A 72,089-nucleotide genomic window follows, 5' to 3' on the forward strand; every position below is an offset into this window, starting at 1 on the left:
GGGACGAACTTGACAAGATCTTCCTTGGAAATGGGGACATCCAATGCTCTCATCCTAGTGAAGCAATGGCAAATGACTTTGTCATGATAGAGGGAGAATCGCCCGAAGAGATGTATCAAAGCCTTATTGCTCTCGCCATCCAAATGCAAGATCTTGGAGCGACTTTTGTGGATGACCGTTGGATCGAGAAAAAGTTCTACAATGCTCTACTTCCTTGGAGTGGAAGCAAGAAACCGAACTCAAGATCAAGGAACTCTTACTACAATTGTCGTGACAAAGGTCACTTCGTTGCGGATTGCCTCTACAAGCAAAGGGACTTATATGGTGGATACCTCATTCTTAAGAGCAAGTTTCGACCCCTTCCCAAGCGGCTCCCCAACGACCACATCACCAAGGGATCCTTCACCGACAAGCCTAGAGATAACATGCTTCAAGATGAAGACCATATGGTGGAAAGTGAAGAACTTGAAAAGAAGAAGGATTTGGAGATTATCTCTCTCACCCAAGCTTATGAGGAAGAAGTGTGCTTGCGCATGACTCTTGAAACTAGTACTCTTATTCTTGAAGACTACAACAACTCTCTCATCTCCCAACTCAAGGATCAAGATTATGCTCTTGGTTGGTTGGACAAACTCAAGACAAAGAAGAATTATCTTGAAGAAGATCATGAATGGTCAATTGAGGATGTTGCAACTTTTGCCAAGAAGAATGAAGATGAAGGTCCTAACTCATGTTGTGACAAGCTCCTTGACGAAGTATGCTTCTTGAGAAAACACAATGCAAAGTTCTTGGATGTCATCTCAACTCAAGAGGAGGCCTTGGATGAATACTATCGCTCGAGTAAAGAGAAAGTGCAATGTTGTGATCATGAAGAAGAGATTGCCACTCTAAAGAAACACAAGGCCAAGCTAGTTGAAGTCAATGAGAGGCAAAATGAGTCCTTGTTGGAGTGGATCCGTTCAAGCAAAGAAAAAGTCACTTGTTGTAACCATGAGGATGAAATTGCTTATCTCAAGAGGAGCAAGGACAAACTCATGGTAATCAAGCTTATGCAAGATGAAGCCATAGAGGAATACAAGCGCTCAAGCAAGGACTACATTTGTCGCAATCATGAGGACGACATTGCCACCTTGGAGCGACACAAACATTCACTCGAGAGAAGGAATTCTCTTCTTGAGGAAGCTCTAGTGGACCGAGAAGATGAAGCTAATGACTTGAGATCTGAGATTGAGAGTCTCCAAATCCAAGTCCAATTCTTGGAGGGAGTCATTGAAGCCCACGAGGACGTATGCCATGAAGGAGAAGTGGCAATTTTGCCAAAGAAGATTGAGAGAGAAGGGAGGATCAATGAAGCAAAGGATATGGAGGTAGAGCCCATTGAAAAGTGGGCTCCTATTTCCAACTCTTGATCCATGAAGGGCCTTGCTTTCGGAGGTTCTTATTGCGTGGTTCTCTTGAAACCACAAGTCTTATGTCCGGAAGCAAGGAATTTGGTGTCTTCATCAAGTCCTTGTATCCATATTTCTCATGACGACGACACAATCAAGCTTAAAGGTAATGGAGCCTTGACAAAGTGGTGATCAAAGTCCTATCTTGTCAAGACTCCTACATATGTACTCTTTGTTCATTGCACTACACTCTTGGGTCTTTGTACCTACTATTATGAACATGTTGTGGCCCTCTTGTGGAGCTAGTCTCCTCAAGAGGCCACGGTCTAGGACTAATGGAATTTGCTTCTTTGTGTAGATATTGTGTTTTGTAGGAATTGTGTTGAAATGAAATGCATCGTGATGAAGCTTCCCAAACAATTTCGATACAAGTTCTATGACATAATCCTAGCAAGAAGAGGCAACAATGGAACGGAGTTTGTTCTCAAGATCTTGGTTTTCTTCATTGGCAAAGAAGGAATCCACTTTTTGCTCCTAGCCATACTCTTACCCTAACCTCATAGGGTTGCCGGAAGTGAGAGACAAATCTAAGAAGACACACAAGCCTAATGATTGAGTATGAGTCTATTGAGAGGCTTGTGGTATTGAGTGATGAGACTTCTTGATAGATATGATGGTTCGTTGGAGAAGGCGAAATGCTTCTTGTGAGAAAGGAGATGTAATTCCCTCGATTACCATAGGAAGGATGAGTGTTGGCTCTCACCAATCTCAAACGCTACCTTCTATGAGTACCGGGGAAGGACGAAGTTCCATCCATATGGAGCCATCTACACCACAAGGCCAAGTCACCTCCTTTGGACAACCAAGTGATAAGTCACCTCTTCCACAACCTCAAGTTCGGCATCAACATCAATGACGTCAAGGCGAGGACCCAAATCTCAATGATGATCAAGCAACCAACCTCACGCGAACCTATCCTTTTGATCTTCTCTCGCCGGGATGCTAATGCGTCAAGACTCCCTCATAATCCACGCAAAGCACAAGATATGCTCAAGAGCAAGATGTGATGGGATTCAACGGTATAGCAATCCCAAGGATCTATTCTTTCCAAATGTGCCCGACAAGACAATGGACTCTCTCTCTATCGGTTATCATCAAGGTTTGCCTCTCAACCCTTGTGCTTCTCATTTGGACATTGTGTCATAAGTGGATATCTATACCACTCTTGTGCCATATGTCTAGATGTAAAGCACGCATGGACATAGGGGGAGTGCGGTTTAAATTATTGAGCTATCCCTCCCCCATGATGCACAAAGAAACCCAAAGCATGGATTATTCGTCAATCAAGTGACTATGAGCTTCATGTTGAGTAGTAGTCGTGAGTCCTAGGTTTCTACGCGACCTCACACTGCCAAACTCTTACACGGTGGCCTCGGCCACCAAACCTTCTCTCCAAGAAGGTGGTGTTCTTTTTGATTTCTCTTTGTTTTTCTCTTCGTGTTTTGTTTGTCGTTTCTTCTTTTCTTTTTTGTTTCTTCTCGGGAGATTCACCCAAGCTTGGCTTTTCTAGCTTTGATTCTTGCAAGCTTGGTTGAGTAGTACCTTAACAGTTCCGTAATCTAATCCCAAGCCATTACCTACCTCTTGAGCCAAATCTGTCTAAAAGCACAAGTCTACACCAAAACCTGAGGTTTGTTGAGTTTGGTGGACGGTACTACCGCTACTTGGGGCGGTACTACCGCTCTGGGGCAGTTCTCTGACGAAACTGAACATTTATCCCCAGAACGGTACTACCGCTTCAAGTACCGGGGCAAGTACCGGTAAGCGGTACTACCGCTTCTAGGAGCGGTACTACCACTTGCACGTTTTGACTTGAGGTACCGGTTGGGGTCGATTTTTCCCAAATCCACACAACACCTCTTCCACCTCAAGTCAAAGCTCCTCCCCAAGATCAAGACCTCGAGGAGATCGGCCCCGATCTCCTTTTCCAGCCGCCGTCGGCCCAATCTCCTCCGTGGAGAAGCTTCCCCAACCCCTTCTCCGCCATGTCCTCCGGTATGAGCCCTAACTTCTCTCTCTAGGGTGAGTTGATCTCCCTAGATGCATATGCTAGGGTTTGTTGGAGATTTGTGGTGGAGAAGCACTCTTGGAAGCTATTCATGTGTAAGGATACAAGCTAGCAACAATGTGTGACTCTAGAGAGCCGATTTTGCCATGAACCAATCCAAATCTGGCTGTGCGAGCTTGAGCGGTAGTACCGCCCATTCTGGACGGTACTACCGGTCTAAGCGGCACTACCGGTCGAAAATTGCGGCACTACCGCTCTGTATTGAGTCTCCAATGTTGCTTGTTAGTGTCCTTTTTTTGATCTTTAATTTCTAGGCTTGTGCACTTATCCTTTATTCCCTCCCGAACCTCTGCTGTTCACAGGTGCACCAAAGACCCGTGGTGGCAAAGTCAAGCCTTCCTCTCGTCGTCATCGCGAAGATGAGCAAGAAGAGATCATGCCGGCAAGGACCACCAAGAGACAGAGAGATGCAGCAGCAGGGGCAAGGGGGCCTCAGAAGTCAATGCTTGATGTGAAGAAACGCCAATTCTTGGAGGTGCGGGGAGCCAATCCTTATTTGCTCCCAAGAAATGCTCGCCAATGCTCCAATGCCTACTTTCATCATGTCAATCAAGAGAAGATCTACTACGAGGTCTATGGGGCCAAAGAGTTCAAGTGTTGCCCCCAATACTCCATAAGCATGGATAAGCTCCGCTCCGACCTCGACTACTTTGGAGAAGCTCTGGAGATATGTGAAGAACAAGGTCTCATTCCTATCATGACCTTCTCTCAGGATTTCTCTCGGGAGGTGATTTGCCAATTCTATGCCACCGTGGTCTTTCTTGAGGATGAAGGAGGCTTTCGCTCTTTGAAGTGGATGACCAAGGAGCATGTGATGGAGGCCACATGGCAAGACTTTGCTCAATGCCTTGGCTATGAGCTCCCCGAAGACGACTCCAGCCACTTCCGCATTCATCTCCAAGCCAAGCCCATGGCCAAAGAGAAGATGGCAGACCTCTACATTCGAGGGAGGATGTTGTGTGGCAGCACCAAGGGACTCCTGCTGGTCTATGACATCATGAACCGCATCTACCGCAGCACCATCAACCCCAAGCATACCAACCACGACGAGGTGCACGGATTCCTTGTGAATCTCCTTGTGCGCACACATCAGTTGAGGGGCCGTGGCAAGCAACTGGACATCATGGACTACATTTGGCATGAGATGCGTGATTGCGCCTTCCTCCGCAAGCTTCCTCAGTACGCTCCCTACCTCATGAGGCTCATCTGTCACAAGTGGGATCAAGAAGGCCGCGGAGATCTCCTAGCGCAATGTCGCCCCAATGTCACCATTCACAAGGAGAAGAGTCCTCTTGTCAAGGACCATGACCTCCCAAGATTTGGCAAAGGAGCTCCAAGGGACAAGGACGAAGATGATGCCGACAGTGATGACTCCGACTATGTGCCCAACTCCATCAAGCAAAAGGGCCTCTTCGCCAAGCTCACCGCACGCCTCAAGAAGTCATTTTGCTTCAAGAGGAACCTCGAGGATAGGATGTACCAAGCCCATCACGACAACAAGAAGATCCGCCAACGCCAAAAGGCGATGATGAGGCACATGCAACTCCCGGTCTCCGAGGGCTCCGAGGACAACATCACTCCCCCCCGGTGAGTGAAAGTCAAAGCTTGTGTGGTCTAGCTCCGAGGAGTCCATTCCCGAGCCACCTCATGGCAAAGGACTTGCCCAAGAGGATGAGTATGATGATGAAGAGGAGGAGGACGCCGAGGATGGAGGTGATGATGATGAGGGTGATGATGACGAGGAGGAGGATGACGAGGAGGATGATGACCACGAGTGATTTCCTTGTGATGCTAGTATGCTCCTTCTCCCTTTTTGGCGTCTCGATGCCAAAGGGGGAGAAGTTGATCTATTAGGACGGGAATTTGCACGGGGATGCCAAGGGCTTGGTGACTTCATTTTGGTTCTTTCGGCCTTGGCATCAAAACTTTCCATTAGTTATTCGGAACTTATTCATTTGTGCTTGCTACTCTATTCGTGGGTCTCCCGACCCCCCCCCCCCCAGTTTGTATTAAGACTTAATCGTACTTAGCTTTATGGTCTTTGGTCTCCATTGTTTATTCGTTTTTTGGCCATATCATTCCTATGGAGGCACTTACTATTATGGTGGTGACACTTATACTTATGGTGAGTTTGGATTTTCTCAAGGCAAAGGTATGAAAAGGTTCACCCAAACTCCCCTATATACACATATTCTTGCCTCTATTGTGTACTTGTGCTACATTATCTTGTTATATGATCATCTTAGCACTTGTGCTTGGTTTGTGAAATTTAGGGGGAGTTCTCTCTAGGATGTGTGCATTTGTATACAAATGCATATTCTAAATATGCACACATCTAGGGGGAGCTTCGCTTATACTTGCAAATCAAAGTTCCTTATCATAATATCCTATGTTTTATTGCAAATTCGTGTGTTGTCATCAAACACCAAAAAGGGGGAGATTGTAAGAGCAAGATCCATATCCCGTGTTTTGTGTGTTTGATAACAACACTCGAATAATTCTAACCGTGCACAAAGTTTGTCATTGACAGGATTGCAAGATGCACGGTACCCTCGCTGAGCACATTATGATCAGAAGACCGAAGCGTAGCTCTTAGGGTTTCTGGTTTTGCGTGTGTGTCGTGAGGTGACATGGTAGGAGAGGAAGAGAGGAAAACTGTTTTAGCCTTAGCGGTACTACCGGTACCGAGAGCGGTAGTACCGCTACCTCTACTGGTACCGGCCGTGGTACCACTCTGAGCATTGCACGAGAATCAGTCCCACAGAGCACGTTGCGGTACCTTCACGGTACCTGGAGCGGTAGTACCGCTTGAGGGCGGTAGTACCGCCCACGGTACCGCGCGAAGTACCGTAACGCGTTACGGTAGTACCGCTTTGGTACCGCTCGGGTACCGCTTGGGATCCAGTAAGGTTTGGACCCCATTGCGGTACCGCAAGCGGTAGTACCGCAATGTGTCCACGTGGACAAGTTCAGTGGGGAATTCGAACTCAGAGCGGTAGTACCGCTTCTAGGAGCGGTAGTACCGCTTAGGCAAAAACAGAGGGCAACGGTTGGATTTGGAGGGACCTATATAAAGGCCCCTTCTTCTCCACCCAGCTCAGCTCTTCTCTCTCTCTCTCCTCCATTGTTGCTGAGCTCAAAATTGAGGGGATCTCCTCATCCACCCAACCAATCTTGTTCATACTTTGTGTGGTGGTGGAGGAGACCCCGATCTATCATTCCACCGAGAGAAAGTTCACCAATTCGTGGTAGTCCTTAGTGGATCTTGTTGTTAGGATTCCTTGGTGGAAGAGCTTCTTGGTGGAGCATTGGAAGAGCTTCTTGGTGGAGCATTGGAAGAGCTTCTTGGTGGAGCACTGGAAGAGCTTCTTGGTGGAGTATTGGAGGAGCTTCTTGGTGGAGTCTTGGAGGGGTTCCTTTGGTGGAGCATTGGAGATGGGTTCCTATGGTGGAGCATTAGAGATGAGCAGCTATGGAGCCTAGCTTGGTGATGTACTAGCTCCATAGGGTGTTGGGAGCATCCTTGTGTGTGTGGAGCTCGCCCCAACCTTGTGAAGGAATCACCGCCTCGACCGGTGCCTTAGTGGAAGAGGGAGAGCACCTCCGTGGAGCTCTCTCGAGGAAGAGGGTGAGGCCTTCCTTCGTGGTGTGGCCGCCTAGTCTCTTGTGTGAGACTAGCACCTCCTCAACGCAGACGTACCTCCTTTAGTGGAGGGAACTGCGGGAAACAAACCTCGACTCGCCTCGCGCCCCCCCGGTTGTCTCGCTCCTCTCTCTTACTATCTTGTTGATTCCTTTACTTGTTGCACATGCTCTAGCTTCATTGTAGGAACACCGCTATAGCAAAAGTTATCACCTTTACCTTCCATTGCGCTAAAACTTGAAAAAGGTTAAAACTTGCCGTAGCGCCATTCACCCCCCCTCTTGTTCACTACGATCCGTTCAGAGGGGCCCAAACAGTAGGCCGGCGCGGCCAGGGCTTGGGCCGCGTCGCCCTAGTGTGTGGCCGCCTCGTCGCCCCACTTCGTTTCCTCTCCGGACTTCTGGAAGCTTCGTGGAAAAATAAGATCCTGGGCGTTGATTTCGTCCAATTCCGAGAATATTTCCTTACTAGGATTTCTGAAACCAAAAACAGCAGAAAACAGCAACTGGCTCTTCGGCATCTTGTTAATAGGTTAGTGCCGGAAAATGCATAAATATGACATAAAGTATGCATAAAACATGTAGCTATCATCAATAAAGTGGCATGGAACATAAGAAATTATCGATACGTTGGAGACGTATCAGGCACCACCTTCCCATCCAGGCTAACCTCCTCCTCCTCGTTCCTAGTAGTACTAAAACTGCACATCATGTACTCAATTTTAGTTGTAATAATTCTAAAACCTTTTGATTCCAAGGTTTGTCTCCATAGTTCTAACTTCATATTGATCCCTGTTCGACTATCATCGATTAGGACCACATCATCCGCAAAAAGCATACACCATGGGATATCTCCTTGTATATCCCTTGTGACCTCATCCATCACCAAATCAAATAGATAAAGGCTCAAAGCTGACCCCTGGTGTAGTCCTATTTTAATTGGGAAGTCATCGGTATCGCCATCTCTTGTTCAAACACTTGTCACAACATTATCGAACATGTCCTTGATGAGGGTAATGTACTTTCTTGGGACTTCTTGTTTCTCCAAGGCCCACCACTTGACGTGTCACAGTATCTTATCATAAGCCTTCTCCAAGTCAATGAACACCATATGCAGGTCCTTCTTTAGCTCCTTGTATCTATCTATGAGTTGTTGTACCAATAAGATGGCTTCCATGGTCGACCTCCCAGGCATGAAATCAAACTGATTTTTGGTCACGCTTGTCATTCGTCTTAAACGGCGCTCAATGACTCTCTCCCGTAGCTTCATTGTATGGCTCATAAGGTTATTCTCACGGTAGTTAGTACAACTCTGAACATCACCTTTGTTCTTGAAGATTGATAGTAATATACTGCGTCTCCATTCTTCTGTCATCTTGTTTGCCCGAAAAATGGAGTTGAAGAGCTTAGTTAGCCATACTATCGCTATGTCTTTGAGGCCTCTCCACACCTCAATTGGGATACAATCATGGCCCATTGCCTTGCCTCCCTTCATCCTTCTCAACGCCTCCCTGACCTCAGACACCTGGATTCGCCACACAAAACGCCTAGTGGTATCATCAAAGGAGTTGTCCAGTTCAATGATAGAGCTCCCAGTCTCCCCATTGAACATCCCGTCGAAGTATTCCCGCCATCTATGCTTAATCTCCTTGTCCTTCACCAGGAGCTGGTCTGCTTCGTCCTTGATGCATTTGACTTGGTCAACATCCCTCGTCTTCCTCTCTCGGATCTTGGCCATCCTATAGATGTCCTTTTTTCCTTCCTTCGTGCCTAACCGCTGGTAGTGGTCCTCATACGCCTGACCCCTTGCTTCACTCACAGCTCGCTTTGCGGACTTCTTTGCCATCTTGTACTTCTCCATGTTGTCTGCACTCCTATCCAAGTACAGGCGTCTGAAACAATCCTACTTCTCCTTAATAGCCTTCTGGACATCAGTGTTCCACCACCAGGTATCCCTAACTTCACTTCTACATCCCCTGGATACTTCAAACTCCTCTGAGGCCACCTTACGAATACATGTCGCCATCTTCATCCACATATTGTCCGCATCACCTCCTTCCTCCCAAGAGCCTTCCTTAATGACCCTCTCCTTGAACGTCTGAGCTACCTCCCCTTTGAGGTTCCACCACTTCGTTCTAGCGACTTTCGCACGCTTATCCCGCTGGACATGAAGTCGAAAGCGAAAGTCAGCCACTACAAGCTTATACTGATGGACAACACTCTCTCCAGGCATCACCTTACAATCTAGGCATGCACTTATGTCTTCTCTCCTTGAGAGGATGAAGTCAATCTGGCTACTGTGGTGGCCACTACTAAAAGTCACTAGATGTGATTCTCTTTTTTTAAAGAGGGTGTTAGCTACGATCATGTCGTACGCTAAAGCAAAGCTTAGGACATCTTCACCTTCTTGATTCCTGATGCCATAGCGGAAGCCCCCATGCACCCCTTCAAAACCTATGTTAGATGTATCCACGTGGCCATCAAGGTCTCCTCCTATGAAGAGCTTTTCGCCATTGGGTACCTAACCAAGTCATCTAGGCCTTCCCGGAACTCGCTCTTGGTGTTCTCATTGTGGCCTATTTGCGGTGATGACATACATTCCAGAACAAAAACAACAGCTTGGGTTTCATTTCTGTCGCTGCACTTGAGATCAAATTCAAATAACCATCCAGGTTCGGTCCCGCGGAACTCGGATTCTGGTGGTAGAGTCCAGACTTGAGGCATGCCTTCGAGGAGGGCTCTAGCCGGTGTGCACCTGACAAGATATTTCCCGAATATTCTTCTCAGAGCACCCACAGTAGGACTTTTATGCACGAGCACCAGGGATTTAATCTCAACAGTTTTTTACACTGGATTTGCTAGTTTTTAGCTAGCTGAGAACTAGCTTCGTGCTCAGTCAACTCTTACACCATCCGATTTGCATCATGATTTGTGCTAGTCATGAGTTGCAACTGAACAGAAAGAAGTTAGCTCTTAGTCGACTGCGAAATAGTCACACCCAGAAAGAAAACCAAAAACCATATTTGTTATCATATCGTGTATTAATAATTTAATATATACACCTGATATGCATATATTCCTTGGCCACCCAACGATCATGTGTCCCTAGTTTGTCTCAATAGCATTTACATGTGTTAAATTTAGCAGCATAGTTTGTGAATCAGGATAGTCGACAGTCGTTGAAGGTAGGAGTATGCATGATATGGATATATGTGGATGATCGGTTGATCCTTGCGCCAGCGCTTTTGGCATCCCTTTTGGAAGCACGACGTTAATCCCGATTCACTTATACATATGCACAAACGTCGTGTATACGTACGCAGCTTCGGGCAGATCGTGGAAGCATATATTGTTTGTTGGTTTGAGTTGCTCATCAAGCATATCGTGGAAGCATATAAACAAGAGAAACCATGTGCCCGAGGCTGAGAATAACCATTTTATATTGTAATTCCTCCAATCAGTTGTCATGGAAGAACACCACAAGAACCAGGGCCCCTGACAAGAACAATGCTGCCGACGGCCGAGTCAGCGATGCATCATGCATAGCTATATATATACGGCAAGCCTTTTCCAGGTACCATGCAACCAGACCCATTAATTTGCTGCATACACTAGCAAATGGCTCCTCACTCTGCCATTCATAGCTGTCTGGTTTTGTGCCTGCTTCTTGTTGCTCCTCAACTTGGCAGCTCTTACAAAACTACTAGCTACTACACCCATGGTGGAAGTAGGCACGTGGTTCTTAGTTCATCTCAACAGGATGGCTCAAGGTCTCCATCGACATGCTCTCCCGTAGAATCTGGTGAAATATCCTTGCATCAATCTTTGCATATGTCTGTCAGAATTGTTGTGAAATGTATATGTGGATTGCCTAGCCCTTTCCATCAGTTCGGATTTTTGGTTCAAGTGGCTAGTGCATGAAGCTTAACATGGTATCAGAGCCCCAGGTCTCGAGTTTAAATCCTGGCTTTCACATGGTTTTCGCAATTAAGCCTAAAAATTGTTGTTGCCCTCCTCTTTAGCCACCGTTGATGCCCTGTTTCGGTGTGCTCTTCTTCTTTCACGTGTTGACTTTCTCTTCCCCCGTCACACGCGAGTGGGGATGTTGTGAAATGTATATGTGGATTGCCTAGCCCTTTTCATCAGTTCGGACTTTTGGTTCAAGTGGCTAGTGCATGAAGCTTAACAAAAATTAAGTTTGAATCCCATCTCGATCATGCATGCATATTTACTCTCTCATTTCCATAATTTTTGTTTTGATTGTAGTTTAAATTTAAACTAAAACTGCGACAAGGAACGGAGGGAGTAACTAACTTGATATGAGAATGTGCTTGCTGTATGAGTTCCTTTACATAAATAAATATGTTGATAAATCGTCTACGTTTTTCAGGAGATGGCGCGCTATCTGTAACGCACCGACTGAGCCCGTGCTCAGGCGCCGATGCGGACCAAAGCATGCCCACGGTCAGCGACACCTTCAACAGGGACGCGCTCCGTCTACGTGCTCTCTCAGGTTCTTCGTCTAAGCAGTCTGATCTGACGATCCCCTCGACCGGCACTCCCCTCGTGGCATTGCCGGGTGGATCCGAGTACCATGTCACCGTCGGCTACGGCACTCCCGTGCAGAAACTCACGGTGGGGTTCGACACAGCCACTGCAGGAGCCACGCTTCTCCAGTGCAAGCCGTGCGCCGCCGGAGCCCCATGCGGAAAGGCCTTCGACCCGTCCAGATCGTCTTCCCTCGCACAGATCCCATGCGGCTCGCACGACTGCCCATTGAGAGCATGCTCCGGACCAACCTGCACGATCGCCGTGACAAGGAAGGGCACCGTCTTGGTGAACGCCACCTTCGTGACGGACACGCTCACGGTGGCGCCATCGATTCCGGTGAACGACATCAGGGTCGCCTGCCTCGAGATGGGCGCCAGAACGACCGACAGCTCGTCCGGGGTGATTGACCTCAGCCGGGAGAGCCACTCTTTGGCATCACGCGTCGTTCTGTCACCGGAGACGGTCGCCTTCTCCTACTGCCTGCCGTGGGACCCTGCCACCCAGGGTTTCCTCACCTTCGGCGCCACCCGTCCCGAGCGCGCCGGCCGCGGCGTGACCTACGCCAAACTACAGAGAAACGCTGGCCGTCCGAACCTGTACTTCGTCAAGCTCGTCGGCGTAAGCATCGGTGGCATCGACCTACCAGTTGCCCCTGCCTCGATCGCCGCCGACGCGCTGGTCGAGGTGCACACCACCTTCACCTACCTCAAGCCGGACGTGTACGCAGTTCTTCGCAGCAACTTCAGGTGGTGGATGAAGGAGTATGTGGTGGCGCCGTCGTCCGGCGAGCTCGACACCTGCTACGACTTCACGCACCTCAACGCCATCGAGGTGCCGATCATCACGCTCAGGTTCGAGGGCGGGGCGAGCCTGGAGCTCGGCATCGAGCAGATGATGTACTTCAAGGACCGCCGCAACATCTTCTCCGTGGCGTGCCTCGCTTTCGCTCCGGCGCCGGCTTATGTACCGGCTGCTGCGGTTATCGGGTCACTGGTGCAGTCAGAGACGGAGGTGGTCTACGACGTGCTGGGAGGCAAGCTTGGGCTCGTCCCCAATCGCTGCTGATCCATCCAACGGATCAAGCACCACTGCATGCATGCCTCTTCAAAATGGGTTACTAATAAGATTCACAGTGGCCGTGTACAACTGTGAGATGGACCAGCACATTTTTAGACTGGCTTGATGTACTCTACTTTGGACTTTTACAAGAATAAAGTTTTATGTTTTGGAAAGGTTATGGAATAAGAAAAACAGTATAAGAAAATCTATGATTGCTAGGTGGTTTTTTTTTTCCTTTTGATTCTTGGATAATCTTTGTTTGCTAAGGTGGTCCTTTTCCCTTTTGATTCTTGGATATCCCTATACTAGCAGCATGCCCGCGCGTTGCTGCGAAAACAACCAATAATATTGGTTTACAAGATATAACAAACATGCTTGTGCGTTACATCGAGTTGAGAAAAATATGCATCACCGAGGTGCATAAGGCTTCCTCAAATTTTTTCTTGCCCCACATGTAAACAGAGTTCAAGAGCATACATAGCAATAGCGACATGTATTTCAAAAAATAAAATAAGGTTCCATTTTTTGAATAAAATGTAATTCAACTACAAAACTATAAATAAAGAGCTGTGTTACGGTGATTGGGTAGTACTACTAAGTGCTACCAAGTACTACCGCTCTGATTAATTCTGACCGTGCGATCAGGCCAGTTAACTTTGCATTTTAAATTAATGTATTAGGGTTATTATTGTAAATTTGTAGGCAACCGCATGACCGCGTCGTGAGCTCCTCCCGATCTGAATCCCCCACTCCCCCAATCCTCTGCCTCCTGTGATCCTGCCTTGAGACGTGACCCCCGCCGCTGCGGCGACGACACCAGAGCTTGCTGATCCTCAGTTCCTTCTTCACTACAGATCTCCTTTCCCGTGTGATGAGCCCCTTTCACGCCGACGGCGGCGGTTCGTCGGTGTGGGAGTAGGTGTAGGTGCTGTCGGGGCGGCTCTACGGACTACGGTGACGGTGTTGGCGTCGTCGGTGTCGAAAGATCGGAGTGCAGCCACCGCGGATTGCCGGACGCACATTTCTGCACCGCATCCGCCTCGGCCGCCATTCTGATTACTTAACTTCCGGTATGATTAATGTCCTTGATTCTAATTTTCGCAAAAAAAAAAAAAAGATCACCGTTCTGATTACTCTTTCGAACAAAAATTATCCATATGTTGAGTATCGTGTGCTGGAGTCTGTATATGAGCATACACTAGACTCCTTCACTTCTACACTTCTAGATCATAAAGACCACCGAATCACACAGCTCTTCTGAGTAGTTTATTTATCAAGATGTGATTTCAGCATAAGATTCTCCACAAATCCTCATGCTATTTTTCTAGGAATTGTCTTGTATGCACTGCTAAACACATTACGGTGCAGACTGTCTCACACGGCAATACGAAAGCAATTTTTCCTTTATACTCTTATTGGAGCCTGGCAACAGTTTCAGCTTTCTGATGCTGGCAGACAGTCTGCACCCAAAATATACAAAGAACAACTAATACCACGATTTGTGCCTTGATTCATGCTACTACTAAAATCTTCAGCTAACTTCACTTGTTACCTTACCTGAATTAGACCAAGAGACCCATCATTTATGGCTAGCATATGCACTGGACTGATGCTTTGTTTCTGAAGTGCAATTGTTTCAATTTCAACTTTAGTGATGTTCATTACTGCAGTATATTTCTTTAGTTAATAAGCTTACACTGAAGAACTCTGCCCAAATGCCATTAAGCATGCCACTAATGTTATTTATCTAGCTTGTTTGTTACAGTGTGGTTATTTATTTCGAAGTCAGTGTGCTAGCTTATTTGCTTGAGCTGCTCTCGCCACCCAGCTTGATTTTGTGTAGCTTAAATCTTTGATCTTATGGTGACTCTTGATCTTGCATACATCATATTAAGATGTCCTTTGTTACTTCCAGATTTATAAGTTTTATAATGCTCCCTCATTACTGGTCTACACTTGATTTTGTTTATACTGCTATAGATGAATCTCTAATGATAAATAACAATATATGGTCCAAGTATGCGTGGCTGCTTTGTGGTTAGTAAACTTGGGCCGCATTTGACAGTTTATTTGACACAAAAATAATTCTAATTTTTATTTGACATGATATTTTTTATGCGAGGTTGATGGATTCGAGTTCTATAACAGTTATGCTCTTGAGAAAGATTTTAGTCTGTAGAAAAGCTATGTTGAGTGGAATGAAACCAAGCAGGAGATAATTCAGAGGAAACTGGTCTGTACTCGAGAAGAGAAGCACATGAAGAGAGAAGATAGGAACACGAAGCCACAGAATCTCACTCGTGTTGGATGTCGAGCCAAATTTGTTGTTGGAAGACTCAAAAAAATGGGCCTATAGTTTGTGAAAGATTTTGTCGATGAACACACCCGTCCGTTTCGATAATACATAAAGTAGATTGCAAAGCTATTAGATGAAAGCTGACTTGTAATACACATTTTATGTTCTGCAAGAACAAAGAAAGAGCTAATTTAATAGCCTAGCTATACTGACGTGCTTGTAATATTATGCTGAATTTTTCCTTTTGCAAGAATGTCGCATTCAATCCGATAGAGTACGGGTTCTTTTACCTCGGCTGTTATCAACAGGGTGATGATATAATCATGTTGTTTGAAATTCCTAATGATATTACTGTTAGAGATTAATTGCACATATACACCAGCTACATGTATCCTTGAAACTATGTTGGAACAGTGATTTCCCCATGATGCCTGTAGGGTACCAATGCCTTTGCTGTTCATATGGTAAACCACACTTAATTGTTGGAGGTGGGTTAACATGTGAGATGTTTAAGAACTGCAATATTTCGGTTAGACCACTCTGAGGGATGTGATATTTGTGAAGAAGCCCCTTCATAAGTATCATACCCCCCCCCCCCCCCCGTAGCTGGAGGAGCCAGAGGAGGGACCGGAGTGGAAGGCGCCGCCGGAGTACACCATGGTCGCCAACGACTTTAGGTGCCCCAGCGGCCCAAAGGATTTCCCGGGCCAACGCGTGGCCATCCGCGCCTCTCTGAAACCGCCACTACCGTCATTGGTGGAAGCTGGCCGGTCCTAGTGGGTGAAGGAGGAACAGGCCTACCGTGCACACCATGGCGGCGACGGCCTACGTTGTAGTCGCTGCGGCCATCTGTCCCCGCAGCGTGCGACATCACAGCCTCTGCGGATGCTACCACCACCGCCGCCTCGTAGGTTCGAGTCACGCCCGGCAAGCGACGACCACGGCTCCTCCAACGGCGGCGACTACGAGTACATGTACTATAGGCCTAGATATGAGTATGACTAGTCTTTCATTTATGTAATAGAATCAAAATAATTTTATTTAAAATATGCATACTTTGTATGGGGATCACGACTAGGGTCGACCGGCCCCCAAATTTTGGTTAGCCCGTCGGATCCCCCATATGGCCAGGCTGCGCCGGAGCCTATATGGGGGACGAGTGGAGATGCTCTAAGGCTACTTGATCTTCCTACAAAATGAACTCTTTTAATCTGATCCGTCAATTAGCTCCACTGTTTAATTTCTTTCGGCTCCAAGAACCTTTGGATCTCGACTGAATATTCAGCCAATCACTGGAATTGTGTGGTTCATTAGCCAATCGGTGCAATTCTTCATTCTTAAAACATAAGAATAAGAAAACGCAGGCGACATCAGTGGAGATAGACATGCCAAGTTGCCACCAATTGTTTCATTCCATCACACACGATAAGCACTATTGGACCTGTCCTTCGGCGACAGCAGCGCTGATAGCAGATAGCCCTCTGCATCATACTTTGGCTCACTCTTGACCTTCAGTCCATCCACCGCGCGCTTCACGCTGCTGGCCGGCACCTCCAAACGTAGACAACGATGGAATCCAGCCAGGTAACCCGCGACGCCCTCTCCCATCGTCAGGACTGGCTTGAGAGGATGGACTGCGTCGGAGCCGATCAAAAAGGCGCCCACCCGTGGACGACGTTCTCCCTCATGGATGGAGGCATGTAGCTTGAGAGGACACCCCGCCAGGCCCTCACCCATTCCCGGGTCTAGAGAGGATGGACTTTGGCTGCGCATCAGCAGCGGCTGGAAAGCGGATATCTTGTAGGGGCAATGGGATGACGGTGGTGAGAACGCTCGAACGGACGGCGAGGCTGAGGTGGGAGGCCGTCGAAGAACGCGTGGCGGTGGGAGGGGGCAAGAGGGCGCGGGCATCGAGGGCGGCGACGCGCGGAGGCGACAGGGCAACGACTGCCTCCACGGTGCGACTGTCGGTTCTGAACTTCTGATACAACGGATTTACCATGATTGGGGATTTTAGGAGCCGTCCAAGCTAGTAAATCCAACGGTGGAAAAAATAGTAGTATTGAGTAGCACTGGAAAATAAGTGGTGGAAAGTATTGGAAAGTACTGGAAATACTTATTTATTTTTATTTACTGGAGGGGTAGTTCGGTAATTTCGCGTCCCTCGTCTGTCTCTCCTTGACTTCACTCTGTATCAGAAGTTCAGAACCGACAGTCGCACCGTGGAGGCAGTCGTTGCCCTGTCGCCTCCGCGCGTCGCCGCCCTCGATGCCCGCGCCCTCTTGCCCCCTCCCACCGCCACGCGTTCTTCGACGGCCTCCCACCTCGGCCTCGCCGTCCGCTCGAGCGTTCTCACCACCGTCATCCCATTGCCCCTACAAGATATCCGCTTTCCAGCCGCTGCTGATGCGCAGACAAAGTCCATCCTCTCTAGACCCGGGAATGGGTGAGGGCCTGGCGGGGTGTCCTCTCAAGCTACATGCCTCCATCCATGAGGGAGAACGTCGTCCACGGGTGGGCGCCTTTTTGATCGGCTCCGACGCAGTCCATCCTCTCAAGCCAGTCCTGACGATGGGAGAGGGCGTCGCGGGTTACCTGGCTGGATTCCATCGTTGTCTACGTTTGGAGGTGCCGGCCTAGCACTTAGTAGTACTACCCAATCACCGTAACACAGCTCAAATAAATTACCATGGAAGAACTCTAATCTATTTTGATTCAAAATGGTCTTGCAACACCATTAGGGCATCAAACCTAGAACCCAATGGACCACATGGCTGTCTCCATGTTCACATCCACACCCTTCTCCTCGGCTAGAACAATCGCCCCCATGGCCCTGCGACGGAGACATTGATGTGTAAGATTTAATATTTATTATTAAGCACAATAAGAATAATAACTTAAACTCAAAGATGTTTCTGGGAAACTACAATAGCAATGACATCACAAAATAAACATGTCTCCTCTTGCTTCATGCTTGCATGTTCTGTTCTTGTAAAACAATTTAATTACTAATCTATATGAACCAAAGTTTGTCAAACAATATCTTTTTTTGGGAGGTTGTCAAACAATATCTGTTAGTCAATCTCATAGCTTATTCTCCCATAGTGTATATGTATGATCCGAACGGAAAATGATTTCGGCAATACTGAAAAACAAGAACATTGGCGCTGCATCTATCCTGAAACCGATGGCAACGAGCAATTGACAAGCAAGTTCATATGTTGTTTCTGAATTATTCAAAATATAGAGCTATGCAGCCCATCACTCCCAGGCTCCCATCCAACGCTCAGAACTCCACTTCGTGGACGTCGCTGAGCTCATCCCCTGCTCCTGCCTCCAGCGAATCCAGCGCTTGTTCTTGGCGAGCAAGCAGCGGAGGCGCGCGTGGTGCAAGATAAAGTGGTGTGGAGCGTGGTATACGCCGCCGCGGCCAATTGCTTGTGCTCCTTACGCTCCGCCGCCCACTGGCAGCTGCTTCTCCGACTGACTGAGATGGAGGGGCAGCCGCGGCTGCCAGTGAGACTGTTGAGGAGCGGCCAGTGTGGAGCTCGTTGAGCTCGCGTCAGAGGAGCACGACTCTGGAAGTGGTAGGCGTTGACGACGTATGAGTTCAGATTGGGACGCTCGGATACAGGTTTTTTGGGGACCAAGCAGAGGCTCCGGTTTTTTTTTACGTATCACGATTTTCTTGACGTACCACCGGTTTAATTACGTACGGACACCACGGATTGGAAACTAATACTCCCTCCGATCCTAAAAAAGTGTCAGGAGCCTATTACAAACACGTTTTGCATTTAAGTCCTTCTAAAATCAGGAAAAGAAGCACACAGTACGTATACAGTACGTTCGCGTCACACGCGACGCGAGTTGTCTCGCTTGGGCCAATCCATTCCCGGCAAAGCCACAGAGCTAATTAACTGCACGTGGTCTGCCTAATAAAAAGTGGAGTGCGGGTTAAGAGACAAGAAAACTTGAGAATCTTTTTGCAAATTATCATGTCAGACATTTTTTCTGGACCGGAGGGAGTAGTAAAGATATCCACTAACGAAGGCTTTTAAACAAAGAATGAAATCCGGTTGTGAACCACTTTGAACGAAAGTTGGGTTGTTGGCAAAGCGAGTTACTCTCATATGAAGATAGACTCATGTTTATAAATTCCGTTCTAATCAGCCCACCGATGTTCATTGCTATTCTTCTAGTAATACGCAAAGAGGTGTAAGATCAGGTAGATTTAGGTCTACTCGGATAACCGAGTTTGGTTTATTTCATATGTATATATAGGAGGATTACATGAGGTATTCAACACGGACTCTAAGTCCTATACAACGTGTTCAACACGTTGTTTAACACCCTCCCTTAATCACAACTCACTAAGTTGAGATTATGTCTAAACTCTAAAAAGTTCCTAACAGGGAGTGGCTTTGTAAAGCCATATGCAACCTGATCTTTAGAAGGAACAAATCTGACTTCTAGTTCCTTCTTCAACACTCGTTCTCGAACAAAGTGAAAATCTATCTCAATATGCTTGGCTCTGGCGTGAAACACTGGATTTGCTGACAAATATGTAGCACCTAGATTGTCACACCACAAAACTGGTGTTTGTCGAAGCTTCACACCCAATTCCTTGAGAAGAGATTGAACCCATATCATTTCTGCAGTCGCATTAGCCACTGACTTGTACTCAGCTTCTGTACTTGACCTGGAGACAGTAACCTGTTTCTCTGCACTCCAAGAAATCAGGTTAGGGCCATAGAAAACTGCAAAACCTCCAGTGGAACGGCGGTCATCACACAACCGGCCCAGTCAGCATCAGAGAAAGCACTAACAAGTGTGGAGGAAGACCTCATAAAGGTAAACCCAATACGCAGGGTACTTTTAACATATCTCAGAATTCTCTTCGCAGCTGTCCAATGAACAGTAGTAGGTGCATAAAGATACTGACAGACTTTATTTACTGCATAAGAAATATCTGGTCTTGTAAGAGTTAAGTACTGCAGAGCACCTACCATACTCCTGTAACTTGTAATGTCTTCAGGACCAAGCAAGCTACCTTCATGTGCAGTTATTTTGTCTGATGAAGATAAGGGTGTAGGACAACCAGTGCAATCCTTCATACCCACCTGGGCTAAAATATCCTGAGCATACTTGGCTTGATTTAAGACTATACCATCATTAACTTTGTGCACTTCCATGCCCAAGAAGTAATGAAGATCACCTAGATCCTTCAACGCAAAATCGTTGCTTAAATCTCGAAGAAGAGCATCTGTTGCTTGCTGAGAGGAACTGGCCACAATGATATCATCAACATAGATAAGCATGAAAATAGTGACTCCAGACTTGCGGTATATGAACAAGGAAGTGTCAGACTTAGATGACTGAAAACCAAGTGATACCAACTTTGAACTCAACCTGGAGTACCAAGCATGTGGAGCTTGTTTCAGCCCATACATTGCTTTGTCAAGTTTGTAGACATAGTTTGTTTTCCCCTGTCTTCATAACCAGGTGGCTGTCGCATGTATACTTCCTCTTCCAGAACACCATGAAGAAACGCATTCTTGACATCAAGCTGTCGCAAAGTCCAACCCTTAGATACTGATATTGCTAGAACAAGTCTGACAGTTGCTATTTTGACGACTGGGCTGAAAGTGTCCTCATAATCAGTACCATAGCGCTGTTTGAAACCTTTGGCAACCAGTCTTGCTTTGTATCTGTCAATAGAGCCATCAGCCTTACGCTTTACTTTGAATATCCATCGGCAGTCAACCACATTCTTGGCAGTATGAGATGGAACCAAGTGCCATGTATGATTCTTCATCAAAGCCGAGTATTCTTCATCCATGGCCGTATGCCATTTGGGATCACTCAAGGCTTGCTGCACGGTGGTCGGCTCATCAGTAACAGCGGACATACCCCATCGAACTGTACCGTCGCGATACTCTTTGGGTCGTTTGATGCCACGAGACGCACGTGTAACAGGTCAACGTGCTGCAGATTGGCGCACAGGAGATTCCGGCGCAAACGATCCGTCTGATGTGGAAGGGGCTGTCGGAGCAGATGAAACAGCCGGGCTGGTCTCGACGCTGGTCCCGCCACTGGCCGTAGAGGATCCTGTGGCCCCCTGTGTGTCTGAAGGCGTGGAGGAGACGCCCGCGCGCGCGTCCGGGCGCAGAAGATCCGGCGCCCTGGCCGACAGACGAGGCGGGAGCGGGAGATCGCACGGAGGCCGAGGGAGAGAATCGCGGCGCTGATTGGCCAGGCGTGGGAGACCGGACCAGGTGCTGCGGCGAGTCAGGCGCGTGATCCGACGCAGATTGCGTCAGGAAATCTTCCTCGGGATCGCTGCTGTTGGCGTTTTGTGACAAAATTTCAGGAGAGGCTGGCGGGTGATTGGTGGCACTGTTTGGCACCAAATTTTCAGCATCTATCCGTGGTGAAGCCTGCACAACAAGAGGAGCACTAGGGAGACCATTAGTAGTAGGAAAATTAGTCACATGTGAATCATCAAAAGTAGCATCCCCGAAATCAGAATTTAGAAGAGATGAATCAAGGAGCAATATTTCTTGTCGAAGGCGAGCACCAGCATTAGGATGAAGATTTTGAAACGGGAAAACAACCTCATCAAAGACAACATCACGAGACATATACACACGTCCAGATGAGACTTCTAGGCACTTAACACCCTTATGTTTGGGACTATATCCCAAGAAGACACATTGAGTGGAACAGAAAGCAAGTTTGCGCTTGTTGTAAGGACGCAGATTTGGCCAACATGCACAGCCAAACACACGTAAAGATTTATAGTTAGGTTTAGTGCCTAGCAGACGATGAACAGGTGTTTCATTATTGATAGTTTTACCAGGGAAGCATGTTGATGAGATATGTAGCAGTTAGGAAAGCCTCATCCCAGAACTTGAGAGGCATGCGAGCATTAGCAAGAAGAGCAAGCCCTACTTCAACAATGTGTTTATGTTTTCTTTCAGCAGAACCATTTTGCTGGTGTGCATGAGGGCAAGAGACATGATGAGAGATCCCTTGTGACTGAAAAAGAGAGTTTAATTTTTCATATTCACGCCCCCAGTCAGACTGAACTGTTAGGATTTTTCGATCAAGTTTCCTTTCAACTAGTTTCTGAAAGTTGACAAAAGCAGCAAAGGCATCAGATTTGCGTTTAAGTAAATAGATCCAAGTGAACTTGCTATAATCATCAATAAAACTGATATAATATTCATGACGACCAACAGAGGTGGGAGCAGGACCTCATACATCAGAAAAGACTAATTGTAGGGGTGCACAAGACACACTAGTGGACACTGGATAAGGTAACTGATGACTGACATGAGTCACAAATCGACTCAATGTGAGAATCCCTAACAAAAGGGAGCTTATTCTTTCTAATAATGAACCTAACAGTAGTAAAGGAGGGATGACCTAGGCGACTATGCCATTTATTGTTGGACGGCTTGGAGGCAAGGAACACATGCTTGGATGACGATGGTGATAGCAATGACGAGATGAAGGGATAAAGACCTCCAACACACCTCCCTTTATGAAGAATTTCCCTTGTAACCTGATCCTTAATCAAGAAAAATAAGGGGTGAAACTCTATGAAGACCTTATTATCATATGTAAAACGATGAACAGAGAGGGGATTTTTGGAGGCATTAGGAACATGTAGGATATCACAAAGGCGAAAACTCTGATTGGGAGTGCGTACTATTGAATGACCAACATGTGAAATTTGCATACCTTGCCCACTGGCGGTGTTTACCCTGTCGTGTCCCTTGTATTGATCACGAGCCGTCAGATTGTTCAGCTCACTTGTGATATGGTTGGTGGCGCCAGTATCAGAGTACCAATTTGTATCGAATCCATAGGAGGCAATGTGGGCTTCCTTGTCATCATCGGAGCCATCATCTTCATCTTGCCAACGGTACCAGCAGTCCTTGGCCTTGTGTCCCTCGCGGTTGCAGATTTGGCAAGTGACATCCACCCACGGAGTCGTGCGACGGCGCCCACGGCCACGACCCCGGCCACCACCAGGCGGTGCGCGACCACCACCACGGCCATAGGAGGGAGAACGATCATCACGACGATCAAAGCGCCGAGCGTCACGGTGGTCACCGCGCTCACCGCGCTCACCATGATCTTGGCCTTGATTTGGGCGACGGCGACGTTGGCGCTGCGCGGCATTGGCAGAAGTCTCGAAATCCGCATCAGAGGACCCGCGTAGCATATCTTGGCGCTGGTCGTAAGCATCAATCTGAGAGTAGAGGTGAGCCAGCGAGATCGGCGTAGTGAGGACTGATACGTCTCCAACGTATCTATAATTTCCGATGTTCCATGCTTGTTTTATGACAATACCAACATGTTTTGTTCACACTTTATATCATTTTCATGCATTTTCCGGAACTAACCTATTAACAAGATGCCACAGTGCCAGTTCCTGTTTTCTGCTGTTTTTGGTTCCAGAAAGGCTGTTCGGGCAATATTCTCGGAATTGGACGAAATCAACGCCAAACCTCCTATTTTTCCCGGAAGCGTCCAGAACACCGAAGAAGAGTCGGAGAGGGGCCAGGGGGCCACCACACCACATGGCGGCGCGGGCCAGGCCTAGGCCGCGCCGGCCTAGGGTGTGGCGCCCCCAGGTGCCCCCCTGCGCCGCCTCTTCGCCTATAAAAGCCCTTTCGACCTAAAAACGCAGTACCAATTGACGAAACTCCAGAAAGACTCCAGGGGCGCCGCCACCGTCGCGAAACTCCAATTCGGGGGACAGAACTCTGTTCCGGCACCCTGCCGGACGGGGAATTGCCCCCGGAGCCATCTCCACCGCCGTCTTCACCGCCATCTTCACCGCCATCGCTGCTTCCATGATGAGGAGGGAGTAATCCACCTCCGAGGCTGAGGGCTCCGCTGTAGCTATGTGGTTCATCTCTCTCCCATGTACCTCAATACAATAATCTCATGAGCTGCTTTACATGATTGAGATTCATATGAGTTTGTATCACAATTTATCTATGTGCTACTCTAGCAAAGTTATTAAAGTAGTTCTATTCCTCCTGCACGTGTGTAAAGGTGACAGTGTGTGCACCGTGTTAGTACTTGGTTTATGCTATGATCATGATCTCTTGTAGATTGCGAAGTTAACTATTGCTATGATAATATTGATGTGATCTATTCCTCCTACATATGCATGAAGGTGACAGTGTGCATGCTATGTTAGTACTTGGTTTAGTCTGTTGATCTATCTTACACTATAAGGTTACTTAAATATGAGCATTATTGTGGAGCTTGTTAACTCCGGCATTGAGGGTTCGTGTAATCCTACGCAATGTGTTCATCATCCAACAAAAGTGTAGAGTATGCATTTATCTATTCTGTTATGTGATCAATGTTGAGAGTGTCCACTAGTGAAAGTGTAATCCCTAGGCCTTGTTCCTAAATACTGCTGCGTTACTACTGCTTGTTTATCGTTTTTACTTGCGTTACTACTGCTGCAATACTACCACCATCAACTACACGCCAGCAAGCTATTTTCTGGCACCGTTGCTACTGCTCATATATATTCATACCACCTGTATTTCACTATCTCTTCGCCGAACTAGTGCACCTATTAGGTGTGTTGGGGACACAAGAGACTTCTTGCTTTGTGGTTGCAGGGTTGCATGAGAGGGATATCTTTGACCTCTTCCTCCCTGAGTTCGATAAACCTTGGGTATCCACTTAAGGGAAAACTTGCTGCTGTTCTACAAACCTCTGCTCTTGGAGGCCCAACACTGTCTACAGGAAAGGAGGGGGAACGTAGACATCAAGGACACCGAGGGCGGCCACCAAGGAGTTGTAAGAGCCACCAAGGCCCGCAAGGACGAAGGAAACATGTTCCCTGGTCGAGACAGGGCATCCGGCCATAGCCAGTTCATCGACGAAGCCCTGCATCTTGGTCAGGTATGTCGAGGTGGTCATATTTAGTTTCTTTGTGTTCGCCAGGGAAGTCCGCAGATTCGTGATCTTGGCTTCACTCTACGAGGCGAACATCTCTTCAAGAGCCTTCCAGATGCCGGCGGCATGCTTGATCCGGTGCACGTGGGGTAGAACCTCGTGGGAGAGCGACTGGAGGTGGTAGCTGAGGACGATCTGATCCTGGGCGATCCAGGTGTCGTACGCAGGGTTTGGCTCCATCTTGGGAGCTTTGTCGGCGGAGTCCTTGTCCGTCGTGACCTCGATCTCCTCCGGGGGGGGGGGGGGTAGCAGTACCCGTGAGATAGCCAAGGAGGCGAGCGCCGCGGATAGCCGGAGGGACCTGGGCGCGCCAGCCCGGGAAATTGGCGCGGGTGAGCTTGTCGGAGGGCGGGTTCCCGAGGGTGGTCGGCGCCGTGCTTGAGGAGGACGCCATGGCCGCGACCGAAGACGACGGCGATGAGATGGCGTCGAGGGAAGCTAGGGTTGGCGATCAGCGTGTCGGCAAAAGAGGCCGGCCTGATACCATGTAAGATCAGGTAGGTCTACTCGGATAACCGAGTTTGGTTTATTTCATATGTATATATAGGAGGATTACATGAGGTATTCAACACGGACTCTAAGTCCTATACAACGTGTTCAACACGTTGTTTAACAAGAGGTACATACAAATATTAGACTATTAAAGATCAGTTTTTTTTTGGAAAGATGACCAGCTAAAGCGTAAGAAATGGATATAATTTGCCAATCTAAAGATCTAGGAGGTCCAGGGTGGAAAGTATAGATATCAAAAATAGATGCTCGTTGAGCAAATGTCTGTTTAAGCTCTTAAATGAGAAGGGGGTGCAGAAGGAATTGTTGCACAATAAAATACCCCTAGAATAAAACACTTTCATAAGTGACAGCTAAACACACTGACTCACCTTTTTGAAAAGGGCTCATGGGAGTGAATTATATATATTTTTTGTCTAGGGGATCTTTTAAGATAGGTAATGGGCAGAAAATGAGTATTTGGGAATATTTATGGTTATATGAGCAACCAATAGCACAACAATATTCGTCTCTCTATGATATTGTCTGTTGAAGAAAGGTTTTGGTGGCTAGTGTGTTAAAGAGGGCTCCTCTAAATATCAAATTTCGAAGTACATTATCTGCTAGTAAGTGGGAGGCTTGGTTTCATTTACTACGCCGCCTCATCTCGGTTAACCTGGCAGAGAATCCGGATTTTTTTTTTCGAAATTAAGTACCCCTGGCAATTTCTTTGTTAAGTCTATGTATGCAGATTTAATGGATGGGAATACGGTATTTTTTTCATAAATATATTTGAAAAATTATTGTACCACTAAATATTAAGATCTTTATGTGGTTTATTTATAAAAAAGATGATCCCCACTAAAGACAACCTCACTAAAATAAAATGAAATGGTTGTAAGAAATGTGCATTCCATGATGCCCACAAATGCATCAACCATTTACTTTTTGATTGTCCCTTCGTTCCGCTTATTTTGGAAACTATTTAATATGCTTCTAATGTGCCCCCACCCCGCTTGCCCCCACCAGCTAATGTTAAAAATATGTTTGAAATAGGCTATGTGGTAGAGAAATCACCTAAAGAAGAAACCCGAATAGGTATTTGTGCTTTGATCGGGACTGTTTAGAATTGCCACAGTGAAATTAGGTTTAGCAAGAGCACGACTGCTTACTTTTTAAAGCTATCTATACCGTTAGGTTTTACATCCACGAGTGGTTTTATCTTGTGCTAGAGGCGAACGGGCGCATGTGGATTCTAGATGTAGCTATCTAGAGATAGTTGCTTGGGCTATCTTTAATGTGAGTGGCTCGCACAGATTTCTTAAATAATAGAAGATGCCTAGGCGTTACATTATATATTTTTCCGATATTTATGTGCACCCTGTGCGACCCACGAGATGTAAACCTCTTAAACTATGAAACTTTTGTAATAAAACGGTTGGCTTCATCAATTGATGCAAAGGCCGGAGCTAAACACTCCATTTTTAAAAAAAATCAATAACATACCCACGAATATAAGATGACTTTCGATATTAACTTGAAGATCTTTTTGCAACGTCACTCCTGTACTGTGGGATTTTCCTTTTGGGAGAACATGCACTTTATTGATTAAACGACATCAATACAAATAGTTCCTCGAATGCAATCCGGAACAGAATGAAAAAAAAACAATTAGAAAAAAACATTTAAACTTGACATAGTTAAGATATGCGCCGCCTCATTCAGATCTTGCTTCACCTGGCAAAACAAAGCCTAAGAGAAGTGCTTCACCAAAATCTTGATCTCAGAGTCTTGGACACCAGAATACCAACAGAAGCTCTGCCCAAAGTCGATGAAGAGAGTTTGTGAATCAGCGATAAGTAATCTGAGGCAAAGATCACTCTTTGAAAGCCTTCCTCTCGAGCCAAACTCACAGCTCGCCTAAGGGCCAAAGCTTCTGCATATTCGGGTTCATCGATCCGATTCCAATACTCGCGACAGGTAACAAGAAACTCACCGAGGTGATCTCTGATTAAACACCGTGTAGCCTCCGAGAGAGCAGCATCATAAATGACTAGGACCACACCCATCCGTGGTGGAGTTCAACGAAGAGCTGAACCGGTCTTACACCTTTGATTCAGAGCCGGTTTAGACATATTTATCTGATCATATCAACATAGGATAGTGAATTACCTCCAATATGACAAGGATTTGACTTGACATTAGAATTACACTTCTCATTGCGTGCTTTCGAAACGTTCCAAAAACTAATAGTCATTGTGGTCACCTGGTGTTCAGAGGAGCGGCCAAGGAAGTCGAAAAACGATAACCCCCAACTGCAGCAGTGGATAGTTGTATCATCTCTCAATGTGGAATTATGGGATATCGAACCGCACGAGCACAAAAGTAAATCAATTTATTCTTCAAACTAGAGTGTCACAATTCTAGTTATCCATGCACTAAACAATTTAAATATTCAAAGGGCGATGGTTTATTTCATGTTTTAAGTAAAATAGTGATGTTTGTGAAGATGCGACAAATGTCCCAACCCCCCATAGTGTAAGAGGACAAGACAAATGTTTTACATTTTAGTTAGCAATGAACCTAGGCTAGGTCTATGGGCTCACTTAATGTTTCTCTCTCTTTCAGCAGTGGTAACCATGTTAATCATAGATGAAAGTACACACACAATTGACATGCTTTAAGGTTGGAGATTGATATGGAAAAAATGTCACAAAACATAAAATTGAGAAGGGAAGTACCTAAATGGTGTTGTCATGCATGCCAAGGGTTTTCCCTTGGCCCCAAGTAAATGTTCTCCATTATCCCTACATGCACGTGTACCAAAAGACGATGTGCTATTGTCTAGACCGCATCCATGAATATTGTTATAATCTAATACATACCATGCTCAACATTCCAATGCACTTAACATAGATGAATCATAAAAGGATGAAGCCATAAATAGATGCAACCGCGTGCAATTACATCCCTAATGATTTAAATAACGACTTATTCATATAGTTTTGGACTTGTATACGTATGGAACGGCTGCCATGCCACATATACCCAACCTATTTAAATAGAAAATAAATGTTTTTTATTATAAAATTTCTAATATCATAACCACAACCGTTCATAAAAACTATAAACGTCAGTGCTTAAGAACTATAGTAACGATTGCCTGCCATAATTAATTTACGATCAGGGAAACACAAAACAGCAGTACTAATACTACTAAATGATGACAATGTGAGATAAAATCTATCTGTTAGAGGTAGACTAGTAATGACAAGTGATTTATTACTAGGCCGTCACCGGCAAGATAATAATGGCAATACGTATAGAGCGAAGAACGTTACAAGAACAATACAGTTGACGACCACATGTTATGCAAACACGTCACCCACATGTTATTCCTGATGCCCTCCTCTAGTTATACTTGCCAGATCTGCAACACTACTGACGCGAATTTCGTGTTTTTATTCGCCATTGTGCCTTGTATTGCCAGATGGGACAACTACCATGGACCAACAAAAGCTGATTAATTGCAGGGACGATGGTAGACAAAAGTCGACGGAAAAAAATCTTACCAGGGATGGGCGTGTTTTCCGCACTACTGATGGTGGAGGCCGGCGTCACCGATTTACGAGTCAATGAAGGAAAGGATGCCTGTGAAGTCATTGGAATTGCAGGGACGAAGGGCCCCAAATGCTCTTGCATCCACATCGCTGGCCATGTGATTTTTTCGGGTAACTGGGTTATGTTTGTTGGGCACTAATGGGCCAACAATATTCCACACGGTTCAGAGTTTCCTAATCATGTGCGATACTTGAAATCACACATGGGTACGTACATATAATCACGTGAGAAGTTTTTGTTCGCACACAAGATTCTATGTACTAATAGTGAGCAATTATCTGTGTGCGGCACTTAAGATCGCACAGGGTTATTTATAAATAATCGTGTGTGTGACGATTGTGTTTGCACACATGATTCTCTGTATTAATCGTGAGCGATATTCAATATCACACACAATATTCTTGAGTGAATCATTTTTGATGTGACAACAAGAAGGTGATGCCAAAACAATCGATTATCCATTTGTTTTCACATCATATATACACCATATATTTACGGATAAGATATATATAATGAAATATACTTCATAATATATGGTTATTGGCCGGAAGGGCTCCAATCAAACATGGTTGCCATAGTTACATATTAGGCTATTGAAAAAGATGCTAACTTAACACATTACATGCTTAATAAGAATTACCCAGTACATATTATCTAATTAATTGTTTTTGTAAGGTTTTGTGAATAATCTAATAAAAACAGATGTGTGCATCCTTTGGATGCAGAAGCTGGGGCGATATTTCCCCCATTTCGAAAAAAAACATTATCTAATTAATAACTTCTCACTGCTCACTACTCCCTACGCACTAGATTTCCTCGTCGTCGTCAGAGATGATGTTGACGTCGGGGGCGGCAGCTCTACCCTTCCCGGAGCTTGATGCATGCCCCGTCCTCTAAGGCCTTGCAGCTTGTCGTGGAGGCTTACCCAAATACGCGCAATATCTTTGAATCCTTTGACGGGAAACTCCAGACAATGCAGTGCGTGAACAAGTCTGTGCGGAGAGGTCTCGTGCTTCTTCTTGGCGTGTAAGACACTACTAGAAAACTAGCTATAGATAGAAAGGCTTTCTGTGGTACATATAAAAGTGCATGCTCCACAGAATAGAAATTTGACCATTTTGTGGCACAAACCACATGCGCTATAGAAATACACAATTATGTAGCGCGTATTGGTATATGCGCCATAGAAATACATAATTATATGACACATATTGCTATATATGCCACATAATTTTTTGTTCAGAATTTTAAATTCTAGATGTTTTTGAAATTATATAATTTTTAGAATCTTTTCTAATTTTCGGACTTCTAGGACTTTATTTATTTTTAAATTAGTTTATTAAAATTTCTAATAATGTAGTTTTTTGAATATTTTTTATTGTCTAATTTATTTTGATATTTTTTTAATTTTTAATTTTTAGTTTCTTTTCCAATTTTTGAACTTTAAGATTTTTTGATATTTTTGCAATTTCTAAAATTCAGAATTTCTCGAAATTTTTAGATTTTTTGCGATTTTGAATTTTTAAAACTTATCTAAATTTTGATTTTTCTATTTTTTATATCCTTTAAAAAAATTAATATTTTGTTTTTTTTCAAAATTTAAAAACATACATACACATAGCACACAGAAACTACACACATATACACATACAAGGCTTAAGAGGGTTGATATCATACTAATACCAATAGGAAGTTTAGTAGCATAGAGGTAGCTCAATTAACTAAAGCTTCGAAGTTAAACGAACTTGGGTTGAAGCAATTTGAAGATGGGTGACGTAGTGGGAATTCGTCATTTCAATATAATTGCGATATGTTTGTAGTGTTATTAGATGTTTAAAAATTCAAACATTCTAGTTTTTCTGGATTTTTGTTGTTGTTGTTTTTCTTGACTTTTTTTTATATTTTTTATTTTTGAATGATTTGAGAATCCCGTGACGCAATATTGTGTGGATGCACCACAGAAATGTAGAATTCTGTGTCGCATGTAGATATGCGCCACATAAATAAAATTTAGTGGCGAGAATTATGTGGCGTATCCCATATGCGCCACGGAATTCCAAATTGGTGCGCCACAACCACGACCACCTGCTTCTTCTTAGCCCGCTGCTGCTCCTTGCAGAGAGACTCCAGGGGCTGCTTCACCACCATATGCTCCTGGTTTGCTCCTCCATCAACTCCAGGACAACAGCCGCATTCCCGTACTCCTTGTTTGAGAAGGACTAGTCAGAGTACGAGGGTGAGGAGCCGCCCGTCGTGGTCAGGTAGCGGGAGGGACTGCTCGTCCTCTCCAATCAGAGACGCTTGCTCCCCTTGTTGCGACGGTATACTTTATGGGTATATCAACGGCATGTCCTAGATCCGGCAAGCCCGGGTGGCCCATAGTTGGTGGTGAGGCATGTGGCCCATCGGGCGGCCCAGTTGCTGTAGATCTTGAAGGATGAAGTCCAGCCCAGGAACAGGAAGCCGGATCTCAACCGACCTACGAAGGAGGCCGGATCCGTGACAGCCCATGAAGTATCCGGATCCAGCACGTATTTGGAGGAAGGCGGATCCTTGACGTACACGGCAAGACATTGTACCGTAGTTAGGCAACTTGTATTCCGGCTAGGACTCTCCATGTAAACCCTAGATCCGTGCGCCTATATAAGCCGGATCCTGGGAGCCCTAGAGGCACGACCACAACTCATTGTAACAACGCGAAAGCGCCCAGATAATTCCAGACAAGCAGCAGTAGGCCCTGTCATTGTGCAGGTGTTCCGAAGCTGGGTAAATCGCGTACCACCGTCCCGAGAGCACTCCGCCCTATGGCCCCTACTTCTTCTCCCCTTCGTGAGGATCCCACCTCCGAGGTACCGTCGATTAGGCAATGACAGTTGGCGCCCACCGTGGGGCCTGTGGCGTCTGGAGGCCGGAACCGGGAGGGTTCCGCCATGGGAAGCTACGACGACACCATCGCTGTGGGGCGCATCCTCTACGCCGGAAATCTGCCGATCGTCCCTCCGGATGAGTGTTGGATTCCGGCTAGGACAAACCCCGTCAAGCTCTCCATCGTCCCAATTGGCGGCATACACATCTTCATCGGGGAAACCGTCGATTCCGACGGAAACCCACTGGTAAGTAACGCAGACGCGACCGCCTCAGAGCTGGACGCTGTCGCGAAGATCCGATCTGAGATGCAGGAGCTTCCCAAGAAAGATTCCGCCTCGGATTTGGAATTTTCAAAGCCCACCCAATCCGCCCCTGAGCAGGAAACAACGGTGGAAGACCAATGCAGATCCGCCTGGGTCTCCCAGGTGTTAGAAAAGCAGAGGTGCCACTTCGTACACTTCTTGGCCCATACCGCCGGAACCGCCCCTCAAGAAGACGGAGCTGGTCCTGAGCAGGCAGAGGCACCGGAAAACGACGCGGATCCGGATCAGGCTGAGCCTGTCGGAGAGAGCGAAACTCCGGTTGAAGAGTCGATTTTGGGCAATCTGAGCCCAATTTCCGGAGATACCCCCTCCATGGATACTGACGAGTTTAACCGCAAGCTAGGGGAGTACGGTTTCGGTGATCAGCCTGAAGTCGACTCCGCCCAGCCTAAGCAGGTTCTCGCAACCGTAGCAGCGCTGGGGCAACCTGGATCAGAAGAGGCAACCAACCAATCTGACCCTCAGCCATCCCGCCAAGGATCTCCACTGTCATGGGAGCGACCCCGCAGGGATTCTTCCTCGGAGGAACTCCTGTCAACTGAAGAGATGGTTGCACGAGCAGTTCTTAACAAACCTATAACCCCGGGCGACGCCGCAGATCCGGAGGCTCTAGAGGCCACTAGAAAGGAAATGCTGGCCACAGCCAAGAAGCTCGCCGATACCGCAGCCGCATTAAGGGATGAAAGGGCAGAAGCTGCAGGTTTGATGGACCAATTCGACAGACAGGATCGCGAAATTGCTGCCACACTCGAGCATGTCAAGAGCATGGCGCAAGAGTGGGAAGTAAAGATGACCTATGCGCAGGCGGAGGCCGATCGAATTGTTAGAGAAGCAATTCCGCCTCGCAGAATCAACTTCGCCACGCCCGCAGAGCAGCAGCCGCTGGAAACCCCAAAGGACAACATGCTAAAAGCTGCGGAGCTGTTGAAGAAGAAGGACGAAGAGGTTGATATCAACTACCTCCGCAAACTTGTCGCTTCAGCAATGCAGCAGCAAAGCAAGGCGGATACTTCGCGCAGGTTAGAATCCAATCCGGATAACTGTGTATCCATCGCGCAGAAGGACGCTCGCGCCGATCGGCATCCCGATGATGAATCACACACCGGATCCTCGGAGCGCAGAAGAAGAACCAGGGAACACCCAAACCCGATCCCCGTTCCGTCAAAGACGCCTTCGTTAGATCCAAGAAAGGGAAAGGATGCAATGTACTCTGGACGAGACAAATATCGCAACCCCTCTCCTCCACCTAATGGTTACCCGCGACCCCCTCGCCGCCGTAGTCCAGCCGGAAACACCAGGCCCCCAGGGCATGGTGGGATTGTTATCCGCGACAACGTGCTGCCAAGAAACAGAAACAGGGAGCGCTCGCCGGAACCAGAACAACGATCGTGAGCCCGAGCCCAGGAGGAGTTGGAATGAGGAGCGCGACCCAGAGCCTCGCCGGAGCCGCGACCCAGAGCCTCGCCGGAGCCGGAACGACCAGGGCAGCCAGCGCCATGGCGAAGGCAGCCACAGAAGCCGGAGTCAGCACCGGGAAGGCTGAGGAGAATCGGAAGGCGGAAGCAAGAAATCGGACCGACCACCTCGCAGGTCTCCCTCACCACCACCTAGCGGTGGCGGCGGAGGTGGAGGCGGAGGCGACGGCCGGAGATCTCGCTCTCGCTCACAATCTCCTCGCCACGGCCCGCGCGACGCCCGGGAACGCCTTAACGAATACAGAACCGACTACATTGGTCCGAAGTGCTTTGGCAGGATGATTCGAGAGGAACCAAAGCCAAGGATGAACCTCAAGCTACCCGGAAACCTGAAGCATTATGATGGCACCGAAAGGCCGGATACCTGGATTGAGGATTACTATAATGCAGTAACCTTTGCCGGAGGAACCCCTAACATCGCCAGCCGCATGCTCCAGTTGTACCTTGTAGGTCCAGCCCGGATCTGGCTCAGTGACCTCGAGAAGAACTCCATCTTTTGCTGGTTCGACCTGAAGACCGCTTTCGAGAAACACTTCAGAGGCACCTACAAAAGACCTGCCACGGCAAGCGACCTGCAAGCCTGCATCCAGAAGAAAGGAGAAACCTCAAGAAACTACCTCACGCGATGGTTGGCATGCATGAACGAGTGCGAAAACGTCGACCACACCACCGCCATGTACGCCTTCATTGGTGGACTGCAGAGGGGAGGATTGCTGAGGCATACGCTCACTCGTTTGGCTAACTCAAACAAGCTGACTTTGGATGAAATGATCTCCATTGCCAGTGATCATACTGCCGCCGATGATGACGCAGGCGGTGATCTCGCAGCTACAGCAATCCCCCTACATCAACAAAAGAAGAACCGTGATAACGGCAACAGCAGTAGCCATAAGCGCAAGAACCCTGATGACCAGAAGAGTGGCGGATCCGAGATGGTCGCCATGGCATTTCAACGCGGAGGTTCAGGAGGCGGAAGAGGACGCGGCCGTGGAGGCGGAGCCGGCAGGGGTCAGCAGCATACCACTGAGGTCACAGCTGGCGGATCCCGCGCCCCGCAAACCTACGAGGAGTACAGAGACATGCCCTGCCTGGCCCACCTGGATCCGGTTACAGGGAAGTCCACTCACACCAACCGCAACTGCAAGTGGGTCAATGATCTAAAGAACGACCCGGAGGCAGGATACAAGCGAGCCCGGAAGCACCGCCCACGCGGTAAGGGAGGCAAAGGCAAGAACAAGGACAAAGAGGAAGATAGTTCCGAGGCGATGGATGAGGATGATAACTCGCCGGATCCCAAGGTAGGATCCGTAGGTAAATCCAACCCATTCGAGAAAAAGAGCGTGGGGGCTTACCACACTTTCCTCGGAACCCCAACAGTCCGCGCTGCCAAGTCAGCTACCCGGATCCTGAACGCCACAGTTCCGGCTGTGCCGCAGTATGTCAGGTGGTCGGAAATCCCGTGCACATTTGATAGGGAGGATCACCCTGCCATTGTGCCAAAAGAATGCTACGCCTTGGTTGTAAGTCCCCGCATAGACGGGTATGACTTCTCCAAGTGCCTCATGGATGGTGGAGCCAGCTTGAACATCATGTACCTGGAGACTCTAGAGCGGATGAACCTCACCAAGGAACAGCTCAAACACAGCAACACTGAGTTTCATGGCGTGGTTCCGGGTAAGAAGGCGAATTCCCTCGGCAGCATCACACTTCCCGTGGCTTTTGGCGATGTTCACAATTTCCGCGAAGAGAAGATCACGTTTGAAGTTGTGCCCTTTAAGAGATCCTACCACGTCATCTTCGGCAGGCCCACCTACCACAAGTTCCACGCAAGAGCATGCTACATCTACAACAAGCTCAAGATTCCGGGTCCTAAGGGTATGATTACCGTATCCGGAGACTACAAAAAGGCTCATGAGTGCGAGTTAGGCGAAGCCGCCTTCGCAGAGTCTGTGATATCTGGAGAGGAGCTGAAAGGCTACAGAGCCGCGGTGGATCCGACTGAGATGCAGACCACCAAGAAGCAGATCTCCGAACAGAAGACCTCCTTCAAGGCCGCGATAGAAACCAAGAAGCACGACCTCATCAAAGGCAACCCTTCCAAGCAGGTTTCAGTCGGAGCCAACATGGACCCCAAATAGGAAGACGCGCTCGTCGAGTTCCTCCGCGCTAACATGGATATCTTCGCATGGCAACCTTCTGACATGTCCGGAGTACCTAGGGAACTCGCCGAGCACTACCTCAACATAAATCCGGGGGCTAAACCGGTGAAGCAAGCTATGCGACGCTTTGGAGATAAGAAGCGCCGCGCCATAGGAATGGAACTAGCTAAGTTACTAGAGGCAGGTTTTGTAATAGAAGTTATCCACACCGATTGGGTCGCAAATCCCGTCCTTATACCCAAAAAGAACACTGAAATACTAAGAATGTGCATCGATTACTCCGGCTTGAACAAGCATTGCCCGAAGGATCCGTTCCCCTTGCTGCGCATTGACCAAGTCATTGATTCGACGGCGGGGGCGGAACTTCTGTGTTTTCTTGATGCGTATTCCGGGTATCATCAGATCCGGATGAAGGAATCCGACCAAAAGGCGACTTCATTCATTACCCCGTTTGGTACTTACTGCTATGTTACTATGCCTTTTGGTTTGAAAAACGCAGGTGCCACCTACCAACGCACGATGCAGCGGTGCCTGAAGGACCAAATCGGCCGGAACGTGCACGCTTACGTCGACGACATCGCGGTCATGACCCGGAAAGGATCCGACTTGATCAGCGACCTCACAGAAACCTTCGACAACCTCCGCAGGTACAAGACGATGTTGAATCCACTGAAGTGCATCTTTGGCGTGCCAGCCGGAAAACTCCTTGGCTTCATAGTCTCTCACAGAGGCATTGAGGTTAACCCGGAAAAAATCAAGGCAATCCTGTGTATCAAACGGCCAACTTGTCTTAAAGATGTGCAGCGACTAACTGGTTGCGTCGCAGCAATCAGTAGGTTTGTTAGCCGTCTTGGCGAGAAGGCGCTACCTTTGTACAAGCTGCTGAAGAAAACAGACAAATTCGTCTGGGACGACGCAGCCGACGCAGCTCTTCGGGGGTTGAAGGAAATACTCACCTCCCCACCTATCTTGGCAGCCCCAGCAGAGTCAGAGCCAATGCTCCTTTATCTGGCAGCTACCAACAAAGTCATCAGCCTCGTCATCGTGGTGGAGCGAAAGGAAGAAGGTCATGAATATGACGTCCAAAGACCTGTCTATTATATTAGCGAGGTACTGACGGAGTCAAAGCAAAGATATCCTCACTTTCAGAAGCTAGCTTATGGAGTGTTCCTAGGCAGCCGGAAGCTGAGACATTACTTCCAAGAGCACCCAGTAACAGTTGTGAGCAAGGCTCCGTTGTCAACAATTCTCAACAACGCTGACGCAACAGGACGTACGGCTAAATGGGGCATCGAATTATTCGCCTTCGACATTGCTTACAAGCCTAGGACTGCGGTTAAATCCCAAGTCTTGGCAGATTTCGTCGCAGATTGGACAGAAGCTCCGGATGCAAGTCTGGAGCCGGAACCAGAAACATCGGTCATGCACTTCGATGGATCCAAGCAGCATCAAGACTCAGGAGCCGGAGTCACCCTGAAGTCCCCTACCGGAGAAGAATTGCAGTATGTTCTGCAGATCCACTTCGAAGCTACAAACAATATGGCGGAATACGAGGCTCTACTACACGGTCTGCGCATCGCTAAGGAAATCGGGATCAAGCACATTATATGCTGTGGAGATTCCGACCTGGTGGCACAACAAGTAGCCGGAACCTGGAACGCCAGAAATTCCGTCATGGCGGCCTACAGAGACGAAGTTGACGAGATCGCCAAGTGCTTCCTCGGATACGAAGTCAAGTACGTCAGGAGAGACGATAACACAGCGGCAGACATGCTATCCAAGCTCGGATCCGGCAGGAAGCAAATTCCGCCTGGTATTTTCCTGGAGCACCTACGGATACCCTCAGTTAAGGGCGCTAACCCGGAAAACCTAGAAGTGGCAGTATCTCCGGCTAGGGAGGTGATGGCTATCATTCCGGCTTGGACACAGCCTTTCCTGGACTACCTCATCGATCAGAAGTTGCCAGAGGACGAGGTCTTTGCGCGACAGATCGTCAGACGAGCAAGATCCTACACAATTGTTGATGGACAGCTCTACAAACGAAGTGCAACAGGGGTATTTCTCAAATGCGTCTCCAATCAAGATGGAATTGAAATCCTCAGAGAGATCCATGCAGGGGACTGCGGGCATCATGCCGCCCCTAGGTCACTCGTTGCAAAAGCTTTTCGGCTAGGTTTTTACTGGCTCACAGCTAAAGAAGATGCTGACAAAATAGTCAAGACCTGCCGAGGTTGTCAGTACTACGCTACTCAACCAAACGCTCCAGCCCAAGAGCTGAAGACCATACCTATCACCTGGACATTTGCGGTCTGGGAGCTCGATATGGTTGGTAAGTTAAAAAGATCATCTCCTGGCGGTTTTGAATACCTTCTGGTCGCTGTTGACAAATTCAGCAAGTGGATCGAGGCAAAGCCAGTGAGGAAAGCCGATGGTGCTACGGCACTAAAATTTGTCTGCAGCCTCATGATGAGATTCGGCATCCCACACAGCATAATCACAGATAATGGCACAAACTTCGCTCAAGGAGAGTTGAGGGATTATTGTGAGACAGTAGGGATTCGATTGGACCTTGGATCTGTGGCTCACCCACAATCCAACGGTCAGGTTGAAAGGGCTAACGGCCTAATATTATCAGGAATTAAACCGCGCCTTGAAGAACCGCTGCGACGAGCAGCTGGAGCTTGGGCTGATGAGTTGGAAGCTGTTTTGTGGAGTTTACGAACTACCCCTAACAGATCAACAGGGTTTACCCTATTTTTCCTGGTATACGGATCCGAAGCCGTGCTTCCCTCCGACATCATCCACGATTCACCGCGAGTTTCCGCCTACAATGAAGAAACAGCTGACGAGGCCAGACAGTTATCTGTGGACCTGATCGAGGAAGCTCGGAATTTAGCTGACCAGCGCTCCGCCATCTACCAGCAGAAGCTTCGACGCTATCACAGTCGTCGAGTTCGGAATCGCTCCTTCATGGCAGGAGACCTGGTCCTCCGCCTTCGACAGGTGAAAGACCATAAGCTGCAATCTCCATGGGAAGGACCCTTCGTCGTTAGCAAAGTGCTTCATAACGGGTCGTACTACCTTGTTGATTTCCGCGAGCTGAAGGATAGACCTACTAATTGGCACCGGAAACGCAAGCGTGAGGATCCGGATGACATCTACGACGAGACAGATCGCCCTTGGAACATCGCACAGCTACGTCCTTTCTACACTTAGCATATTTTTTCCGAGTTACAAACTCTGTAATAGTTATACATGATCAATGAAATAAAGCTTATGGTTCACTCTTTGAGTCTTTTACCTCCTTTACTTGTTCATTTTAGATCGTGTATGTTTTTCCGACTAAAACCGCAGAGCTGGATGTTTCCGCCTAGGCGTGTATAAAAGTTGTGATTTTCAAAATCGCACTACAAGAAATGTGCCATAATATGACGTTTTTTTTATGACTGGAAATCAAAATGTCATAGCTTTATGACGTTCCTAGCTTTGACCGTCCTTGGCCACTCCGGGGGGCAAAACCCTAGAAAATCGTGACGTTATTGGGCAAAAACGTCATTGGCAATTTAGGTCAAAACGTCATTAGCAAAATTAAGTGGCCTATGACGTTTTTCCAATGCCGATTGCGACAAATCAATAGCGTCATTGGCATTTGGCTCAATACAATGGTATGTGTTTGGCTGCCATGTCATCCATTTTGCCTATGTGTCCCTTTTCGGGTCCCACGCGCCTCACACGTGTCACTGGAAGCAACTGGCTTGAACTAACTGACATGTAGGACCAACTGATACTTGTGGGACAAAGGCGTCTTGTTATTTTTTTTCTCTGTGCCGTCCACCATTTTAATGGGCTGCTAGTGATATCCTCCTCTTTTGGGCTGTCCTCTACTAGGCTACTGGCTGCTGGCCTACCCCACGGCGGCCCATCCGGGGGTTGAATTGCTGGCCCGACGGCCCATCCGGGGGTTGAATTGCTGGCCCGACGGCCCATCCGGGGTTGGAGTGGCTCCCGATGGAAATAACTGGCAAAAATTGCGCTTGCGGGGACTCGAACCCTCGACCTGGCGCTGCCGCACTACCACTCCCTACCGCTTTGCTACAATAGTGTTGTTGACACAAGTATGGTTGTCCATGTATATAGACATGATAGACTAATCAGTTGTCTTAAAAATCCCTCCACCTCGACCAAAATCCCTCCGACCAGGTGCATCTAGCTAGGGTTCCTCCTCCGACCAAAATCCCTCCGACCAGGTGCATCTGTTGCATGGCGGCGCAGTTCCCAGCCTGCTCGGGCAGTTCTTCTAGGTCAGGAGCGTCGTCGCGTCGCCGCCGGCGGCCGGGCACGCCCATCCCGTATCGGCAGCGGCCATTCGATTATGAGCCCGCCGACGTATGTGACTGTGGCGAGAAGATGCCGCAATGGATTTCTTGGAGTGATCCGAATCCTGGGAGAAGATACCGGAACTGCAAAATTCGCTCGGTTAGTCTTCGAGCACGCCCCCCCGCCCCCATTCTGAATTTCGCCCGCCGTCTTCTGAAGTTTCTTTTCTACTATGGCTTACTTATCCTCTTTTGTTCTTCATCTGTCAGATTGCTGGTGGAATAGGGTGTAAAGTGTTTAAGTGGATTGATGATCCGCTGGATGCACGTCACAAAGAGTTAGTTCGTGATCTGCGTGATGCTGTTTGGGATCGAGATGAAGAAATTGAGAGGCTCCAGGTAGAAATTGAGAGGCTCCAGGAAGAAAAGTTTCTGCTTGCTGCAAGGAAACAGAGCAACCCTGAACCAAAGAAAATGGGAGGCTTCATGGTTTGGGTGCTATCTGTAGCTTTTGTCATCTGTTGTACCTGGGTGATGTGTAGGAACTGAAATTAGGGTGAATTCAGTGATCTGTTGGTCAGGAGGAGAAGAAGCTAGAGTATATGCTAGAGTTATTGTGTTGTAATTCCAACCATTTGTCTATTCATGCCACAATGTTTAGTTCCTGAATTTGAACCATGTCTATGTATGTGTGCAATTCTGTTCAGTTGAAAATGTGTTCTGTTGAAAATGAGTTCTGTTGAAAATGTGTAGCAGCTACTTTTGCACGGCGGCGCCGCCCATATATGGTCGCCGGCGTCAGCCATGTATTGAAAAAATTGGGCATGGATTCCCCTAAAAATTGGGCATGGAGTCCCCAAAAAATTGGGCACAAATTCTGGGAACAAATAGCTGACATATTCAACATAAATTCTGGGAATATTGAACATAAAAATTGGGCACAAATTCTGGGAACAAATAGCTGACATATTCTGGGAACAAATAGCTGACATATTCAACATAAATTCTGGGAACAAATAGCTGACATATTCAACACAAATTCTGGGAACAAATAGCTGACAAATTCTGGGAACAAATAGCTGACATATTCAACACAAACTGCTACTCATCTTCTTCGAAAACTTGACGCTTCCTAGTCCTATTTCCTCCATCATCATCATCATCATCCTCATCGCTGCAATATTGGTACCTTGTCTGATCAACCTCCTCGATTTCTTCGGGCACAACCTCTTTGCTATGTTTCTTCAGTTTGTCCACAATGACTTTTTCAAGTAGCACACGTTCCTGGTCACTTCTCGTCCTACTCCGTGCAGTGCCTTCTTTTTCTTGCACAGGAACTTGACTGGAATCTTCATCTTGATATGATAGTACAGCAACACCGGGTCCCTGTTCATTTTCTTTTACACTCCATAGATGTCTATGGTGAAATTTCTGCACAACTTGCCATTTTCCTTTCAACTTGGTGTCTGGCACATAAAAGACCTTGGTTGCTTGTGTTGTCAGAAGGAAAGGATCAGTCTTGTACCAAAACTTTTCTGTGTTAACACTCTTGAAGTGTCCATCATCGTCGAGCCCGGGTTTCCTACCACCAAGGTCAAACCAGTCACACCGGAAGAGGACAACTGACCGATGGACGCCACCGCTGGAGTTGTATTGCAATCTGATGATGGATTTGAGCTGACCAAAGAAGTCAATGCTGTTGCCATCATGATCTCCCTCAGAAACGATTCCACTATTTTGTGTCTTCCTGTTCTTCTCGCGGTCAACAGTATGGTACCGAACACTGTCAACAACACATGCCGAATATAGTCTCACTCTAAAATCTGGTTTGCACGCCAAAGCATAGAGATCAGGACAGACATCATTTCGCATTTTTCCAATCTGCAAAAAATCAACCGGGGGTGAGTAACACACACAGCAAAATTATATCATGAACTTTTCCAATCTTCAGAAATAAACCAGCTAAAGATCTCACATGAGTCTGAAACCATCTAGCAAAGTTCTTGGCAAGCCATCTATCAACATTGATCTGACCACCTTGTTGGTTCAACTCTTGTTTGCACAGGCTGGAATGGCAACAGAAAATAGATCCTAATTATTATTTGGAGAGGCTGCAATAACCTATCTATATAAGGGGATGAAGAGAAACGTACTCGATGTATGGATCAACCTCAGGGCAACTTCGGAGCACATACCACACCATGTTGTCATAGTCCTCACCAGCAAACACATATTGAGAGGCTCCAATAAATTTCACACCGTGTTTGAAAACAGACACATCACCAATATGTGAATCATCCCGCTCCGGATTTCTGCTTGGACGGTTGAATCTTGTTTCAACATCGTCGAAGTATCTCGAGCAAAATGTCAGGCACTCATCAACAATATATGCTTCGGCAATCGATCCCTCCGGCCTGGCATTGTTCCGGACATAACGCTTCAATGTTAGCAACCTTCTTTCGACTGGGTACATCCAACCGTAATGCACTGGGCCTCTAAGCCTTGCCTCTTTTGGTAAATGGATGGCCAAATGCACCATCACGTCGAAGAAAGATGGGGGGAAGATCTTCTCAAGTTTGCAAAGAATAACTACGATTTCCTTTTCAAGTCTGTCCAGAACGTCTCTCTTCAGTGTTTTGCAGCACAGCTCTCTGAAGAAATTTCCAAGTTCAGCAACCGCTTCATATATGTCTTCATGGATTGTTCCTCGAAGGCCAGCCGGTAAGATCCTTTGAAGCAATATATGACAGTCATGGGTCTTCAGCCCTTGAAGCTTGCACTTATCAGCAGCAACACACTTGGATATGTTAGACGCGTACCCATCTGGAAACCTCACAGCTTTTATGAATTCACAAAAAGCAATTTTTTCTTGTTTACTCATTGTATACCACGCCTGTGGCATCTCAAAAGAGTCAGCTGAAACAGGCTGCAAATGCAAGTCACGTCTTATGCCCATGTCTTCCAAATCAAGCCTTGAATTCACAGTGTCTTTGGTCTTGCCTTGTATGTTCATGAAAGTACCAAGCAAATTGTCACAGATGTTTTTCTCGATGTGCATTACATCGAGATTATGCCTCAGCTTTAGATCTTCCCAGTATGGCAAGTCCCACAAACATGATCTACGGCTCCAACACTGACCGTCCTCACGTTTCCTTTTCTTCTGAAGCTTGCCTGGTATCACATCTCTAACCCTATCAAGCTGTTGCTTCAGCTCTTCTGGAGTGAATTCCGCTGGCTTCTCACGGCTTTCAGAAGCACCATCGAATTCTTTGCTATTTCTCCAAGGATGGTGCCGAGGTAGCCAACGGCGGTGCCCAATAAAGCAGATTTTGTTCCTTAATTTCTTGGAGCAATTCTCTTTGTCACAACGCACACATGCCTGGTAACCAGCTGTGGCCCTCCCTGACAATGTGTGCAGTGCCGGATAATCATGAATACACCATAAGATTGCAGCACGGAGATCAAACTTGTCTGGACTATTGGCATCATACGATTTTACACCTTTCCAGAGCTCCTGCAGCTCTTCCATCAAAGGCTCCATGAAGACATCAAAATCTTTTCCCGGAGAGGATGGACCAGGGATTAGCAATGCAAGCATGAAGTTGGACTGATCCATACATGCCCACGGCGGAAGGTTGTATGGCACCACGAATACAGGCCACATGCTGTAGGAGTTGCTCATATTCCCGTAGGGATTAAAACCATCCGTGGCAAGTCCAAGCCTTATGTTCCTGGCATCAGCGGCAAAGTCTTTATGAATATTGTCAAAATCCTTCCATGCATCCCCGTCTGCTGGATGACTGAGATCATTCTCCACGTCTTGCCGCTTCAGTTTGTGCCACTGTACTTCCTTTGATTGCTCCTTTGAAAGAAACATTCTTTGCAGCCTTGGAATCAATGGGAAGTGCCTTAGCACCTTCTCTGGGATCTTTCTCCTACCATCAGCATCTTTCCATCTGGAGGCTTTGCACTTGGGGCAATTATTCTCCTTGGCATAATCCTTCCGGAACAATACACAGTTATTCGGGCACACATGGATACTCTCATAACCAAGTCCCAACCTGCCGACTATGCTAAGTGCCTCCTCGTATGACTTTGGTATTGAGCTATTAGGGTATTGCAAGGCCAAAATCAGGAGTATCGCGTTGAATGCAACGTTGCTAATCCGGTAGTACGACTTGGCCTGAAGTAACTTGACTGTGAGTGAAAACCTTGACATTGTACCCCCATCGCTGGCTGCGCGCTTGGCTTCCTCTATCAACTCAGCAAATATAGTGTCCTTTCCAGCACCTTGCGGTTCTGAGTTGTACAAATCAGCAAGCAGATCAGGAATTCTATCATCTTCGTAACCATCTTCCTCTTGCAAACCATAATAGTGTGCCTCTGCATCACCTCCACCAACATGGTGTGCCCCTGCATCACCTCCATGTCCAGCCTCAGGTTCACCTCCATGTCCAGCCTCAGGTTCACCTCCATGTCCATGTCCGGCTTCAGGTGCACCTCCTTGTCCTCCATGTCCAGCTTCAGGTACAGGATGTAATGGTTCTCCATGGAAGACCCATCGGTCATAAGTGCTTGCCATCCCAAAAAGAAGCAAATGAGACTCTACTACATCTAGAGGTTTTGTGCACCGGTTGAGACAGCTACGACATGGGCACAGCACCTGATCAACATTGGCAGCATTCAAGCGAACAAACTGCATAAACTCTGCCACTCCCTTTGTGTGTTCAGGGGAAAGCCTTCTAATTCTTGTTGTAATCCAGCGTCTGTCCATCTGCGGAAGAACAAAATGATGCAATTAGCACACACCTAACTGCACAGCAGTTCCAATTTCAAGCAATGCACAGCAGTTCAATTCGATTTTGTGAACTGATGAAGAAGAACAGATCGAGAGGGGAGAGATGAGAGGGGTGCAGACCGGGAGATGCGGAGGGGCTCGTCCTGGAGAGGGCGAGGGGCTCGTCCTGGAGAGGGCGAGGGGCTCGTCGTCGGCGAGGCAGATGGACAGCAGATCCCTTGCTCGGACGCAGCGCCGGCACAACCACCACCGCCGTCACCTCGGACTCGGTACTTTAGTCCTAGTAACAGCACATATTGGATCACAGAGATTCGATATTGTGAACTGACGAAGAAGAACAGATCGAGAGGGGAGAGGTGAGAGGGGTGCAGACCGGGAGATGCGGAGGGGCTCGTCGTCGGAGAGGGACGGGGCTCGTCATCGGAGAGGGACGGGGCCACCACCGCCGCCACCGCCGCCGCCGCCGCCGCCGCTCGTCGTCGGAGATTCAAATTTCTGCTAGGTTATCGGAGGGAGTTGGATTCGGAAGGGATATTTGGGCTTCTCCTGGGCGCCAAAAAAAAATCAAAAAGAGTGAGGGCTGGGACTCGAACCCAGCACCTCTAGATGTGTCAACGTGCCAGTTAACCAGTGGAGCTATTGGAGAGATCTTGTCAGCTTACCATCCTTTATCCTTTACATAGTGGAACTAAGGCAACTTTTTTTTTATAGTTATGGATATGATCTTGTTACATAATCTATCAGAGGGGATACTGATTTAGGACAACAGCTAATTTGTACAGGAGCATTAGCTAAGCAACAGGCTAATATATGACTAATAATTAATTACGGCTAGCAAACTATATATATCTATATATACTCCAGCATATATAGACCACCAAAAGCACATTATATTACACATATATAGTGCCAGCCTTGAGCTCAATAACATAGTACCAAAAGGACACGTTAATTATAGATACTACCGAGGAGGTTCAACGCTCATTTACTTGAGCACATTACATAGACCAACAGGCCATTAGATAGTACCAGATCGATCGATAAGAGGTTCAACGCTCATATTACTTGAGCTCATACACACACATATATAGTACTACTAGCTTAATTAGAGAGGTTCAGCCTGCTAGCTCATTTCTCGAGCTTCCTGACATACAACTTGAGACCGCCCCGGGCGCGAATGCGGAACCAAAACACAAAGATATCATTTGCCTTCATCTTGCTCTTCCGCACCACAGCACTCCAGTTTGTTGTGATCACTGCACCGTCAAACTTCCCTTTGCCCTGGAAAATCCTCACTTTCACACCATGTCTCTCACTGTAAGAGACAAGAAAGTCATTATCTGGAAGCTGCATATTCGTCGAGATGTACTTCTTGGTAAACTTCCGGTTGAAGTACTGCAGATTATAAGATGCAAAACTTCGTTCAGATGAAGTAATTGTCAACATATAAAGATGCAAAAACATCCTTGATCGAGATGGAGTAATTATATTTACCATTCTGGAACAGCCTTCCACGGTACTTGCACTCTTTATAGTGCACACATAAAAAGGAATTGCGGGGCGCTTTTGGTCAACAAGATATCTCAGGGTATCAACTTGTGTAGGATTCATTTCCACTAGATTGGGATACATGCAAAAGTCATCCCATTCCTCACCTGCCTCTATCCTGGGACCTACATATATAAGGAAACCAGGGAATAAGGCCTAGTTTAAAGTTTTCCTAAAACTGAAGTATATCAAACCAACAGTATTTATAGAAACTGAAGTATTCCTTGAATGCTACAAATTGACTAGCTATTATGCCAAACCGAGACTAATTAAGCATTTGACCTATATCCTGCATCTATAACTACTATATATATATTTTACCTCGACGAGTCAGATGGACATCAGCAGGAGGAGGAGGAGCAACTTCCTCATGCTCAGCTGCACAATCCATTGCTGCAGCATCATCAGCTTTCTCTTGCTTGACGTGAACCCTATCTAGAGCACCATCCTCACCTTCGGAGGATGAGCTGATGTCGATGGTCTCAACGGCCTTCTTGGATGGGACCAAAATGGTACCTTCATAGTCATAGGGGTCCATGGTGTCGACCTAATAACAAGCAGTGAACAATTTGAGAACTATGAAACTATTAATTACACATTAATTAAAACTAAGTTGGGATGTTTAGGTTCAGATTGACATTCGCACTAGCAGCACTAGCACATGTTTTGAATCAATCTAAACCAGGAAAATCTACTCTAGCACTAGAATCTACTTTGAATCGATCAAACCCTAGGAAAATCGCCGCTCGGACAAAAAAACCCCAATTAAAATCCCCCGAGATTAAGTACGGCAAACCCTAGAAAATCCCCCGCTCATCCCCCAAATTAACCTGAGCTTCGGCCGACGGAGGCAGTGGAGCTTCGGCCGACGGAGCTTGACGGAGCTGCTTGACGGAGCTTCGGCCGACGGAGTTGGGAGAGGAAGAGGCGGCAGTGGCGGCTGGGTGAGAGAGAGTGAGACAGGGGAGAAAGTTGCTTTTGGTATAGGACATTTTGGGGTGGGTGGGGCAAAATGGCACCCACTGACGTGTGGGGCCATCTAGCAGTAGATACCACTGGGTTGGGCCATTTCCGGTAATTTTATGTGGATTAGGGGCCAGCAGGTAAAATGGAACCCTCATTCTCTGTTTTTACTAATTATAATAAATCAGAAATTCCCTCCTCCGCCTCTCCGCTTCTTGACGGTTCCACTCCGCTTCTTGCCGGTTCCACTCCCACTAGACGGAAAACCCTCCTCCGCGCCAAGACGCTTCTGCCTCGCCGCTTCTGCCTCCTCCGCCGCTTCCTCCTCCGCCGCTTCTGCCTCCTCCGCGCCATGGACGCTGCTTCTTCTTCCTCTTCCTCTGTTCCGCAACCGCTTCTGCCTCCTCCGCCGTCAGCAATGCAGGCCATTACTCAGATCAGGACCTTCACCGTCCATGGCGGCAAGGAGATCGATGTTGTCTACACAAACGAGGAGGAGACGATGAGCAAGTACCTGAAGATGTACGCGCAGTGGTATGCGGAAGAAGAAGAGAACAAGTTTGTAGGATTGGATCTCGAGTACACTCGGGAGGACCCCAACCACGAAGAAGACAACTACCTCACCGTCGCTCAACTGTGCATGAGGAACCACGTCCTCGTCTGCCACTTTTCCTGGTTTGTAGACCTTAATCTTGCTCTGATTTACTTAATCTTGCTCTGATTTTGTTAATCTTGCTCAGATTTTAGTTAATCGCTAGTGCATGATGAACCAAGTCACCCTCGAGTGCTCTGTTTTAGTTAATCTTGATCTGTTTTAGTTAATCTCGAGTGCAACAAATTAAACTACAAACCGTGCTAGCTGCAAAACTAGTTTTGTTTCTGTGTTTTGTGTAACAAAAGCCACAAAGCATGGTGTGCTGATCTTGCAGATTGAATCTATCCATATGCTCATCTAGCATGTACTGGATTTCATTATACCAAATTAATTATCACAAAGCAAATTTCCGAAGTCCTGATCTTGCATTTAATAGACTTTTGTTAGTTTCAAAATTATATGATGCAAAATGATATTTCAATGACTAAAAAATTTGCACTTGCACATTTCATAAAAGTGTTGGTCATGCATTCTTTTAGTACCAAATGGATTATGACTAGATAATTTTCAGACTCTTGATCATGCACTTACTAAACTTATGTCAATTTTATTCAAGTTATGAGATTGCATAGACTAAACATTCGTATTCCCAAATTTTATTCAAGTGTTGATCTCGCAAGTACTAAATTTTTGCATCAAATTGAATCTATCCATATGCTCATCTAGCATGTACTGGATTTCATTATACCAAATTAATTATGACAAGCAAATTTCCGGAGTCTTGATCTTGCATTTAATAGAATTTTGTTAGTTTCAAAATTATATGATGCAAAATGAAATTTCAATGACTAAACAATTGCACTTACACATTTCATAAAAGTGTTGTTCATGCATTCTATTAGTACCAAATGAATTATGACTAGATAATTTTCAGACTGTTGATCATGAACTTACTAAACTTATGTAGTTTCAAATTTTATATTCAAGCTATGAGATTGCATATAGACTAGCTTCGTAGTCCCAAATTTTATTCAAGTGTTGATCTCGCAAGTACTAAATTTTTGCTTTCAGGACCAACGGGGAATGTCCGGCGCTGCGCTCATTCCTTCAAGATCAAGGAATTGTGTTCTGCAGCGTTGACAAGAGAGCAGATTTTATAAAGTTATATTACGAGAAGATTATAATTCCTAGGGAGAACTGGATCGATATCCAGGAAATTGTCAACGTCAAAGGTCTCAATGAGAGAGGAAAATTAATGAGGGATGGAATGGCTAGTCTTGCAACTAGCATCACCGACGAGTCGTACAGCCAGATGAAGAGCAAATTCCCTCCAGAGAGGCACAATTACTGGGAAGAGCAGCCGTTGTCTGATTTAAACCTGGAGTATGCAGCTAAAGATGCTTACGTGAGCTACCAGCTCTACGTTAAGATATGGTTCTTCCTGCGTTACCTTGTGTTTTGCCCCGGTTGCAAGAAGGAAGACGAGCTGAGGGGACGTCTGTGTCGCAAATGCAAGGCAGTAGAGATCGAAGCTGAACATGCACAGAGAAATGCTGCAGCTGAAATAGCAAGGTTAAATGCTGAACTTGCAAGCGCGCTGGCTGAACTAGCAATCCTGAAGGCACCAGCTTCCTGCAGCGACAACACCCAGCAGACAAGTCCCCCTCATGGCAAACGGACGAAGATGAATGATGAGCAGTGGCTGGAGCGTAGTGATGCGCCGAAGAGTAGTGATTATTGGCAGAACCTGAGGAAGAAGTCGTGGACTGGTGCTGATCAGAAGAGTGATGATCCGTGGACGACGGAGATGAGTGATCAGCAGAGCCCGAAGAGTGATAATCCGTGGCTGACGAAGCCAGGCAATTACTGACGACTTCTCCAAGATCCATGCCTAGTTAATTATTTGTATTTGCTTGTCAAGAAACTTTGCTTCTATCGTCTCTTTGTTTATGAGGCACAGCTCGGGGTAGACTTGTATAGGATCTCCCCATTAGGTAGGATCATAGGATCAACTTAGAGAAATCATACTTTTCCTGATGTGAATAGTACTGTCAGATCTGGTTGAATATTCACACCCAGATTTATCTTTTTTGTTTCTCTAAGTGTATGTCGAATTTGAATTTGAAGTTACATGTACATCTCCATAATATATGTGTATGCCTCAAGTTTCACGAGAAATCTAGGGGGGTAGACCCGCCGGGGCACACGTTCCGCTGTTTTGGGGGAAGGAGGGGGAGAACGACCGCCTCAGCACTGGAACCCCACCAAATCTTGCATGTGGACCTATGATATGTGTTAAAGTGTGGTGCAAGGTCTAATGGTGCAAAAGTAGCTCCCCTAAACCCTAAACCCTAAACTGGGGAGGCTTCGAGCACTAAAACCCCTCTAAAACCCTAAACCACGACACCGGAGCTGCAGAACCATGCATCATAAACCCTAACCCTAACCCTATACCCTAAACATATACCTAACCATAAATACTTACCTTTAACCTAAACCCTAGCCCTACCCCCTAAACCCTAGCCCTAACCCTACACCAAACCCTAACCAGTAGATCAGGCACACCCTCGATCGTGTGATAATGGCTCTAGCTGCGGGTATATGTGCCAAAGGGTCCCAATCTTGGTTCTCCATGTGTATATGTCCTAAACAAACCTAAAATAATGAAAAGTTACATTGGTGCACCCTCGCGCGGAGAAATCTAGGGGGGCAGACCCGCCGGGGCACACGTTCCGCTATTTTGGGGGAAGGAGTAGGAAACGGCCCGTTTCACCACATAGTTTGTCGGAACGAGGCCATATTTGGCACGTGCGTGGACCTTAGGATGGGAAGCAAGGCCCGTGTCGCGGATTTCCAATCCGAACCACGGGCGACGGTTTTTCCATTTTCGGGGTGCCGGAAGGGCTTTTTTTTGTGAAGGGGCTACATGGTGCGCATTTTAGTATTGCGCGAGACCTCCGCGCAGCGGTAGGATACCTCCTACGCACCACCTATCACATGCTGTATGCGCGCGGTAGCCATCTGGGAATCCCTCCCGCTTCCTGCGGTGTCCCGCCGAATCCGTTGGAAACTGACCGGATCTGAACTGGGGCCACACTTTCCTTTGCTCAATAAATGGAGGGAAAAATGTTTTTAGGTCTAGGACGCGTCATTTTATGTGCTAAATGTTTTCCGTTTCGCGCGTTGGCGGACGGGTGCACGCGCGCTCCCGGTACGGCCATACCGCATGTCCCGACGGCCCCGTTTTGCGCAGTTGGCATATTAAACGGAGCCAAAAAATCGAGCGGAGCCGCGTGGCGTCATTTTATGTGTCCTGGTAACCACTTCAAAAGACGGAATTGGGATACGGCAATTATCTTGAAAAACCCTTCACGAATAGGGCTATCACGTCCGGAGTTCTATGGCTTTTAGGGGAAATTAGTAGGAAACGGCCCGTTTCACCACATAGTTTGTCGGAACGAGGCCATATTTGGCACGTGCGTGGACCTTAGGATGGGAAGCAAGGCCCGTGTCGCGGATTTCCAATCCGAACCACGGGCGACAGTTTTTCCATTTTCGGGGTGCCGGAAGGGCTTTTTTTTGTGAAGGGGCTACATGGTGCGCATTTTAGTATTGCGCGAGACCTCCGCGCAGCAGTAGGATACCTCCTACGCACCACCTATCACATGCCGTATGCGCGCGGTAGCCATCTGGGAATCCCTCCCGCTTCCTGCGGTGTCCCGCCGAATCCGCTGGAAACTGACCGGATCTGAACTGGGGCCACACTTTCCTTTGCTCAATAAATGGAGGGAAAAATGTTTTTAGGTCTAGGACGCGTCATTTTATGTGCTAAATGTTTTCCGTTTCACGCGTTGGCAGACGGGTGCACGCGCGCTCCCGGTACGGCCATACCGCATGTCCCGACGGCCCCGTTTTGCGCAGTTGGCATATTAAACGGAGCCAAAAAATCGAGCGGAGCCGCGTGGCGTCATTTTATGTGTCCTGGTAACCACTTCAAAAGACGGAATTGGGATACGGCAATTATCTTGAAAAACCTTCACGAATAGGGCTATCACGTCCGGAGTTCTATGGCTTTTAGGGGAAATGAGTAGGAAACGGCCCGTTTCACCACATAGTTTGTCGGAACGAGGCCATATTTGGCACGTGCGTGGACCTTAGGATGGGAAGCAAGGCCCGTGTCGCGGATTTCCAATCCGAACCACGGGCGACGGTTTTTCCATTTTCGGGGTGCCGGAAGGGCTTTTTTTTGTGAAGGGGCTACATGGTGCGCATTTTAGTATTGCGCGAGACCTTTGCGCAGCGGTAGGATACCTCCTACGCACCACCTATCACATGCCGTATGCGCGCGGTAGCCATCTGGGAATCCCTCCCGCTTCCTGCGGTGTCCCGCCGAATCCGCTGGAAACTGACCGGATCTGAACTGGGGCCACACTTTCCTTTGCTCAATAAATGGAGGGAAAAATGTTTTTAGGTCTAGGACGCGTCATTTTATGTGCTAAATGTTTTCGGTTTCGCGTGTTGGCGGACGGGTGCACGCGCGCTCCCGGTACGGCCATACCGCATGTCCCGACGGCCCCGTTTTGCGCAGTTGGCAAATTAAACGGAGCCAAAAAATCGAGCGGAGCCGCGTGGCGTCATTTTATGTGTCCTGGTAACCACTTCAAAAGACGGAATTGGGATACGGCAATTATCTTGAAAAACCCTTCACGAATAGGGCTATCACGTCCGGAGTTCTATGGCTTTTAGGGGAAATGAGTAGGAAACGGCCCGTTTCACCACATAGTTTGTCGGAACGAGGCCATATTTGGCACGTGCGTGGACCTTAGGATGGGAAGCAAGGCCCGTGTCGCAGATTTCCAATCCGAACCACGGGCGACGGTTTTTCCATTTTCGGTGCCTTAGGAAGGGCTTTTTTTGTGAAGGGGCTACATGGTGCGCATTTTAGTATTGCGCGAGACCTCCGCGCAGCGGTAGGATACCTCCTACGCACCACCTATCACATGCAGTATGCGCGCGGTAGCCATCCTGGGAATCCTCCCGCTTCCTGCGGTGTCCCGCCGAATCCGCTGAAACCGACCGGATCTGAACCGGGGCCACACTTTCCTTTGCTCAATAAATGGAGGGAAAAATGTTTTTAGGTCTAGGACGCGTCATTTTATGTGCTAAATGTTTTCCGTTTCGCGCGTTGGCGGACGGGTGCACGCGCGCTCCCGGTACGGCCATACCGCATGTCCCGACGGCCCCGTTTTGCGCAGTTGGCATATTAAACGGAGCCAAAAAAATCGAGCGGAGCCGCGTGGCGTCATTTTATGTGTCCTGGTAACCACTTCAAAAGACGGAATTGGGATACGGCAATTATCTTGAAAAACCCTTCACGAATAGGGCTATCACGTCCGAAGTTCTATGGCTTTTAGGGGAAATGAGTAGGAAACGGCCCGTTTCACCACATAGTTTGTCGGAACGAGGCCATATTTGGCACGTGCGTGGACCTTAGGATGGGAAGCAAGGCCCGTGTCGCGGATTTCCAATCCGAACCACGGGCGACGGTTTTTCCATTTTCGGGCTGCCGGAAGGGCTTTTTTTGTGAAGGGGCTACATGGTGCGCATTTTAGTATTGCGCGAGACCTCCGCGCAGCAGTAGGATACCTCCTACGCACCACCTATCACATGCCGTATGCGCGCGGTAGCCATCTGGGAATCCCTCCCGCTTCCTGCGGTGTCCCGCCGAATCCGCTGGAAACTGACCGGATCTGAACTGGGGCCACACTTTCCTTTGCTCAATAAATGGAGGGAAAAATGTTTTTAGGTCTAGGACATGTCATTTTATGTGCTAAATGTTTTCCGTTTCGCGCGTTGGCGGACGGGTGCACGCGCGCTCCCGGTACGGCCATACCGCATGTCCCGACGGCCCCGTTTTGCGCAGTTGGCATATTAAACGGAGCCAAAAAATCGAGCGGAGCCGCGTGGCGTCATTTTATGTGTCCTGGTAACCACTTCAAAAGACGGAATTGGGATACGGCAATTATCTTGAAAAACCCTTCACGAATAGGGCTATCACGTCCGGAGTTCTATGGCTTTTAGGGGAAATGAGTAGGAAACGGCCCGTTTCACCACATAGTTTGTCGGAACGAGGCCATATTTGGCACGTGCGTGGACCTTAGGATGGGAAGCAAGGCCCGTGTCGCGGATTTCCAATCCGAACCACGGGCGACGGTTTTTCCATTTTCGGGGTGCCGGAAGGGCTTTTTTTTGTGAAGGGGCTACATGGTGCGCATTTTAGTATTGCGCGAGACCTTCGCGCAGCGGTAGGATACCTCCTACGCACCACCTATCACATGCCGTATGCGCGCGGTAGCCATCTGGGAATCCCTCCCGCTTCCTGCGGTGTCCCGCCGAATCCGCTGGAAACTGACCGGATCTGAACTGGGGCCACACTTTCCTTTGCTCAATAAATGGAGGGAAAAATGTTTTTAGGTCTAGGACGCATCATTTTATGTGCTAAATGTTTTCGGTTTCGCGTGTTGGCGGACGGGTGCACGCGCGCTCCCGGTACGGCCATACCGCATGTCCCGACGGCCCCGTTTTGCGCAGTTGGCAAATTAAACGGAGCCAAAAAATCGAGCGGAGCCGCGTGGCGTCATTTTATGTGTCCTGGTAACCACTTCAAAAGACGGAATTGGGATACGGCAATTATCTTGAAAAACCCTTCACGAATAGGGCTATCACGTCCGGAGTTCTATGGCTTTTAGGGGAAATGAGTAGGAAACGGCCCGTTTCACCACATAGTTTGTCGGAACGAGGCCATATTTGGCACGTGCGTGGACCTTAGGATGGGAAGCAAGGCCCGTGTCGCGGATTTCCAATCCGAACCACGGGCGACGGTTTTTCCATTTTTGGGGTGCCGGAAGGGCTTTTTTTTGTGAAGGGGCTACATGGTGCGCATTTTAGTATTGCGTGAGACCTCCGCGCAGCGGTAGGATACCTCCTACGCACCACCTATCACATGCCGTATGCGCGCGGTAGCCATCTGGGAATCCCTCCCGCTTCCTGCGGTGTCCCGCCGAATCCGCTGGAAACTGACCGGATCTGAACTGGGGCCACACTTTCCTTTGCTCAATAAATGGAGGGAAAAATGTTTTTAGGTCTAGGACGCGTCATTTTATGTGCTAAATGTTTTCCGTTTCGCGCGTTGGCGGACGGGTGCACGCGCGTCCGGTACGGCCATACCGCATGTCCCGACGGCCCCGTTTTTGCGCAGTTGGCATATTAAACGGAGCCAAAAAATCGAGCGGAGCCGCGTGGCGTCATTTTATGTGTCCTGGTAACCACTTCAAAAGACGGAATTGGGATACGGCAATTATCTTGAAAAACCCTTCACGAATAGGGCTATCACGTCCGGAGTTCTATGGCTTTTAGGGGAAATGAGTAGGAAACGGCCCGTTTCACCACATAGTTTGTCGGAACGAGGCCATATTTGGCACGTGCGTGGACCTTAGGATGGGAAGCAAGGCCCGTGTCGCGGATTTCCAATCCGAACCACGGGCGACGGTTTTTCCATTTTCGGGTGCCGAAGGGCTTTTTTTTGTGAAGGGGCTACATGGTGCGCATTTTAGTATTGCGCGAGACCTCCGCGCAGCGGTAGGATACCTCCTACGCACCACCTATCACATGCCGTATGCGCGCGGTAGCCATCTGGGAATCCCTCCCGCTTCCTGCGGTGTCCCGCCGAATCCGCTGGAAACTGACCGGATCTGAACTGGGGCCACACTTTCCTTTGCTCAATAAATGGAGGGAAAAATGTTTTTAGGTCTAGGACGCATCATTTTATGTGCTAAATGTTTTCCGTTTCGCGCGTTGGCGGACGGGTGCACGCGCGCTCCCGGTACGGCCATACCGCATGTCCCGACGGCCCCGTTTTGCGCAGTTGGCAAATTAAACGGAGCCAAAAAATCGAGCGGAGCCGCGTGGCGTCATTTTATGTGTCCTGGTAACCACTTCAAAAGACGGAATTGGGATACGGCAATTATCTTGAAAAACCCTTCACGAATAGGGCTATCACGTCCGAGTTCTATGGCTTTTAGGGAAATGAGTAGGAAACGGCCCGTTTCACCACATAGTTTGTCGGAACGAGGCCATATTTGGCACGTGCGTGGACCTTAGGATGGGAAGCAAGGCCCGTGTCGCGGATTTCCAATCCGAACCACGGGCGACGGTTTTTCCATTTTCGGGGTGCCGGAAGGGCTTTTTTTTGTGAAGGGGCTACATGGTGCGCATTTTAGTATTGCGCGAGACCTCCGCGCAGCGGTAGGATACCTCCTACGCACCACCTATCACATGCCGTATGCGCGCGGTAGCCATCTGGGAATCCCTCCCGCTTCCTGCGGTGTCCCGCCGAATCCGCTGGAAACTGACCGGATCTGAACTGGGGCCACACTTTCCTTTGCTCAATAAATGGAGGGAAAAATGTTTTTAGGTCTAGGATGCGTCATTTTATGTGCTAAATGTTTTCCGTTTCGCGCGTTGGCGGACGGGTGCACGCGCGCTCCCGGTACGGCCATACCGCATGTCCCGACGGCCCCGTTTTGCGCAGTTGGCAAATTAAACGGAGCCAAAACATCTAGCGGAGCCGCGTGGCATCATTTTATGTGTCCTGGTAACCACTTCAAAAGACGGAATTGGGATACGGCAATTATCTTGAAAAACCCTTCACGAATAGGGCTATCACGTCCGGAGTTCTATGGCTTTTAGGGGAAATGAGTAGGAAACGGCCCGTTTCACCACATAGTTTGTCGGAACGAGGCCATATTTGGCACGTGCGTGGACCTTAGGATGGGAAGCAAGGCCCGTGTCGCGGATTTCCAATCCGAACCACGGGCGACGGTTTTTCCATTTTCGGGGTGCCGGAAGGGCTTTTTTTTGTGAAGGGGCTACATGGTGCGCATTTTAGTATTGCGCGAGACCTCCGCGCAGCGGTAGGATACCTCCTACGCACCACCTATCACATGCCGTATGCGCGCGGTAGCCATCTGGGAATCCCTCCCGCTTCTTGCGGTGTCCCGTCGAATCCGCTGGAAACTGACCGGATCTGAACTGGGGCCACACTTTCCTTTGCTCAATAAATGGAGGGAAAAATGTTTTTAGGTCTAGGACGCGTCATTTTATGTGCTAAATGTTTTCCGTTTCGCGCGTTGGCGGACGGGTGCACGCGCGCTCCCGGTACGGCCATACCGCATGTCCCGACGGCCCCGTTTTGCGCAGTTGGCAAATTAAACGGAGCCAAAACATCGAGCGGAGCCGCGTGGCGTCATTTTATGTGTCCTGGTAACCACTTCAAAAGACGGAATTGGGATACGGCAATTATCTTGAAAAACCCTTCACGAATAGGGCTATCACGTCCGGAGTTCTATGGCTTTTAGGGGAAATGAGTAGGAAACGGCCCGTTTCACCACATAGTTTGTCGGAACGAGGCCATATTTGGCACGTGCGTGGACCTTAGGATGGGAAGCAAGGCCCGTGTCGCGGATTTCCAATCCGAACCACGGGCGACGGTTTTTCCATTTTCGGGGTGCCGGAAGGGCTTTTTTTGTGAAGGGGCTACATGGTGCGCATTTTAGTATTGCGCGAGACCTCACGCGCAGCGGTAGGATACCTCCTACGCACCACCTATCACATGCCGTATGCGCGCGGTAGCCATCCGGGAATCCCTCCCGCTTCTGCGGTGTCCCGCCGAATCCGCCGGAAACCGACCGGATCTGAACCGGGGCCACACTTTCCTTTGCTCAATAAATGGAGGGAAAAATGTTTTTAGGTCTAGGACGCGTCATTTTATGTGCTAAATGTTTTCCGTTTCGCGCGTTGGCGGACGGGTGCACGCGCTCCCGTGCACGGCCATACCGCATGTCCCGACGGCCCCGTTTTGCGCAGTTGGCAAATTAAACGGAGCCAAAACATCGAGCGGAGCCGCGTGGCGTCATTTTATGTGTCCTGGTAACCACTTCAAAAGACGGAATTGGGATACGGCAATTATCTTGAAAAACCCTTCACGAATAGGGCTATCACGTCCGGAGTTCTATGGCTTTTAGGGGAAATGAGTAGGAAACGGCCCGTTTCACCACATAGTTTGTCGGAACGAGGCCATATTTGGCACGTGCGTGGACCTTAGGATCGGAAGCAAGGCCCGTGTCGCGGATTTCCAATCCGAACCACGGGCGACGGTTTTTCCATTTTCGGGGTGCCGGAAGGGCTTTTTTTGTGAAGGGGCTACATGGTGCGCATTTTAGTATTGCGCGAGACCTCCGCGCAGCGGTAGGATACCTCCTACGCACCACCTATCACATGCCGTATGCGCGCGGTAGCCATCTGGGAATCCCTCCCGCTTCCTGCGGTGTCCCGTCGAATCCGCTGGAAACTGACCGGATCTGAACTGGGGCCACACTTTCCTTTGCTCAATAAATGGAGGGAAAAATGTTTTTAGGTCTAGGACGTGTCATTTTATGTGCTAAATGTTTTCCGTTTCGCGCGTTGGCGGACGGGTGCACGCGCGCTCCCGGTACGGCCATACCGCATGTCCCGACGGCCCCGTTTTGCGCAGTTGGCAAATTAAACGGAGCCAAAAAATCGAGCGGAGCCGCGTGGCGTCATTTTATGTGTCCTGGTAACCACTTCAAAAGACGGAATTGGGATACGGCAATTATCTTGAAAAACCCTTCACGAATAGGGCTATCACGTCCGGAGTTCTATGGCTTTTAGGGGAAATGAGTAGGAAACGGCCCGTTTCACCACATAGTTTGTCGGAACGAGGCCATATTTGGCACGTGCGTGGACCTTAGGATGGGAAGCAAGGCCCGTGTCGCGGATTTCCAATCCGAACCACGGGCGACGGTTTTTCCATTTTCGGGGTGCCGGAAGGGCTTTTTTTTGTGAAGGGGCTACATGGTGCGCATTTTAGTATTGCGCGAGACCTCCGCGCAGCGGTAGGATACCTCCTACGCACCACCTATCACATGCCGTATGCGCGCGGTAGCCATCTGGGAATCCCTCCCGCTTCCTGCGGTGTCCCGCCGAATCCGCTGGAAACTGACCGGATCTGAACTGGGGCCACACTTTCCTTTGCTCAATAAATGGAGGGAAAAATGTTTTTAGGTCTAGGACGCGTCATTTTATGTGCTAAATGTTTTCCGTTTCGCGCGTTGGCGGACGGGTGCACGCGCGCGCCCGGTACGGCCATACCGCATGTCCCGACGGCCCCGTTTTTCGCAGTTGGCAAATTAAACGGAGCCAAAAAATCGAGCGGAGCTGCGTGGCGTCATTTTATGTGTCCTGGTAACCACTTCAAAAGACGGAATTGGGATACGGCAATTATCTTGAAAAACCCTTCACGAATAGGGCTATCACGTCCGGAGTTCTATGGCTTTTAGGGGAAATGAGTAGGAAACGGCCCGTTTCACCACATAGTTTGTCGGAACGAGGCCATATTTGGCACGTGCGTGGACCTTAGGATGGGAAGCAAGGCCCGTGTCGCGGATTTCCAATCCGAACCACGGGCGACGGTTTTTCCATTTTCGGTGCCGGAAGGGCTTTTTTTTGTGAAGGATCTACATGGTGCGCATGTAAGTATTTAGCGATACCTCAGATCAGCGGTAGAATAGCTCGTACGCAAAACCTATCACATGGCATATGCGCGCGGGAGGCTGCTGGGAGTCCCTCCCGCTTCCTGCGGTGTCCCGCCGAATCCGCCGGAAACCGACCGGATCTGAATCGGGGCCACACTTTCCTTTGCTCAATAAATGGAGGGAAAAATGTTTTTAGGTCTAGGACGCGTCATTTTATGTGCTAAATGTTTTCCGTTTCGCGCGTTGGCGGACGGGTGCACGCGCGCTCCCGGTACGGCCATACCGCATGTCCCGACGGCCCCGTTTTGCGCAGTTGGCATATTAAATGGAGCCAAAAAATCGAGCGGAGCCGCGTGGCGTCATTTTATGTGTCCTGGTAACCACTTCAAAAGACGGAATTGGGATACGGCAATTATCTTGAAAAACCCTTCACGAATAGGGCTATCACGTCCGGAGTTCTATGGCTTTTAGGGGAAATGAGTAGGAAACGGCCCGTTTCACCACATAGTTTGTCGGAACGAGGCCATATTTGGCACGTGCGTGGACCTTAGGATGGGAAGCAAGGCCCGTGTCGCGGATTTCAATCCGAACCACGGGCGACGGTTTTTCCATTTTCGGGGTGCCGGAAGGGCTTTTTTTTGTGAAGGGGCTACATGGTGCGCATTTTAGTATTGCGCGAGACCTCCGCGCAGCGGTAGGATAACTCCTACGCACCACCTATCACATGCCGTATGCGCGCGGTAGCCATCTGGGAATCCCTCCCGCTTCCTGCGGTGTCCCGCCGAATCCGCTGGAAACTGACCGGATCTGAACTGGGGCCACACTTTCCTTTGCTCAATAAATGGAGGGGAAAATGTTTTTAGGTCTAGGACGCGTCATTTTATGTGCTAAATGTTTTCCGTTTCGCGCGTTGGCGGACGGGTGCACGCGCGCTCCCGGTACGGCCATACCGCATGTCCCGACGGCCCCGTTTTGCGCAGTTGGCATATTAAACGGAGCCAAAAAATCGAGCGGAGCCGCGTGGCATTATTTTATGTGTCCTGGTAACCACTTCAAAAGACGGAATTGGGATACGGCAATTATCTTGAAAAACCCGTCACGAATAGGGCTATCACGTCCGGAGTTCTATGGCTTTTAGGGGAAATGAGTAGGAAACGGCCCGTTTCACCACATAGTTTGTCGGAACGAGGCCATATTTGGCACGTGCGTGGACCTTAGGATGGGAAGCAAGGCCCGTGTCGCGGATTTCCAATCCGAACCACGGGCGACGGTTTTTCCATTTTCGGGGTGCCGGAAGGGCTTTTTAGGTGCAGTGGCTACATGGTGCGCATTTTAGTATTGCGCGAGACCTTCGCGCAGCGGTAGGATACCTCCTACGCACCACCTATCACATGCCGTATGCGCGCGGTAGCCATCTGGGAATCCCTCCCGCTTCCTGCGGTGTCCCGCCGAATCCGCTGGAAACTGACCGGATCTGAACTGGGGCCACACTTTCCTTTGCTCAATAAATGGAGGGAAAAATGTTTTTAGGTCTAGGACGCGTCATTTTATGTGCTAAATGTTTTCGGTTTCGCGTGTTGGCGGACGGGTGCACGCGCGCTCCCGGTACGGCCATACCGCATGTCCCGACGGCCCCGTTTTGCGCAGTTGGCAAATTAAACGGAGCCAAAAAATCGAGCGGAGCCGCGTGGCATCATTTTATGTGTCCTGGTAACCACTTCAAAAGACGGAATTGGGATACGGCAATTATCTTGAAAAACCCTTCACGAATAGGGCTATCACGTCCGGAGTTCTATGGCTTTTAGGGGAAATGAGTAGGAAACGGCCCGTTTCACCACATAGTTTGTCGGAACGAGGCCATATTTGGCACGTGCGTGGACCTTAGGATGGGAAGCAAGGCCCGTGTCGCGGATTTCCAATCCGAACCACGGGCGACGGTTTTTCCATTTTCGGGGTGCCGGAAGGGCTTTTTTTGTGAAGGGGCTACATGGTGCGCATTTTAGTATTGCGCGAGACCTCCGCGCAGCGGTAGGATAACTCCTACGCACCACCTATCACATGCCGTATGCGCGCGGTAGCCATCTGGGAATCCCTCCCGCTTCCTGCGGTGTCCCGCCGAATCCGCTGGAAACTGACCGGATCTGAACTGGGGCCACACTTTCCTTTGCTCAATAAATGGAGGGAAAAATGTTTTTAGGTCTAGGACGCGTCATTTTATGTGCTAAATGTGTTCCGTTTCGCGCGTTGGCGGACGGGTGCACGCGCGCTCCCGGTACGGCCATACCGCATGTCCCGACGGCCCCGTTTTTGCGCAGTTGGCATATTAAACGGAGCCAAAAATCGAGCGGAGCCGCGTGGCGTCATTTTATGTGTCCTGGTAACCACTTCAAAAGACGGAATTGGGATACGGCAATTATCTTGAAAAACCCTTCACGAATAGGGCTATCACGTCCGGAGTTCTATGGCTTTTAGGGGAAATGAGTAGGAAACGGCCCGTTTCACCACATAGTTTGTCGGAACGAGGCCATATTTGGCACGTGCGTGGACCTTAGGATGGGAAGCAAGGCCCGTGTCGCGGATTTCCAATCCGAACCACGGCGACGGTTTTTCAATTTTCGGGTGGCCGAACGGGATTTTTTGTGAAGGGGCTACATGGTGCGCATTTTAGTATTGCGCGAGACCTCCGCGCAGCGGTAGGATACCTCCTACGCACCACCTATCACATGCCGTATGCGCGGTAGCCATCTGGGAATCCCTCCCGCTTCCTGCGGTGTCCCGCCGAATCCGCCGGAAACCGACCGGATCTGAATCGGGGCCACACTTTCCTTTGCTCAATAAATGGAGGGAAAAATGTTTTTAGGTCTAGGACGCGTCATTTTATGTGCTAAATGTTTTCCGTTTCGCGTTGGCGGACGGGTGCACGCGCGCTCCGGTAAGGCCATACCGCATGTCCCGACGGCCCCGTTTTGCGCAGTTGGCAAATTAAACGGAGCCAAAAAATCGAGCGGAGCCGCGTGGCGTCATTTTATGTGTCCTGGTAACCACTTCAAAAGACGGAATTGGGATACGGCAATTATCTTGAAAAACCCTTCACGAATAGGGCTATCACGTCCGGAGTTCTATGGCTTTTAGGGGAAATGAGTAGGAAACGGCCCGTTTCACCTCATAGTTTGTCGGAACGAGGCCATATTTGGCACGTGCGTGGACCTTAGGATGGGAAGCAAGGCCCGTGTCGCGGATTTCCAATCCGAACCACGGGCGACAGTTTTTCCATTTTCGGGGTGCCGGAAGGGCTTTTTTTTGTGAAGGGGCTACATGGTGCGCATTTTAGTATTGCGCGAGACCTCCGCGCAGCGGTAGGATACCTCCTACGCACCACCTATCACATGCCGTATGCGCACGGTAGCCATCTGGGAATCCCTCCCGCTTCCAGCGGTGTCCCGCCGAATCCGCTGGAAACTGACCGGATCTGAACTGGGGCCACACTTTCCTTTGCTCAATAAATGGAGGGAAAAATGTTTTTAGGTCTAGGACGCGTCATTTTATGTGCTAAATGTTTTCCGTTTCGCGCGTTGGCGGACGGGTGCACGCGCGCTCCCGGTACGGCCATACCGCATGTCCCGACGGCCCCGTTTTGCGCAGTTGGCAAATTAAACGGAGCCAAAAAATCGAGCGGAGCCGCGTGGCGTCATTTTATGTGTCCTGGTAACCACTTCAAAAGACGGAATTGGGATACGGCAATTATCTTGAAAAACCCTTCACGAATAGGGCTATCACGTCCGGAGTTCTATGGCTTTTAGGGGAAATGAGTAGGAAACGGCCCGTTTCACCACATAGTTTGTCGGAACGAGGCCATATTTGGCACGTGCGTGGACCTTAGGATGGGAAGCAAGGCCCGTGTCGCGGATTTCCAATCCGAACCACGGCGACGGTTTTTCCATTTTCGGGTGCCGGAAGGGCTTTTTTTGTGAAGGGGCGACATGGTGCGCATTTTAGTATTGCGCGAGACCTCCGCGCAGTGGTAGGATACCTCCTACGCACCACCTATCACATGCCGTATGCGCGCGGTAGCCATCCGGGAATCCCTCCCGCTTCTGCGGTGTCCCGCCGAATCCGGAAATCGACCGGATCTGAACTGGGGCCACACTTTCCTTTGCTCAATAAATGGAGGGAAAAATGTTTTTAGATCTAGGACGCGTCATTTTATGTGCTAAATGTTTTCCGTTTCGCGCGTTGGCGGACGGGTGCACGCGCGCTCCCGGTACGGCCATACCGCATGTCCCGATGGCCCCGTTTTGCGCAGTTGGCAAATTAAACGGAGCCAAAAAATCGAGCGGAGCCGCGTGGCGTCATTTTATGTGTCCTGGTAACCACTTCAAAAGACGGAATTGGGATACGGCAATTATCTTGAAAAACCCTTCACGAATAGGGCTATCACGTCCGGAGTTCTATGGCTTTTAGGGGAAATGAGTAGGAAACGGCCCGTTTCACCACATAGTTTGTCGGAACGAGGCCATATTTGGCACGTGCGTGGACCTTAGGATAGGAAGCAAGGCCCGTGTCGCGGATTTCCAATCCGAACCACGGGCGACGGTTTTTCCATTTTCGGGGTGCCGGAAGGGCTTTTTTTGTGAAGGGGCTACATGGTGCGCATTTTAGTATTGCGCGAGACCTCCGCGCAGCGGTAGGATACCTCCTACGCACCACCTATCACATGCCGTATGCGCGCGGTAGCCATCTGGGAATCCCTCCCGCTTCCTGCGGTGTCCCGCCGAATCCGCTGGAAACTGACCGGATCTGAACTGGGGCCACACTTTCCTTTGCTCAATAAATGGAGGGAAAAATGTTTTTAGGTCTAGGACGCGTCATTTATGTGCTAAATGTTTTCCGTTTCGCGCGTTGGCGGACGCGTGCATGCGCGCTCCCGGTACGGCCATACCGCATGTCCCGACGGCCCCGTTTTGCGCAGTTGGCAAATTAAACGGAGCCAAAAAATCGAGCGGAGCCGCGTGGCGTCATTTTATGTGTCCTGGTAACCACTTCAAAAGACGGAATTGGGATACGGCAATTATCTTGAAAAACCCTTCACGAATAGGGCTATCACGTCCGGAGTTCTATGGCTTTTAGGGGAAATGAGTAGGAAACGGCCCGTTTCACCACATAGTTTGTCGGAACGAGGCCATATTTGGCACGTGCGTGGACCTTAGGATGGGAAGCAAGGCCCGTGTCGCGGATTTCCAATCCGAACCACGGGCGACGGTTTTTCCATTTTCGGGGTGTCGGAAGGGCTTTTTTTGTGAAGGGGCTACATGGTGCGCATTTTAGTATTGCGCGAGACCTCCGCGCAGCGGTAGGATAACTCCTACGCACCACCTATCACATGCCGTATGCGCGCGGTAGCCATCTGGGAATCCCTCCCGCTTCCTGCGGTGTCCCGCCGAATCCGCTGGAAACTGACCGGATCTGAACTGGGGCCACACTTTCCTTTGCTCAATAAATGGAGGGAAAAATGTTTTTAGGTCTAGGACGCGTCATTTTATGTGCTAAATGTTTTCCGTTTCGCGCGTTGGTGGACGGGTGCACGCGCGCTCCCGGTACGGCCATACCGCATGTCCCGACGGCCCCGTTTTGCGCAGTTGGCATATTAAACGGAGCCAAAAAATTGAGCGGAGCCGCGTGGCATCATTTTATGTGTCCTGGTAACCACTTCAAATGACGGAATTGGGATACGGCAATTATCTTGAAAAACCCTTCACGAATAGGGCTATCACGTCCGGAGTTCTATGGCTTTTAGGGGAAATGAGTAGGAAACGGCCCGTTTCACCACATAGTTTGTCGGAACGAGGCCATATTTGGCACGTGCGTGGACCTTAGGATGGGAAGCAAGGCCCGTGTCGCGGATTTCCAATCCGAACCACGGGCGACGGTTTTTCCATTTTCGGGGTGCCGGAAGGGCTTTTTTTTTGTGAAGGGGCTACATGGTGCGCATTTTAGTATTGCGCGAGACCTCCGCGCAGCGGTAGGATACCTCCTACGCACCACCTATCACATGCCGTATGCGCGCGGTAGCCATCTGGGAATCCCTCCCGCTTCCTGCGGTGTCCCGCCGAATCCGCTGGAAACTGACCGGATCTGAACTGGGGCCACACTTTCCTTTGCTCAATAAATGGAGGGAAAAATGTTTTTAGGTCTAGGACGCGTCATTTTATGTGCTAAATGTTTTCCGTTTCGCGCGTTGGCGGACGGGTGCACGCGCGCTCCCGGTACGGCCATACCGCATGTCCCGACGGCCCCGTTTTGCACAGTGGCAAATTAAACGGAGCCAAAAAATCGAGCGGAGCCACGTGGCGTCATTTTATGTGTCCTGGTAACCACTTCAAAAGACGGAATTGGGATACGGCAATTATCTTGAAAAACCCTTCACGAATAGGGCTATCACGTCCGGAGTTCTATGGCTTTTAGGGGAAATGAGTAGGAAACGGCCCGTTTCACCACATAGTTTGTCGGAACGAGGCCATATTTGGCACGTGCGTGGACCTTAGGATGGGAAGCAAGGCCCGTGTCGCGGATTTCCAATCCGAACCACGGGCGACGGTTTTTCCATTTTCGGGGTGCCGGAAGGGCTTTTTTTTGTGAAGGGGCTACATGGTGCGCATTTTAGTATTGCGCGAGACCTCCGCGCAGCGGTAGGATACCTCCTACGCACCACCTATCACATGCCGTATGCGCGCGGTAGCCATCTGGGAATCCCTCCCGCTTCCTGCGGTGTCCCGCCGAATCCGCTGGAAACTGACCGGATCTGAACTGGGGCCACACTTTCCTTTAGTCAATAAATGGAGGGAAAAATGTTTTTAGGTCTAGGACGCGTCATTTTATGTGCTAAATGTTTTCCGTTTCGCGCGTTGGCGGACGGGTGCACGCGCGCTCCCGGTACGGCCATACCGCATGTCCCGACGGCCCCGTTTTGCGCAGTTGGCAAATTAAACGGAGCCAAAAAAATCGAGCGGAGCCGCGTGGCGTCATTTTATGTGTCCTGGTAACCACTTCAAAAGACGGAATTGGGATACGGCAATTATCTTGAAAAACCCTTCACGAATAGGGCTATCACGTCCGGAGTTCTATGGCTTTTAGGGGAAATGAGTAGGAAACGGCCCGTTTTACCACATAGTTTGTCGGAACGAGGCCATATTTGGCACGTGCGTGGACCTTAGGATGGGAAGCAAGGCCCGTGTCGCGGATTTCCAATCCGAACCACGGGCGACGGTTTTTCCATTTTCGGGGTGCCGGAAGGGCTTTTTTGTGAAGGGGCTACATGGTGCGCATTTTAGTATTGCGCAAGACCTCCGCGCAGCGGTAGGATACCTCCTACGCACCACCTATCACATGCCGTATGCGCGCGGTAGCCATCTGGGAATCCCTCCCGCTTCCTGCGGTGTCCCGCCGAATCCGCTGGAAACTGACCGGATCTGAACAGGGGCCACACTTTCCTTTGCTCAATAAATGGAGGGAAAAATGTTTTTAGGTCTAGGACGCATCATTTTATGTGCTAAATGTTTTCCGTTTCGCGCGTTGGCGGACGGGTGCATGCGCGCTCCCGGTACGGCCATACCGCATGTCCCGACGGCCCCGTTTTGCGCAGTTGGCAAATTAAACGGAGCCAAAAAATCGAGCGGAGCCGCGTGGCGTCATTTTATGTGTCCTGGTAACCACTTCAAAAGACTGAATTAGGATACGGCAATCATCTTGAAAAACCCTTCACGAATAGGGCTATCACGTCCGGAGTTCTATGGCTTTTAGGGGAAATGAGTAGGAAACGGCCCGTTTCACCACATAGTTTGTCGGAACGAGGCCATATTTGGCACGTGCGTGGACCTTAGGATGGGAAGCAAGGCCCGTGTCGCGGATTTCCAATCCGAACCACGGGCGACGGTTTTTCCATTTTCGGGGTGCCGGAAGGGCTTTTTTTGTGAAGGGGCTACATGGTGCGCATTTTAGTATTGCGCGAGACCTCCGCGCAGCGGTAGGATACCTCCTACGCACCACCTATCACATGCCGTATGCGCGCGGTAGCCATCTGGGAATCCCTCCCGCTTCCTGCGGTGTCCCGCCGAATCCGCTGGAAACTGACCGGATCTGAACTGGGGCCACACTTTCCTTTGCTCAATAAATGGAGGGAAAAATGTTTTTAGGTCTAGGACGCGTCATTTTATGTGCTAAATGTTTTCCGTTTCGCGCGTTGGCGGACGGGTGCACGCGCGCTCCCGGTACGGCCATACCGCATGTCCCGACGGCCCCGTTTTGCGCAGTTGGCAAATTAAACGGAGCCAAAAAATCGAGCGGAGCCGCGTGGCGTCATTTTATGTGTCCTGGTAACCACTTCAAAAGACGGAATTGGGATACGGCAATTATCTTGAAAAACCCTTCACGAATAGGGCTATCACGTCCGGAGTTCTATGGCTTTTAGGGGAAATGAGTAGGAAACGGCCCATTTCACCACATAGTTTGTCGGAACGAGGCCATATTTGGCACGTGCGTGGACCTTAGGATGGGAAGCAAGGCCTGTGTCGCGGATTTCCAATCCGAACCACGGGCGACGGTTTTTCCATTTTTGGGGTGCCGGAAGGGCTTTTTTTTGTGAAGGGGCTACATGGTGCGCATTTTAGTATTGCGCGAGACCTCCGCGCAGCGGTAGGATACCTCCTACGCACCACCTATCACATGCCGTATGCGCGCGGTAGCCATCTGGGAATCCCTCCCGCTTCCTGCGGTGTCCCGCCGAATCCGCTGGAAACTGACCGGATCTGAACTGGGGCCACACTTTCCTTTGCTCAATAAATGGAGGGAAAAATGTTTTTAGGTCTAGGACGCGTCAATTTATGTGCTAAATGTTTTCCGTTTCGCGCGTTGGCGGACGGGTGCACGCGCGCTCCCGGTACGGCCATACCGCATGTCCCGACGGCCCCGTTTTGCGCAGTTGGCAAATTAAACGGAGCCAAAAAATCGAGCGGAGCCGCGTGGCGTCATTTTATGTGTCCTGGTAACCACTTCAAAAGACGGAATTGGGATACGGCAATTATCTTGAAAAACCCTTCACGAATAGGGCTATCACGTCCGGAGTTCTATGGCTTTTAGGGGAAATGAGTAGGAAACGGCCCGTTTCACCACATAGTTTGTCGGAACGAGGCCATATTTGGCACGTGCGTGGACCTTAGGATGGGAAGCAAGGCCCGTGTCACGGATTTCCAATCCGAACCACGGGCGACGGTTTTTCCATTTTCGGGGTGCCGGAAGGGCATTTTTTGTGAAGGGGCTACATGGTGCGCATTTTAGTATTGCGCGAGACCTCCGCGCAGCGGTAGGATACCTCCTACGCACCACCTATCACATGCCGTATGCGCGCGGTAGCCATTTGGGAATCCATCCCGCTTCCTGCGGTGTCCCGCCGAATCCGCTGGAAACTGACCGGGTCTGAACTGGGGCCACACTTTCCTTGGCTCAATAAATGGAGGGAAACATGTTTTTAGGTCTAGGACGCGTCATTTTATGTGCTAAATGTTTTCCGTTTCGCGCGTTGGCGGACGGGTGCACGCGCGCTCCCGGTACGGCCATACCGCATGTCCCGACGGCCCCGTTTTGCACAGTTGGCAAATTAAACGGAGCCAAAAAATCGAGCGGAGCCACGTGGCGTCATTTTATGTGTCCTGGTAACCACTTCAAAAGACGGAATTGGGATACGGCAATTATCTTGAAAAACCCTTCACGAATAGGGCTATCACGTCCGGAGTTCTATGGCTTTTAGGGGAAATGAGTAGGAAACGGCCCGTTTCACCACATAGTTTGTCGGAACGAGGCCATATTTGGCACGTGCGTGGACCTTAGGATGGGAAGCAAGGCCCGTGTCGCGGATTTCCAATCCGAACCACGGGCGACGGTTTTTCCATTTTCGGGGTGCCGGAAGGGCTTTTTTTTGTGAAGGGGCTACATGGTGCGCATTTTAGTATTGCGCGAGACCTCCGCGCAGCGGTAGGATACCTCCTACGCACCACCTATCACATGCCGTATGCGCGCGGTAGCCATCTGGGAATCCCTCCCGCTTCCTGCGGTGTCCCGCCGAATCCGCTGGAAACTGACCGGATCTGAACTGGGGCCACACTTTCCTTTAGTCAATAAATGGAGGGAAAAATGTTTTTAGGTCTAGGACGCGTCATTTTATGTGCTAAATGTTTTCCGTTTCGCGCGTTGGCGGACGGGTGCACGCGCGCTCCCGGTACGGCCATACCGCATGTCCCGACGGCCCCGTTTTGCGCAGTTGGCAAATTAAACGGAGCCAAAAATCGAGCGGAGCCGCGTGGCGTCATTTTATGTGTCCTGGTAACCACTTCAAAAGACGGAATTGGGATACGGCAATTATCTTGAAAAACCCTTCACGAATAGGGCTATCACGTCCGGAGTTCTATGGCTTTTAGGGGAAATGAGTAGGAAACGGCCCGTTTCACCACATAGTTTGTCGGAACGAGGCCATATTTGGCACGTGCGTGGACCTTAGGATGGGAAGCAAGGCCCGTGTCACGGATTTCCAATCCGAACCACGGGCGACGGTTTTTCCATTTTCGGGGTGCCGGAAGGGCATTTTTTGTGAAGGGGCTACATGGTGCGCATTTTAGTATTGCGCGAGACCTCCGCGCAGCGGTAGGATACCTCCTACGCACCACCTATCACATGCCGTATGCGCGCGGTAGCCATTTGGGAATCCATCCCGCTTCCTGCGGTGTCCCGCCGAATCCGCTGGAAACTGACCGGGTCTGAACTGGGGCCACACTTTCCTTGGCTCAATAAATGGAGGGAAACATGTTTTTAGGTCTAGGACGCGTCATTTTATGTGCTAAATGTTTTCCGTTTCGCGCGTTGGCGGACGGGTGCACGCGCGCTCCCGGTACGGCCATACCGCATGTCCCGACGGCCCCGTTTTGCGCAGTTGGCAAATTAAACGGAGCCAAAAAATTGAGCGGAGCCGCGTGGCGTCATTTTATGTGTCCTGGTAACCACTTCAAAAGACGGAATTGGGATACGGCAATTATCTTGAAAAACCCTTCACGAATAGGGCTATCACATCCGGAGTTCTATGGCTTTTAGGGGAAATGAGTAGGAAACGGCCCGTTTCACCACATAGTTTGTCGGAACGAGGCCATATTTGGCACGTGCGTGGACCTTAGGATGGGAAGCAAGGCCCGTGTCACGGATTTCCAATCCGAACCACGGGCGACGGTTTTTCCATTTTCGGGGTGCCGGAAGGGCTTTTTTTTGTGAAGGGGCTACATGGTGCGCATTTTAGTATTGCGCGAGACCTCCGCGCAGCGGTAGGATACCTCCTACGCACCACCTATCACATGCCGTATGCGCGCGGTAGCCATCTCTGGGAATCCCTCCCGCTTCCTGCGGTGTCCCGCCGAATCCGCTGGAAACTGACCGGATCTGAACTGGGGCCACACTTTCCTTTGCTCAATAAATGGAGGGAAAAATGTTTTTAGGTCTAGGACGCATCATTTTATGTGCTAAATGTTTTCCGTTTCGCGCGTTGGCGGACGGGTGCACGCGCGCTCCCGGTACGGCCATACCGCATGTCCCGACGGCCCCGTTTTGCGCAGTTGGCAAATTAAACGGAGCCAAAAAATCGAGCGGAGCCGCGTGGCGTCATTTTATGTGTCCTGGTAACCACTTCAAAAGACGGAATTGGGATACGGCAATTATCTTGAAAAACCCTTCACGAATAGGGCTATCACGTCCGGAGTTCTATGGCTTTTAGGGGAAATGAGTAGGAAACGGCCTATTTCACCACATAGTTTGTCGGAACGAGGCCATATTTGGCACGTGCGTGGACCTTAGGATGGGAAGCAAGGCCCGTGTCGCGGATTTCCAATCCGAACCACGGGCGACGGTTTTTCCATTTTCGGGGTGCCGGAAGGGCTTTTTTTTGTGAAGGGGCTACATGGTGCGCATTTTAGTATTGCGCGAGACCTCCGCGCAGTGGTAGGATACCTCCTACGCACCACCTATCACATGACGTATGCGCGTGGTAGCCATCTGGGAATCCCTCCCGCTTCCTGCGGTGTCCCGCCGAATCCGCTGGAAACTGACTGGATCTGAACTGGGGCCACACTTTCCTTTGCTCAATAAATGGAGGGAAAAATGTTTTTAGGTCTAGGACGCGTCATTTTATGTGCTAAATGTTTTCCGTTTCGCGCGTTGGCGGACGGGTGCACGC

General features: G+C 48.9%; 2 protein-coding genes and 1 long non-coding RNA gene across 3 annotated transcripts; 2 read left to right on the forward strand and 1 right to left on the reverse strand.

Annotated features, from left to right (window-relative positions):
• Nucleotides 1-10,773: 10,773 nt before the first annotated feature.
• LOC127312196 (aspartyl protease family protein At5g10770-like) lies at nucleotides 10,774-12,873 on the forward strand. The gene is made up of 2 exons (XM_071823622.1): nucleotides 10,774-10,903; nucleotides 11,549-12,873. The coding sequence occupies exons 1-2, from the start codon at nucleotides 10,777-10,779 to the stop codon at nucleotides 12,772-12,774; spliced, it is 1,353 nt and encodes a 450-aa protein (XP_071679723.1). The 5' UTR covers nucleotides 10,774-10,776; the 3' UTR covers nucleotides 12,775-12,873.
• A 608-nt stretch (nucleotides 12,874-13,481) lies between these two features.
• Nucleotides 13,482-15,270, forward strand: LOC127314068 (uncharacterized). Its single transcript, XR_007859334.2, has 2 exons — nucleotides 13,482-13,838; nucleotides 14,891-15,270. It is a non-coding gene; the product is annotated as an uncharacterized lncRNA (long non-coding RNA).
• A 15,910-nt stretch (nucleotides 15,271-31,180) lies between these two features.
• LOC139833882 (uncharacterized) lies at nucleotides 31,181-47,195 on the reverse strand. The gene is made up of 6 exons (XM_071824248.1): nucleotides 47,174-47,195; nucleotides 46,604-46,782; nucleotides 46,319-46,504; nucleotides 44,959-45,085; nucleotides 42,571-44,724; nucleotides 31,181-31,374 (listed from the first exon to the last, which is right to left on the reverse strand). Exons 1-6 carry the CDS (start codon nucleotides 47,193-47,195, stop codon nucleotides 31,181-31,183), a joined length of 2,862 nt encoding a protein of 953 aa, XP_071680349.1.
• Between the last annotated feature and the right edge of the window lie 24,894 nt (nucleotides 47,196-72,089).

The sequence above is a fragment of the Lolium perenne genome, chromosome 7 (assembly GCF_019359855.2).
Source record: "Lolium perenne isolate Kyuss_39 chromosome 7, Kyuss_2.0, whole genome shotgun sequence".
NCBI classification, from domain to species: Eukaryota; Viridiplantae; Streptophyta; class Magnoliopsida; order Poales; family Poaceae; genus Lolium; species Lolium perenne.

Bases quoted from the DNA above. Each gene is read 5' to 3' on its own strand.
- LOC127312196 (XM_071823622.1), top strand. From the start codon at position 10,777: ATGGCTCCTCACTCTGCCATTCATAGCTGTCTGGTTTTGTGCCTGCTT. The intron at 10,904-11,548 runs GTTCATCTCAAC...TACGTTTTTCAG, and splicing joins AAGTAGGCACGTGGTTCTTA to GAGATGGCGCGCTATCTGTA.
- LOC139833882 (XM_071824248.1), bottom strand. From the start codon at position 47,195: ATGGACCCCTATGACTATGAAG. The intron at 45,086-46,318 runs GCAAATGATATC...GTTCTTCCGCAG, and splicing joins TGCGGAAGAGCAAGATGAAG to ATGGACAGACGCTGGATTAC. The intron at 31,375-42,570 runs GTGTGAAATTTA...TTCTCAAACAAG, and splicing joins TGTGTCTGTTTTCAAACACG to GAGTACGGGAATGCGGCTGT.